Source organism: Myotis lucifugus, unplaced genomic scaffold (assembly GCF_000147115.1).
Source record: "Myotis lucifugus unplaced genomic scaffold, Myoluc2.0 scaffold_740, whole genome shotgun sequence".
NCBI lineage: Eukaryota > Metazoa > Chordata > Mammalia > Chiroptera > Vespertilionidae > Myotis > Myotis lucifugus.
In genome coordinates, this window is record NW_005871788.1 from 261,437 (window position 1) to 332,637 (window position 71,201).

Here is a 71,201-nt window from a genome sequence, read left to right on the forward strand (position 1 = left end):
TGGGAACATGGGTGAACTTCAGAGGGTGGCTGACATGTTTCACATGCTCTGAGGTGTGTCGTGCATGTTTACATGTTGGAATGAACATGCCTGTAGCTCCTCCTTTCCCAGAGGAGGGGCTGTAGTGTCATCTTATTCTCAGTGGGATTCTCCCCAGGCGGTTGAAGACATCGATGTTCGTGTTTGCTTCTAAAGGACATGGCTGACCACTCCACAGTGACAGCCTCCAGAGCACATCAGGGTCAGGGACTATCACCCCAAAAAGAGTGGGCACAGTGCCTCCTCCCAGATCCCAGGGCAGCACAGACATTTCTGTCATGGCCACCGTGAAGGCTGGCCTCGTCCTCCTGCCCAACGAACATGCGGAAAGGGCAGATGGGAAGAGGGGGTGCCTCAGACAGAATGGGTTTGTGAGCAGTCAAGTTTGGGGGTTCCTGGTTGGACTGAATGTTTCCTTCTAATGCACGAGAGCTCTGCCTCCCCACATTTTGGTTCTTTCTTCAGGCTGTGGGTACAGAGACATGCACGGGTTCTGTGACTCCATGATAAGCGTGTGCCTGAGGAGGAAGAAATATTGCATTCTCCGCATGCCAGGGTTCTGCCCCGGGAGGAGCTTCTGCTGCATCCGAGTGAAGTGAGCTGAAGGGCCTGCCTGCGATGTGTGAGCCCTGCATTAAATAAATGGAGACTTCACCGTAACCTTCTGCTCTGAGTAATTCGAAAGGCTGAGACCTCCTGATAGCGTTTTCTTCACTCCTTGGTTCATTTACTTTGTTGCTACCCAATGACCTCCTGCTCCCATAGATTGCTGGGGACGTGGGTTTGAGGTCTTCTCTGCTGAGACACACAGCACGGAAGTCTTATCCAAGTTGGGTGGGTCAGGAATGTTCCCACAAGGTGACTAGGAGCTGGATCTTAAAACATGGGTGAGAATTAGGCAGGGAAGGTTGAAGGAGAAGTGACATAAGTTCCAAGATGAAGAGAACAAAATGTGCAAGGGCACAGTACTGAAGATGTGACTGCCCCCAGTTAGGGGTGGGTCTCGAACCAGAAAATGGTAAGAAATGAAGCTAGAGAAAGTGTGGCCAATGGATGGAGGACACTAAAGAAAATTTTTACCTTTTAAGCCGCAGGGAAACATGAGAGAATTTTAAATGAGGGTGTGGAAAGGAGATGGAGAAATGAGAAATCCATAGGCCACATAGGATATTAGGCAACAATTGAAGTGGAAATGTTGGAGGTGAAGGGTAGGAAGTAAGACATTGCCAACGACAGGCAGGAGAGGTCAGTTATGGACAAGACATTTGAGAGTAGAACCGTGAGGAGTTGGTCCTTGGAGGTGGAGAGGGAGGAAGAAGAGGTTGCTGTTATCTTTGACTCATTGGATGTTGGGGGTTTCCAGGAGTGGGTCCCTGTCTAGAGTCTACAGGAGATCGAGAATGGAGATTATGGTTTAGGAGACATCAGGAGGGATGGGGCAGTGGTTGGGGCCCAGAGGCCAGGCTTCCAGCAGAGACTGAGGGGAATCAGAGATGAGAGAGACTAGAGGGTGGAGATGCCAAGGGAGCCCGGGGGTTGGGATGCAACCTATGGGCACTTCCTCTGCAGCCATCTGGTAAACTGCCCTCCTAGTTCCATGCCGGCAACACCCTCATCTGCTCAAAATTGCCGAAGGTCTCTGGGTTCAAGCCATTCTGAATACGATTCCAACCCCAAAGTCTATTATAAGGATCATGTCTAAGTTAATAATTAGATTAGACTTTTTATTTTAACTCCTCAGTTAATTAGACTTAGAGTGCACATTATCTAGGCCAGTGGTCAGCAAACTCATTAAGTCAACAGAGCCAAATATCAACAGTACGACGATTGAAATTTCTTTTGAGAGCCAAACTTTTTAAACTTAAACTATATAGGTAGGTACATTGTTATTAACTTAATTAGGGTACTCCTAAGGCTTAGGAAGAGCCACACTCAAAGGGCCAAAGAACCGCATGTGACTCGCAAGCCACAGTTTGCCGACCACGAACTAGGCCATCACATATTGCCCTTTGGCCTCTGATAGTCTAACCTCCCAATGGCACCAGTGGTGGGATTTCCCCATGTCCCATGATTCTAGAGGACAAGCACCATAGACTTTTTCTCATGAACGAGTTGCTGATGCCTTTGTTTGTGAAGGGAACATCCTTGGGGCCCTCTCAGGGCCAGCCAGAGTGTGCTCTGTGGTCACACGTAACAGATCAATTCCCATGTTCCTCCCTCGGTCCTGGGTTCCTTTCTCTAAGGTGTATTTCAGATGTCCTGACACCCCAACTTTCTTTAATGTGTCACTAAGTTAGGGTTTCAGTCAACTAAGCATCTCTTCCAGCCACTGCTAGCAGCCTGAGCCAGATTATTTAAGCCAGAATCACTGATCACCCTGTATATGCCCATTAGTGTCTCCTTGCTGGCAATTATGAAAATGCTGCCATGAACATTTCTCACAGGTTTTGAGTCAGAGCACACATTTCACGTCTCCAGGGTAATACCCAGGAGGGTGACTGAGCCGTGTGGTCAGCATGTTTCACACTTGCCATCTATTTTCCAAAGCAGCCTTTCCATTTCACACTCCCTAGAGCAGTGATGGTGAACCTATGACACGCGTGTCAGAGGTGACACAGGAACTCATTTTTTTGGTTGATTTTTCTTTGTTAAATGGCATTTAAATATATAAAATAAATATCAAAAATATAAGTCTTTGTTTTACAATGGTTGCAAATATCAAAAAATTTCTATATGTGACACGGCACCAGAGTTAAGTTAGGGTTTTTCAAAATGCTGACACGCCGAGCTTAAAAGGTTCACCATCACTGCCCTAGAGCGTGAAATGCGTGAGCGGTTGATTCGTTACAAAAACGAAGTCACCAAGAATAACTGTGGCTAAGAAACTATGTCCCCACCATTTCAAAACGGGGGACACTCCATTCCCATGGGTGGAAGATTGTGTTTCCCAGTCTGAGCAGCAGGCTCTCCATTACAATTCAGATCTCAGCCGGCCTGGAGGCGACCTCTCGGGTTCTAACATCGTGGTTTTAAAGGAATCTCGCTATTTGGACACCACCTTTGGAGAGAAGAAAATAATCACTACATCTGGCCTGGCTGGTGTTGCTCAGTGGTTGAGCTTTGACCTATGACCCAGGGGGTTGCAATTCAATTCCTGGTCAGGGCACATGCCCGGGTGCAGGCTCCATCCCCAGTGTGGGGCATGCAGGAGGCAATCGATGATTCTCTTTCATCATTGATGTTTCTATCTCTCTCCCTCTCCCTTCCTTGTTGAAATCAATAAAAATATTTTTTTAAAAACCACTAGGTGTCCAAGTCTCAGTTCTCCTTGGAAGGATGGGCTGGGTTTTGCAATCTCTGGTCCTATGGGTGATGCCTGCGTGCCAACTGAAAGCTTTCTGCTCCTCAGGGCCCCAAACTAGCTTGCTTACCTGGCATCAACTGGGCCATGGCTTGATACCCAAGAGCCACTGAGGGATGTGAAAATGAGAACGCAATCTAAGGGACTTCTCCACACATCACACACACACACACACACACACACACACACACACACGCACACACACCCTCGGAGCTCTTACCCTCAGCCCACAGGTATGCAGACACACATGAACAGACTGCAGGTGGCTTGGAGAACAACAGTTTCAATAGTTGCAAGTACAGAGACTGAGACCTAGAAAAAGAATGGCCTTGTCCGAAGTCAACCAGCTGGTTAGTGGTGTAAGCAGCCATAGAACTTAAATGCTCCCACCACCCCACTCAACGGCCTGCCATTTGAGCATGCCCATCCAGGAAAGACCTAGTCCAGGACCCACGTGAGTGGTAGGCCTTTATTGAGCAGAGTCAGCAGGGCAAGCAGCAGGGCTGGGCGGGGCGCCATGGTGTGGGAGCTAGACTCTGCAGCAGTGCTTGTTCCGACTCCTGCACTCTGCAGGCAGAATGGAGCACCCATGGGTCTTCTGGTGCTTGCAGGCGCCCCCCATGTCTTCACATTCCTTGTTTTTCTTTCTTTTTTCATAGCCTGTAAAGCAGGGGAGGTGAAGAAAAAAGCATAAAGTGAAATAAAGGCATGGTGCCCCAAAACTGCTGGAATTCACCTTGCACAGTGAGACTGCAAGTCATGTCCACAGGGCAAAAGCCCGCCACCTCCTTCGCGTGACCTGCGAGCTTCGCGTGGTTTTCACATGTTTTAAATGAAAATGACATGAAATTCAAATGTGAGTGTCCATCACAGATTCAATTTTATAGGAAGACGAGTGGCTCCTTGTTTTCATATTGTCCGTGGCGCCTTGAGTCTACAACAGCAGAGGTGGGCTGTCTTGACGGAGACCTTATGGCCCTGAAGCCTGAAATATTTACTTCCTGGCCATTTTCAGGATAAGCTGCACCAGGAAAGCTTCCTAAAGCATCTCCTTCTCTGTCTAAAGGGCAACCCTGGCACGTGCCCTGATCACGAATCAAACCGTGACCTCCTGGTTCATAGGTCAATGCTCAACCAATGAGCCATGCTGGCCGGGCCTGGCCATTTTCTTGACACAAAGTAGGATCTACCTTTTGTGTAATTGGGTGGGGCCATGGGACTTGCTTGTTTAATAAATTTTTAGCAGAAGTGACACGTTCTCCCAGAGCGTGGGAACCCTGGGAGTGCTTTCCTCGGACACAGAGACCAGCAGCTTCGCGGGGGTGGAGGCTGCCTTTTCAACTTTATTAATTTTTGGATCTTTTTATGCATCTGATGAAAAGGCAGCCATAGCTCACCTTACATCATCTGCAAGAGACACACGAGGAGGAGAAGGGGAGGAACAGGAGCCTCATAGTGAGTGGATTACTGGGGTTATGGGATGAACTGGTGGTGACTGGTGGTGGCTGGCTCTAAGCAGCTCCAGTGAACAGAGCTCCTCTGTGACCAAGATGAGAGCTTTGCTCCTTTGAGATGCCAAGATTTGGGTGTCCTTGTCACCACAGTGTGACCTGGCACGAGCTGACAAATGCATCAGGTCACCAGGGGAGACATGGGACACCCTGTTAAGTTTGAATTCCAGATAAACAACAACAAATCTTTTCGTGCAAGGATGTTCCAAGTATTGCTTGGGCCATAGTTATACTAAAACGTATTCATCATTTCCATGTAATTTAATACATACATTTACTTTCTGGGCTTGTTGACTATTTAATGAAAACCAGAGCCACTTGGGCTTGAGTTAAGGGCTTCACTTCATACAATCTGTGTGACTGGGAGCACTTACTTCATTTCTTATTCTCTTCTGTGACACAGGCCTAAAGTACCTGCCCCATCAATGTAAATGCTGCTATGAGGTGGGATAGGAGGGGGAAAGGTTTTGTTGTGGTGTTTGGTCAAGAGGAAGTGGTCAATAGTGTTTGCTATTAGGACGTGTTGTTGTTTGTAAGCTGTAAAGCCCCCTGTACATGTTATCTATCTCTGTGGCTAGTTATGGGTTTATTACCAACTAGTAATGATGGGCAGCCTTGGGAAAATCTTTTTAATAAGTGGCAGGTCAAGGACTTTGTACTACACTTCTTTCAGCTACAATCCTCATCGGTTGTTACACATGTCAGTGCATCCTTGGATCAGGAACCACTAAGCCCTCTCTGCTCCCGGCTCATGATCAGCCACTGTGTCACCTTACCAGACAGATCCACAGCTCACCTGACACCGTCTGCGAGAGACAAAAGAGGAGGAGGAGGAGGAGGAATAGGAGCCTCATTGTGAGTAAATTCCTGGGATTATGAGATGAACTGGTAGTGTCTGGCGGTGGCTGGTTCTTCAGTGCACATCCACGGAGGCAGGTGACCTGGGAAAGAGTTTGAAACATTCAGCAGGAGGGGAAATGCTTGCATTCCCAATGAAGATGCTCAGCGAGGGGTTGGATGTCATTTGAGAATGTTTTCTCTATAGACAGATCCAAGTTTGTGGCTGATGAAAAGGAAAAAGACCTCTATCATAAGTCAGCATTTTCTAGCCCATTCTCATTCTGCTTATGACTTTGAGGTTTGGTGCTTTTTCTGTTTGAGAAAAAAAATAATGAAAAAAAAAACCCAGTTGCTTTGCAAATCATCCAGTTATTCATTTATCTTTATTGCATGTCAGCTTCCCTTTTAGGAATATGAAGAAAATCTCCCTTTTTCGAAGGTAAATAAGGAGGAGAAATTTTGTAAATGAAAATGATTTCTCCTTTTTACGCTCAGTAACTTTTTTTGCTTCCTATTTAAGAGAAGGGTGATCCATTCTGGACAAGCTGGCACCCATGCCGCCTCTTGCATAGCTCACAACCAGGCGAGACTTTGGGGACCAGAGTAATTTCTTCTTTTTATGTTAAATTTTTTAAAATGAAATGTATTGGGCTAATGGTTAAATAAGATCACATGAGTTTCAGGTGGACATTTCTATAACATCATTTACATGTCTCACCACCCAGAGGCGAGTCTCCTTCTGTCACCATATAGTTGACCCCTTTACCCTCTGCAACCTCTCCCAACCCGCTTCCTTCTGGTAACCACCATACTGTTGTCTGTGTCCATGAGTTTGTTTGTTTTGTTTGTTCATTGGCACTTTCTGTTTTAAAGCCCACATGTGAGTGAAATCATACAGTTCTTGTCCTTTCTCTTCTCCTTATTCACTTAGCATGATACTCTCAAGATCCATCCATATTGTCCCAAATGGCAGTATTTCTTCCCAGAATTTAAATATTTTTTAAACATTTTTATTGATTTCAGAGAGAAAGGGAGAGGAAGTGAGAGATAGAAACATCAATGATGAGAGAGATCATTGATGCGCTGCCTCCTGCATGCCCCCCATACTGGCATCAAGCTCGCAACTGGGGCATGTGCCCTGACTGGGAATGGACCCATGACCTCCTGGTTCATAGGTTGACACTCAACCACTGAGCCATGCCAGTCGGGCCCAGAGTATTTCTTAATACAGGTTTTACATCAATGCATTATTGTGGTAAAGCCAGAAGAATACAGAGTAAAACATTGAAATTCTTTTCCATCTCTTTCCTCTCTCCATCTCAGTTTTACTTTATATTGCTCATGACTCTATGTTTCACTATGCCATGAATTACTAAAGTAACAAGTCCTATTATTATCTCACATTCTCAGCACTTTGAACAGTGGGCTGGCATAGAGAAGGTAGCCAAATATATGTTTAAATGACTGAGAGCTAGTTTAGAGGAACCAACTAACGGGTGAATGAAAAAATGGATGCATGGAGGAAATAAATGAGGGAAGGAAGGAAGAGAACAAAGGAAGACCCTAGCCAGTGTTTCTTAGTGGATAGAGCGTCAACCTGTAGACTGAAGGGTCCCAGGTTCTATTCCAGTCAAGGGCACATGTCCAGGTTGTGGGCTCGATCCCCAGTAGAGGGCCTACAAGAGGCAGCCAATCAATGATTCTCTCTCATCATTGGTGTTTCTATCTTTATGTCCCTCTTCCTTTCCCTCTGAAATCAATAAAAATATATTTTAAAAAAGAGAGAGAAAGAAGGAAAGAAGGAAAAGAGGGGACACAGGGAACTCGAGTTCCTTACTTATCAAACAATGGCCACTAATACTGGGGAGTAGAAAGTTATATTATGACCAAGATGAAATAATCTGAGCCATAAAGTCAACACTGATCTTTTCGGGAATAAAAACAAAAGGAATTTCACTTAATAGTTAAAGAGCTTTGGGATCATATAGACCTTGGATCAAAGTCCTTGATCTGCCACGTATTAGCTGAGTGATCTTGAAATAACCTTTCAAAGCTCCAGCTCTCCCTGTACATTTAATGATGATACAATACCATTCTCCTGAGTCCTGTCTCAGAATCAGGGACGTTGAGGGAGTCAGTGGCTGGCCAGTCCCTCTGCGGGCAGAGTTGTGGTCTAGCTAACATTTCTGCCAGGGGATCAACCCAATGGAAGAAGGGCTTCCTAGATGACTTCTGGGTCCCAGAGATCACACAGCTGTTAGCTTCTTCCATCAAGAGCTGGAATATCTCAGAAAAACACTGCAATTTAAAACTGGAATTTGACAAAATTGTGCCTTATTTGAGCCCATGAAATTAGAAGCTGGTAGTACAACTTTGGTCATTTCTGGGATGGAAGGAAAAGATGGTCTAAAGAAGAACCTAGAATTGTAGTAATTACACCCAATTCCCTATTAAACTTCACTTATTATATGGGACCATGGATGCATAAGTTTATATAATTTCTCCCATTCTCTCTTACTGGAGCAAAGGTTAAATGAGGCTTCTGAAACTTTGCATCAGCATCTGAATTTTTCACTAAATAGAGACCTATTGTAGTTTAGTGATATTCACCTAAAAATGGACTAAGTGTAGTAATCTATTTAATTCTACATAGTAGCTGTGAGGCTTTTACTTTCTTAACCCCAACAACAATACTTTAATAATAATAATAATAATAATAATAATAATAATAATAATAATAGAGATAATGTTTTAAAAATGGCAGCATAGGTAAACACCTGAAATTGCTGCTTCACACAACCACTTCAAAAATACAACGAAAAGACAAAACAGACATCATCCAGAACCACAGGAAGGCTGGCTGAGTGGAAATTCTACAACTAGAAGGAAAGAGAAAAGCACATTGAGACTCAGAGGAGGTTCAGAAGTAAAGTGCAGAGGTACGGAGATGCACAGAAAGGGCTGGCAACTGAGGACGTGGTTGTCTTTTTCAATCTGGAGGAAGACACAAGCTCCCGACTGCTCTGAACTCCAGTTCTGGGTGAGTCTCCGGTGACCCAGACTCATATGGGGAGAAACTGGACTGTCTGGCATTGGGCGGAACCCGAGGGCGGCTTCTCTCAGAGGTGCTTGCAGCGATTACCGTGGGACACTGAGACCCGGGCCTCTTAGGGCAGGGCTGAGGATCAGCCATAGCTGTTTGCTCCGCCCTGTTGATTCCCTGAGACCCCGCCCCACCCAAGCTGTGCCCAGAGGCTATGCATATGAATGGCCTGGCCCTTTGCAATCTAAAATTACCTAAAAAACTGCAGCTGGGCCAGACAGACCCAGAACTTCCAAAAGAAGGCCCAAGGCCCCACAGCAGCTTGCATTGCTTCACAGCTGGGCCTCATCTGGGCACCTCCAAACTCCAAACAAAGAAGAGGAATCTGCAGATCTCTCCATAGCTCCTGCTTGGTAGCCTCAGGAAGAGGCTAAATTAGCACCTCCTTAGAGATCCAAGAGCCAGTGTACCCAGTGGTCAGAGTGGGACCATCCAGATTACAACTCCTCAGATCCATAAGGGACACACTCAGGAAGCAGACTAGTGAGCACCAAAGCCACACTGAAGCAAGTCTTGCCCCATATGGGTGTTTCCAACACAGAAGTTCTCCCACCGTAGACACAGCTGATTCTCACAGCCAATTGGCCTAGAGGACAATTCCTCCCAGTGATATTTACAACAATCAAGGCTTAACTACAAGACTGTGCACAAAGCCCACATAGGGGTGCACCAAGAGTGTCCACCTCAGGTAATTGGGGAGGCTGAGCCACTGGGCCCTATAGGACACCTAGCACAGAAAGCCATTCTATCAACACAGGGAAGCAGCCAAAATGCGGAGACAAAGAAACAGGTCACAAATGACAGAAATGGAGGAAAACAAACTACTGGATATAGAGTTCAAAACCACACTTTTAAGGTTTTTCAAGAATTTTCTAGAAACCGCCAATAAATTTAGTGAGACCCTCAATAAATCTAGTGAGACTCTCGAGAATATGAAAAAGGACCAACTAGAAATTAAGCATACACTGACTGAAATAAAGAATATTATACAGAGATCCAACAGCAGACTAGAGGATCGCAAGAATCAAGTCAAAGATTTGAAATACGAAGAAGCAAAAAACACCCAACTGGAAAAGTAATAAGCAAAAAGCAAAAAGAATCCAAAAATATGAAGATAGTGTAAGGAGCCTTTGGGACAACTTCAAGCACACCAACATTCAAATTATGGGGGTGCCAGAAGAAGAAGAGAGAGCAAGATATTGAAAACCTATTTGAAGAAATAATGACAGAAACCTTCCCCTACCTGGTGAAAGAAATAGACTTACAAGTCCAGGAAGCACAGAGAACCCCAAACAAAAGGAATCCAAAGAGGACTACACCAAGGCACATCATAATTAAAATGTCAAGAGCAAAAGACAAAGGGAGTATCTTAAAAACAGCAAGAGAAAAACAGTTAGTTACCTACAAGGGAATGCCCATACAACTGTCAGCTGATTTCTCATTAGAAACTATGCAGGCCAGAAGGGAGTGGCAAGAAATATTCAAAGTGATGAATAGCAAGAACCTACAACCAAGATTACTTTACCCAGCAAAGCTATCATTCAGAATTGAAGGTCAGATAAAGAGCTTCACAGACAAGGAAAAGCTAAAGGAGTTCATCAGCACCAAACCAGTATTATATGAAATGCTGAAAGGTATCCTTTAAGAAGAGGAAGAAGAAGAAAAAGGTAAAGATAAAAATTACGAACAACAAATACATATCTATCAACAAGTGAATCTAAAAATCAAATGAATAAATAATCTGATGAACAGAATAAACTGTTGAATATAATAGAATCAGGGGCATAGAAAGGGAGTGGACTGACAATTCTCAGGGGGAAAAGGGTGTGGGGGTGTGGGAAGAGACTGGAAAAAAATCGTATACCTATGGATGAGGACAGGGAGGCGGGGTAAGGGCAGAGGGTGGGGTGGGAACTGGGTGGAGCGGAGCTATCGGGGGGGCAAAAAGAGGAACAATTGTAATAATCTGAACAATAAAGATTTAATTAAAAATGATAATAATAATAGAAAGAAAAGTATCAACTGAAAGCTTTTGTCCACATTCTTGTCCCCTATGCTTGTATATTTAAAACAATCACTTTTATTGACTCCCTAGATATTGGGCATATAGTCCCACCCCTTTTTCTACCATGTATGGTTCTCCTGAAAACCTACCTTGCAATGGGTTCCTTCACTCTTCCCAGGTGGTCTGCTGCCTGTCCATCTGGCAGGGACCCCTATGGCAGCTGCCCAAGGCCACACAATTGGGGGCCAGGTCAGATCAACAATGGGCAGATGAAGGGCTGATGAGGTCATGCAGGTGCATTATGATCTCCTATGGACAGGGGTCCTGTTGGTGGAGAGTTGGGAACGAGTCAGACTTGAGTGGCATCAAACCCCTGGGAGCTGGATGAGGGGAGGTGGGAATGGTGCAGACACTCCTTCAAAAAGGTTTTGCTAAAAAATTAGGCAAAGATAAGAAGCAATATCTGGTGAATGATAGAGAGTCAAGGAAGAGGTGTGTTTAGTTTTTACAGAGAGCAGGTGAGTCTTGTCCATCTTTCAGCAAGAGGAGGGATCCAGGACTCAATGAAAGGTTGGCCTTGGGCCCAAGCATGAGCCCATTTACTATTCACATAGAAAAGACGCCCTCTTCTGGTGACCGGTGGGGACAGCATCTCTCCCACGTGAGACCCGTAATAAGGCACTTGGGCATGTTATGGCAATAAAACTATCAGATTTTGTAGGATAGAAATTAGAACAAATAATTAAAATTCCAGTGAAGAAGGTAAACGTTAAATAAACAGTCAAAACAAATTATAATTGAAATAAGATACTAGTTAAGTGATAATACTAGTTAAGAGCTAAAAATAAAGAATACACCGGATGTAAGATATGAAGTATTAGATTATCATAACAAAACCAATTAGATGAATTTCACTTGTACTGCATGTGGGAAAGCAACAAAAACAAGACAAACAAAAACTCATGTACACAGACAGTGCAAGCATGTCAAACTCCAAGGCTAACACTGTCCAAATAAATAAGGTTTACGTTTATGTGGGTTGCAAAAAAACAAAAGCTTCAATGTTCATAGAAACATAGGTTTATTTTTATAGAGACATGCTGAATACAAAGGGCTGAAATAAATGAGTCATCATTAACATAAAATAATAGAACATTTTAATAAAAATTAATATTTTTTCTTGAACATTAACTTACCAGACACTGAATAACTGCACAAAATAATCAGCGTAACGCAAATAAACCTATTTTTCTTGTTCTCTGAAAGCGAAATATTTCCTGTTGCGCACACCAAATAAGTCAGTCCAAGACTAATGACATGGCAATCAGCTGCAAAAATATTCGTTGCTAGTATTTGTGGAGAGAAATGGTGCACCTGCATGTAATGTGTGTAAGGGAAATGAATGCAACACAATTATAATAATCAGTCATTAGCGAACATTGTAGTTCGTTATTAATAACTAGACTCCCAAGTTCGTGCATGGGTGGGGTCCCTCAGCCTGGCTGGTGATCAGGTGATCGGGGCCATCTCACCTAGTCTTGATAGGGGCCGATCAGGTTGGCCAAGGGGAGGGACCATGGGAGATTGGCTGGCCCCAGGAGGTTGGCTGTGGGAGTGTACTGACCACCAGGGGGCAGCTCCTACATTGAGTGCCTGCCCCCCTGGTGGTCAGTGCACATCATAGTGACTGGTCAACTGGTTGTTCGGTTGTAATGGTCGCTTAGGCTTTTATATATATACTAGAGGCCCGGTGCACAAAAATTTGTGCACTTGGGGGGGGGGTCCCTCAGCCCGGCCTGTGCCCTCTCGCAGTCTGGGACCCCTCGGGTGATGACCACTTGCTGGCTTAGGCCTGCTCCCCAGGGGATTGGGCCTAAGATGGCAATCAGACATCCCTCTGGCAGCCCGGCAGCCCTCGGGGGATATCCACTTGCCAGTGGGGAGCAGACCTAAGCTGCAGTCGGACATCCTAGCACTGCTGAGGAGGCAGGAGAGGCTCCCACCACCACCGCTGTACTGGCAGCCATCAGCCTGGCTTGTGGCTGAGCAGCGCTCCCCCATGTGAGAGCGCCCTGACCACCAGAGGGCAGCTCCTGCATTGAGCGTCTGCTCCCTGGTGGTCAGTGTGTGTCATAGTGACCAGTCATTCCTAGTCAGGGTCAGTTTGCATATTACCCTTTTACTATATAGGATAGAGGCCTGGTGCACGGGTGGGAGCCTGCTGATTTGCCTTGAAGGGTGTCCCGGATCAGGGTGGGGGTCCCGCTTGTGTCCCTGGCCAGCCTGGGTGAGGGGCTGATGGCTGTTTGCAGCTGGTCACACCCCCTTCAGGGTGGGGGTCCCCACTGGGGTGCCTGGCCAGCCTGGGTGAGGGGCTGATGGCTGTTTGCAGCTGGTCACACTCCCTTCAGGGTGGGGGTCCACACTGGGGTGCCTGGCCAGCCTGGGTGAGGGGCTGATGGCTGTTTGCAGCTGGTCACACCCCTTTCAGGGTGGGGGTCTCCACTGGGGTGCCTGGCCAGCCTGGGTGAGGGGCTGAGGGCCATTTTCAGGCTGGCCGGGACTGAAGCTCCCAGCCTCTCCTCTTTTTCTTTTCTTTTTTTTCTGGGATTTATTTACCTTCTATAATTGAAACTCTGTTGCCGTCACTGGTGCTCCCAGCTCTAAGGCCGCAGCTGGCTGAAAGCAGGTATCTGGGGTTTGTTTAGCTTCTATAATTGAAACTTTGTTGCTTTCGGAGCTCAGAGCTGGGCCACGGCAGGCGTGGAACCTTGGCTTCCTCCATCACTGGAGCAAGCAAACCTCCTGCTCGCTTCAGCTGTGTGGCTCCTGGCCGCCATCTTTGTTGGCAGTTAATTTGCATATCCTGCTGATTAGCCAATGGGAAGTGTAGCGGAGGTATGGTTAATTACCCTTTTTGTCTTTTATTAGATAGGATAGATTATGTATAACAGGATATTGTAAAAATTAAGTTATGAAATTTTTTATTAACACATTTCTTACATGCCATTATATTGGCTGGGCTGCAAAAATATTCATTGTGGTCCCCGAGTTTGACATGCTTGGTCTGTAACAACCCGTGAGATCAGCTTTTTATGTCCAATTCAAGTAAAGCTCTAGCCCCTATAATGCAGGCAAATACACATCTCTCAGGATTTCTGATTGGTGCTTATTCTCACAATATTGTGTCCAAATCCCACTTCCATCTTCTCCATGACCTTCTCAGGGATTCCCACCCATTTCCTGCTGGCAACCACCCTCCTTTCCATAGTTTTGCACCAAGCACGACAGAGGCTCCCCTAGTGCCCAAGGTTGATCACCACAGAGCCATTGAGTGAAATGAGAAGTTGTGAAAACCTGATTATTAAGGATGGATGGTTGCTGTGAGGAAGTGCCCGAAAATAAAATTAGAAAGCAGAGTGCATTTCCTTGGACTTTCAACGAGGACTGTTTTCTTGCCTCCCATCCTGTCCTCCTGGAGAGCAACACTTTGTCCAACTCCACGTTGCCACTCAACTGATAACAATGCATGAGGCAGTGCTTCCCCTCAAAGACTGTTCGTAAATGACTTAGACAAAGTCCCCCTCCTGGAGTTTTTGTAGCCACGTGGAGAATTAGAACGTGACCCACACGATTAAGTGAGAGGCATGGACCAAAAGGAAGTGAGCACTGGGGCAGCGTGGAGGAGGGAGGGGCCACTTCCTGTGGGGATCAGGAGTGGTGTTCTGAGGAGGAGGTGCTCCGGTGGAGACTGGGGGAGGGAGGCTCGTGTGGGAGTGCCGTGGGGCAGGTGAGGGCATGCAGGCTGGGAGAAGCAACGGCAAAGTGCACCTTTTAGGAAAGCACAGGGAGGACTGGGGAGCTCAGGTGACTCTAAGAGCACCAAAAACCTGAAAAGCACAATGGGTCCCCCAAGGGGGTCCCTGAAGGTCCACAGAAGAGCCTGAACGGGCCCTCCAGAATTTCAGAGATGGGCCTATGTGACCAAGCACCGCGCAGTAACCCCCAGGACAAGAGGGCGAGATTCTGAGTCTAATGTGATTTAATTGTATTTAAATGTCACATCTTTGTGAAGGACATACTTCAATGCATCATCAGTGACAGCAGCTTCTTCATCTCCAATTGCTATACTCTGCAGCATTTGACTCCTGGGAAGAGACAGTTGCCTATTGGTCTTCTACCTCCAGAGCAACGAAATGGCATGCAGATTCCACCTTTCTTGTTGCAACTAGGACCACCAAGCCGAGCAAAACCTAAAATGAAAATATAAAAGGTAAGAGAGTCAGACATCAAAGCCCCATTTCAGAGAGGCCCTTGGTGTCAGCGTTCCCTGGAGTGAAACCTTGGGCGGGGGTTACGCCATCGAGGTGAGAAGAGGTGAGGCTGTGATGCTAGGGTCCAGTTTTCCAACAGAGACTAGAACTGCTGAGGTTGGAGAGGATTCTTGCGTTTCCAGAACTAGTGTGGGACAGGCTCTGAGCGGTGGCTGTGGGACAGGACAGGCGGACAAGAGTCTGTACCATTTCCGTTACTCCAGAAGAGAGAGTCACCAGGAAGTGAAGGTGACACCGGGCCAGTGCTTTCAGGATGGGACACAGCCAGCAGGGGTCAGTGTTTACGTCTTTGTTTTCTCCATCATTTCCTCAGTGAAGTATTTGAGCTGAGATGCCTCTTCCGGTGCAAGGATTGGTTAAGGAGAACTTAATATCTAAGTAACTCACAATGTAAAATAAAGATAGTTTTAAAAACCTCTTCGTGCCCTAGCCAGTTTGGCTCAGTGGATAGAGTGTTGGCCTATGGACTGAAGGGTCCCAGGTTTGAATCTGTCAAGGGCACATGCCCAGTGCAGGGCGTGCAGGAGGCAGCTGATCCATGATTCTCTCTCATCATTGATGTCTCTCTCTCTCCTCCCTTCCTCTCTGAAATCAATAAAACAGATGTAAAGAAACCTCTTTCCTAATGGTGTCTCTAATCTCTGAGAACTCTCTGCTGGTCCGGCTCTCACAGGCCCTGGCCCTCCCAGGAGGCTCCCTTCAGTCCTTCCCTCCTTCCCTCTCATCTTCCTGCTCCTCCCACCTCCTAGGCCATGTCCCCTCCACCTCCCTCCCTGGTAAGGCTTGTCTTGGAATACAGCCAAGAAGAAGACAGGTAAAACAAGAGCTTTCCAACATAATTTAAGGTCTACTCCTTGCCTCCTGCTTCTCCCTCCCTCCTCTCCTTTTGGTCTGTTTCCCTAACACGAAAGAGCAAGGACAACGCTGGCATCCAGGTTTCAGAGCCGCTGTGCGTAGGCTGCCTGGCCCTGAGCCAAGAGCAGCCAGGGCAGGAGTGTGTTGAAGGACCTTCGAGCTGGGAAGACAGGGTGCAGAGGTGCCCCAAACAGTGGCTCCCCAGTTGAGGCTGGGCCTTGCTATTCTCTGGGTTACCAAGGACTCCCCACTTTAGTATAAAGATCTGTATAGTGATACTCTGCATTTCTGGGCTGGAACCAAATCAATTTTTTTTAAAGAAAGAGTGGAAGGGAGGGAGGAGTGGGGAGGAGAGAGAGGGAGAAAGAGAGAGAGAGAGAGAGACATCAATGTGAGAGAGACACATCGATTGGTTGCCTCCTGCACGCCCTGTCCTGGGCCAGCGATCGAGCCTGCAACCAGGGTACGTGGCCCTGCCCGGGAATTGAACCCACAACTCTTCAGTTAAAGGACCAACGCTCTAACCACTGGGTAACTGGCTAGGGCAGTGGTCAGCAAACTGTGGCTCACAAGCCACATGCGGCTCTTTGGCCCCTTGAGTGTGGCTCTTCCTCAAAATACCATAAGCGGGTGTGCACGTACAGTGCAATTGAAACTTTGTGGCCCATGCACAGAAGTCGGTATTTTGTGGAAGAGCCACACTCAAGGGGCCAAAGAGTCGCATGTGGCTCGCGAGCCACAGTTTGCCGACCACGGGCCTAGGGCATAATTTCTTGCTTTTCTTACACGAGAAAAGCCAGCTGACCGAGGTGTCCCTGTTAGCAGCACCTGGTCCTGGAGCCCAGAGACGAGCTGGCAGTTACCCCCTTGTGGGCGCCTTTGGGAGTGCAGAGTGGCTGTGCCCTGCAGGGTCCAGCTCCGGACCTGTGTCCTCGGCGATGGGTGGGGTGCTTGCATCTCATAAGCCGTTCAGTCTCTGTGATCCAACGTGTGTGTAGAAGGAGAAGAGAGAGGAGAGGGAGATGGAGAGGGAGCGAGGGAGGGGGACACAGAGAGAGAAGTCCTGTGATGTCCGTCTGCCCGCCCCCTCTTACCTGGGACAGGCAACAGGAACACGAAGAGGAACGCAAGCAGGAGAAGTTGGAGCCTCATGGTGAGCCAGGAGCTGAGCCACTGACTGAGGGAGCTGCGCTTCGCTCCTTATAAAGGGCCCAGGTTGGCTGCAGCTTTGGGAACCCAGAGCAATTAAATTGTTCCTCTTGCCTGTCCTGTGCGTCACGAGAAGGTCCTCAGAGCCCAGGGCACACCCATCATTTCATGCGAGTCCGGACGGGAAAACCCCAGGGGACCCGTCTTTCTATCTTTCTGGACGAGGCCAGGCTTTTCCGTGTGGGAAGCAACTTCCTGGAGCTCAACTGTCCGCCCAGGGCCTTGGAATCTGCCTGCCTGGCATTTGCTGAGCGTCTGGGGACAGTCTCAGGCCACACCAGGAACCAGGCTGGTGTCACTGGGAGGGACAGGAGACTCGGGGGCCCGAGCCTCCCTGGGTGCCCGTGGAGGGTGACATTCAGGGGGAAGCTCCTACAGCTTAGCATTGCCCCTGTGGCGGGTGAGGGGGCAGGTAGGTCCTGTGTCTCTTCCTCAGAGAAAGGAAGGGGGATGCAATGGGGACAGACCCAGCTCCTCAGTCTCCGTGTCACAAAGCAAGGACGGCCTTGGGGTCACTCGGACACCCAGGCCACATCAGCTCTCCTTGTATCAGTGCCCGAGAGCCCATGGTTTGTGCTCTTCTCAGACCCGTCCAAGCTGAGCTCCCATGGCCCTGAGACTGGGGATCCTGAGGGATGCCCTGTGGGAACGGCAGCTGCCCCAGGCCCTCCCTGTCATTGGTGGGACCCTGTTCTGAAGGCACCCAGGACCCCAGGCTCTGTGAGATCTCCCGCTGACTCCCACAACCTCACCCTTGCTCTGAGACCCAGCGAAGGCAACGGTGGCCCAGAGACTGGACTGAGCCCAGCGCCCCACGCTCAGGGTAGCTTTTTCAGAGGCAAAGGAAGGTGCATTCGTGACGAGTCCTTCCTCTTTAGTCCAATGATATTCGAGAGCAATAGACATGTTTACCTACATTATAATCACCTGCAGAGAATACACTCAAGTGTTGCTTATCGATTTGGCTGGAAACACTCCCTAATCCAGGGTCTTTTTTTATGAATTCATTATTTATTTATGTATTTATTTATTTATTTATTTATGTATTTATTTATTTATTTTTATCCTCACCTGAGGATATTTTTTCATTGATTATTAGAGAGTGGAAGAGACGGGAAGAGAGAGAGAAACATCAGTGTGAGAGAAACACATCGATTGGTTGCCCCTGCACATGCCTCAACCAGGGCCCAGGCTGGGGAGGAACCTGCAACCGAGGTACTTGCCCTTGACCAGAATTGAACCCGGGACCCTTCTGTCCACAGGCAGACGCTCTATCCACTGAGCAACAACGGCCAAGGCCAGGGTCATTTCTGATGAGTGCGCCAAGGGGACTTGGGAGGAAGGAGTAGAATCTGGCCACGCCCCTCTGTCATTTAAAGGCCTGGTCGACAGATCCTGGTGACACCTGGCAAGGAAGTGCTTCCAGAAAGCAGGGTGCCTCTGGGTGTGGGGATGGTGGTGGCCATCGCAGGGCGAGTTTCGATGAGTGTGACCAAGGCGGAGGCCAGTGCTGAGGGAAGTTGTGAAGGAGTTCCCATCCAAGGCCTCGTCCCCACGAGTCACCGTGTGTCACTTTCCTGGTGGCCACTTTGTTTCTGTGTGTGGAAAGCAGATTTGCATGGAGCAGTCACTGCAATCCTGACCCTAAACTCTTCCTTCCTGGCTGGTAAGGGGACGGACTGAACAATTGAGTGTGAGAGAGATTTAGTATTAATATGTGTCTGTTGAATTAACCGCTTTATCATTGGGAAAAATACCTCTGTTTATCTCTGGTAACACTCTTCATCCTAAAACCTATTTGAGGACGTGATTTAATTGTATTTAAATGTCACGTCTTTGTGAAGGACACACTTCGACGCATCGTCAGTGACAGCAGCTTCTTCATCTCCAATTGCTATTTTTGTGGAATTGTCTTTCCCACTCTTGTTCTTATTTTTCTACCAATTGCTATTTTTCCAAACAATCCTTGTAGAGAGTATGTGCCGTCCAAAGGCAGGAGGGCCTAGCTGCGGCCAGCTCTGGTTGGAGATGGTACAGTTCTATTGTACAGGTGCTAAAACAACAACAACAAAAGAAGAAAATGGAAAAAAACCCAATAGAGCCCATTTTCTTTTCTTTAGATTAATATTTCCATAGTATATCTGTTTCCATACTTTCATTTTTAATCTGTCTCTTTATGTTTGATATCTCAAATGGTTTTTTTTAATAAACAATGTGCATCTGAGTCTCATTTTTCTCTGAATTGACAGCCTCTCTCTTTAAGATAATGTCTAGAATCTTAGTAGCCACGTTCGTTTCATCACATAGAGCCAAATTCCCATCAGGCATCACTTTTTCTTCTGCCTGAAGAGTGGTGTTTTGTTTGGTTTTTTTTTTTTCAAATACTGCAGGTTTTGCTGATGAGGAATTTTCTTAGTTTTTTTTTTTGTTGTTGTTTAAAAAGTTTTACCTTACTGCCAGCTGGCATGGCTCAGTGGTTGAGCATCGACCTATGAACCAGGAGGCCACGGCTCCATTCCCAATCAGGGCACATGCCCAGGTTGCTGGCTTGATCCCCAGTGTGGGGCATGCAAGAGACAGCCAATCAGTGATTCTCTCTCATCCTTGATGTGTCTATCTCTCTCTCTCTCTACCTTCCTCTCTGAAATCAATAAAAACATTTTTAAAAAGTTTTACCTTACTTTAAGAATAGACTTTATTTTTTAGAGTAGTTTTAAGTTCACACCAAATTGAGGAGAAGATACAGAGATTTCCCATGTGTACCTTCTGCCCCATAATCAACATCCTCACCAAATGTTATACTTGCTGCAACCAATAAACCTACACTGACACTTCATCATCACCCAGAGTTCATTTTACCTTTATGTTTGAAATGTATTTTTCTAGTATCGAATTATAGGTTGACAATATTTTTCTTTCTTTTTAAAATTTTTTTTTAAATTCTCACCTGAGGATATGTTTATTGATTTGAGAGAGAGAAAAACATTGATGTGAGAGAGAAACTGGTTTGCCTCTCACAAGCACCCAAACCAGGGATGAAACCTGCAACCGAGGTATGAGTGCTGATGGGGATTTGAACCCCTGACCTTCCGGTGTACAGGGACAACACTCTAATCAACTGAGCCACCCTGGCCAGAGAAACGGTCTTCTTCTTTTGGTACTTGTAGGTATTGCCACCTTTTATTCTGGCTCTTGTAGAATCTGGTGAAAAGTTTGCTGTAATTCCTTCTCTTGTTCGTCTAAATTTAATGTGTCTTTCTCTCAGGCTACGTTTTGAGATTTTTCTATGACCCACTGGTCACTGTGATGATGATGTGCTTCGTGTGGTTTTCTTTGTGTTTATTCTGCGCAATTTCCATGGGCACCAATGTTTTGGTTCATATTCTCATCAGATTTGGAACATGGCAGGCCAGTCTTTACTCACCCATATCCTCCCTCCCCATCCTCGTTCTGCCTCCAAACACATATCACATACGGCTTTATGTTTTCCCACAGGTCAGTATGAACTGTTCTCTCTCTCTCCCTCTCTCTCTCTCTCACTTATTTATTCACTAGAGGCCCCATGCACAAAAATTTGTGCACTCGGGGGAAAGGGTCCCCCAGCCTGGCCTGTGCCCTCTCACAGACTGGGACCCCTCGGGGGATGTCCACCTGCTGGCTTAGGCCTGCTCCCTGGGGGATTGGGCCTAAGCTGGCAGTCAGACATCCCTCTGGCAGCCCAGGAGCCCTCAGGGGATGTCCACTTGCCAGTGGGGAGCAGACCTAAGCTGCAGTCGGACATCCTTAGCACTGCTGAGGAGGCAGGAGAGGCTCCCACCACCACCGCTGTACTGGCAGCCATCAGCCTGGCTTGTGGCTGAGCAGAGCTCCCCCTGTGGGAGCGCACTGACCACCAGGGGGCAGCTCCGGCATTGAGCATCTGCCCCCTGGTGGTCAGTGTGTGTCATAGTGACCAGTCATTCCTAGTCATTCTGCTGTTAGGGTCAATTTGCATATTACCCTTTTATTATATAGGATAGAGGCCTGGTGCACTGGTGGGGGCCAGCTGGTTTGCCCTGAAGGGTGTCCTGGATCAGGGTGGGTGTCTCCCCTGAGGTGCCTGGCCAGCCTGGGTGAGGGGCTGATGGCTGTTTTCAGGATGGCCATGCCCCCCCGGCTACCCAAGCTCCAAGCTTCTCCTTTTTTTTCTGGGATTTATTTATCTTCTCTAATTGAAACTTTGTAGCCTTGAGCAGAGCCAAGGGCTGGCCAGGGCAGGGGGGAAGCTTGGCTTCCTCCGTCACTGGGGGCAACCCAAGCCTCTTGCTCACTCCAGCTTCGTGGCCAAGGCCATCTTAGTTGGGTTAATTTGCATACTCACTCCTGATTGGCTGGTGGGTGTGCCTGGTTGGTGTGGCTTGAGCATAGCAGAGGGACGGTTAATTGCATGTTTCTCTTTTTATTATATAGGACTAGAGGCCCGTTGCAGGAAGATTCCTGCAAGAATAAGGCTTCCTGCAGCTGGAGCAAAGCAAAGAAGGGAATGAAAGCCACCAAGGCTGGCTTCGCTCCCACCTCCACCGTCCCATTTGCTTCCTTCCCATCTCCACCACCCTGCTTGCTTCTCCGCAGTTTCACTCCCTTCTGCATTGCTTGGATTCCTTCTAGTTGTTTTCAGTCTTCACTCCGCACCTGCGTATGGAAATTACCCACCATCTTTGTTGGGTTAATTTGCATACTCATTTGATTAGCTGGTGGGTGTAGTGGAGTGACACCAATTTGCATGTTTCTCTTTTATTAGTGTAGATTTGTTTGTATTAACACAGGCTCAGTCTTACTTATCTTTTCTTCCATAATGTCATATGCCATTAATCCAATTCAGTATATTTTTACTCAGATATTTAGTTTTGGTTCTATATAGCTTTCATTTCTCTCCTCATCATGATGAGGTGTTTGTTTTGCTTACCTAAACTTTGCAGACATTTATAAGATTTGTAACCATTCTTATAAGCCCCTATTGCTAATCCTATCATCTTTGTCAAGGGGGCAGGTGGGTCTGTTTGTACTGACTGACTTTTCTCTTGAGTATAGACCATATTGTTCTGTTTTGTTGCAAACCTGGTATTTCTGATTGGATTCAGTCTATTATAAGCTTATCTTGTTGAGTGATGGACTTTGTTGTTTTCCTTCAAAGAATGTTAGATTTATTCTGGCTCACATATAAGTTGTTTGCAGATCAGTTCGATTCTTTCAGAAATGGTTTTACAAAAGTTGTCAGAGCAGTTCCAGGAAGGTTTAATTTAGAGCTCAACAGCCCTGTTATGAATGCAAGTTCTTTTTGAGGACTTTCTCGTGGTGTCTCCACTTTGCTGGTGGGAATTCACTCTTGCCAGCCTTGTGTGTGGTCTTGGATTTGTTTGTCTAACCCCTGCTGGGTGTTTTCCTCTGGTTTCTGAAGTTTTACCTAAGGGTGCTCAGATCACTGCTCAGGCCAAGATTCACAGGCCCCTGCTGCTCCACCCCCGCCCAGATGGCCCTTTCTGGTTTCCTGCCCTGGAAACGAGGATGTCTCTTGCTGTTGGAGGATTGCTGGTCTGTGGGCCTGGCACCCAGCAGACTAGAGACATTTGTCGGTCACTCCTCAATCACAGCCTGGCACTGCTTGTTGTCTACTGTCTGAAACACCTGTGTTGCACCTGTGCCTGGTTCTCCAGTTGCAAACTATGGCAGGAAGTTCCCGTTGCAGGTAATCCTTCTGTGGTGCAAGGCCCTTTACTAGGCAGGCGGAGCTGATGAAGACAAGGTCCTGGCCCTGGTCAGCGTGGCTCAATGGGTTGGTGTTGTCTCATGCACCATGGCCAGTTTGATTCCCTTCAGGGCATAAACCTAGATTGTGGGTTCGAGTGCATTCTGGAGGCAACTGGTTGATGTTTCTCTCTCACATCAATGTTTTTCTCTCTCTACTTCTCCCTTCCTCTCTCCCTAAAATCATAAAAACATATAAAAATTTTTAAAGACAAGGTTCTTTACTTTAACAATTGTGTCGAACTTAAAGATTGAAAACATGCAAATGTATATGATGCAAAAAAATCTGTCAAGATTCATAGGTAAAGCCCTGCAGTGAGAACCCTGTGGTGAAATCACAGGAAAGATCCCATTTGTGTGGGAAATGAGCTGCATTGTCAAGAAGGAGGTAGAATTTGAGATGGCTCCCGAGGGAAGGGCTGAAACTTAGAGGAAAAGCTAGGAGAGAGCTTATACATCAGGTGTGAGGTCAGCTGGAGCAGAGGCATGGCTGAGAGGAAAACAGGAGCATCTGAGGGAGAGCCAGGTCCCCGTTTCCCTGAGGTGTCAGGTGTTCACAAGGACTCAGGTGGCCCCCAAGGATGCACTGACATCCTAGAGATGGATTACATGGGGAGGAGCTGTGTCGGGTGGAGAAACAGAGTCCCATTTCCTGGGGCATAAAATCGTCAAAAGAGGACTAACCCTTAGAAACTCAGCTCAGGTACCCTGTGGTTCCCCTGAGGTTAGATGTGACTTGCATGAAAGGAGAATCAGTAACACTTTCTAAGGAGCCACAGCCACAAAGACTAGGATTTTATAAACACAATCAAACTTCTGATTTTTTTTGTTGAAAAAATATTTACTGTAATTTTGCTTTTATAAACTCCATGCAGGCATCTTCCCACGTGACATCATTCTCCACATTTCAGGACCTTCACTTCCTCCTCCGGCAGCACTTCCGGCCAGTGAGCGAGCAGCTGCCTATGTGCTCCTCCTTAGGGAGGCAGCTCACCAAGGCGCAGCGGCCACTCCTCACTTTGCAAAAGTACCTCTGCACTGTGCTTATGATCCCTCCATTGCCTGCAAGGAAAGAACAGAATACATGGGAAGGTTCTAGGAAGGCTGGTTATAAATGCAAGGTTGTGGGGATTCCTCAAGTAGACTGATTTGTTTTTATATCTTTCTTTCTTGTTCTATGAAATTGGGAGTGAAGTAGAAGGCGGCACCAGCCATCCAGTCAACCAAGTATCTAAGAGCTGCAGCTCAGCTGTGGACCACATGGTGCTGGCAAGTGTGACCACAGGGAGCACCCACGGGGGACACATGGAAGGTGGGAAATGACCCAAAGACCCTCCCTCCCACCACCAAGCTAATACAATGCAAGTCTGTGCTTCTGTTCTCAGATTAAATCAACTTTTTCTGTTGGTTCTAAAATGTCGGTGTCACTTCCTTCATGTCTCATTAACAAGGATAACAGTCTTGAAAGGGTGCTGTTGGGAGCTACTCAGTCTGTTCAGAGGGGCAGGGTTGGGGCTTGTGTAAGTGGAGAAGAGACTGAGAAGCACAAATTGGTGACACAAAGCAGTCACGAGGGAGCAAGCAAAGCCTAGGAAAAAACGTCAATAATAATAATTGAGAGGAGTATGTATGGTGCCAGCTGGGGAACTGGAAACGTCAAGGAGATTACTGTGTTCAGAATATGATTGTCTTGAGCACCTAAAACCAATATAAAATAACATTGAAGAAAAAAAAAACAACAACAACCCCAAAACACAGAAATAAAAAGAGTGGATCGAAAAAGGTTGGGGAACCTGCTTTCAGGTTCTTGATCTTTATCAGGAACAAAAATTGGTGCAACACATCTCCTCAATCTACAGCGTCCTGAGGAATGAGGAGGGACCGGCTCTGATGGGCATGCCCTCCACCCTTGCCTCCCTCGCACCCCAGCCCAGCTTACCTGGAGCAGGCACCAGGCACAGGAGCAGCAACCCAAAGACCAGGTAATAGATCCTCATGCTGACGGCCTCACAGCGCGGGAGACTGGCCGGGAAGCTGTGCCTGTGGACTTTATAAGTTCCTGGTCCACAGCATGGGGAGCGTGAGCCACGGCTGCAATTCCTGTAATATCACAGTGATGACAACATGACTAGTTCCCAGTGCTTCATGCCAAAGCCTCTTACCACACAGGCCACACCCACTAAGCCGGGAGGCTCATTACAAACCTAGAGGGGGAAACGGAGTCGGATAGGAGTCTCCTGCTGTCCTGAGGCCCTTGGGCTCTTGGAACTGGTCCAGGGTTGGCTCCCATCGAGTTGTAGGCACAGGTGGGAAGGATCCACCTCCTCTGTGAAGCTGTCCTAGGGTGGTCCACACCATGGTTTTCCATGCATCTGCCTTCCTCCTAAAGTCCTGAGGTGTCTGAGGCCCATCTGGGAACCACATCAGCCCAGCCTTGGTAAGGCATATTCAGACCTCGGGCTGGGTCACCCCCGAGGCTGCACAGGTACCCCTGAAACTGAGATAAGACAGGGTCAGCTTTCAGGTGATGAAGAAAGGGAGGAAAAAGGGCTGCCTTCCTGGGTTACTGACCCTATGTCTCTTGGCCATCACAGGGCCCTGTAACTTGGGCGAAACGCGATTTAGACATTGTCATTGTCTGAAAACTCCCGGGTTCATGACTCAATATGGTGTCTCATCTTCCTCCATCAGAGAAAGAGAATGCAGGTGATGTATTGGATGGACTGGCATCTGATCCTCCTTGGTGACACTCCCATGCAAATGCGAGGCGTAAGACGATGCCCTCAGACCTGTTACTCATGGCTGGATGGGACTCCAGGAAGTCCAGGAAGCAGGTGACGTCCACCGGACACAGAGTCAATGTTGAGTGGTCCGACTGCTTTTTACAGTTTTATCAGTGATTAGACTTGAATGTTAAGGAGCCCAGTCAATGGGTTTTTGGTCAGTAGGTGCAGTGGGAGCTGAAGAGATCCTGGCTGTGCCTGGCTGTGACTGGTGAGTGCAGTTATAGGGCTTGGCCCACCTTCTGGGTTGTGTTGGTTCAGGAGTGTGGGCTCAGGGGCCTGGTGCAACTGTCAGATTCTGTAAGCAAACTCCGAACACCTGCTATAGGTAGAAGAGGTTCCACATGCTTGGAAGGGGGCACTTTCAAGAATTTGACATTATCATAGCAATGATAATGATCACGATCATATGATGATGATGATAATCATCATGAGAGCTGACATTAGTTGAGCGTATACTATGTGCCAGGCACTGTCCTAAGCAATTGGTATACATTAACTTCATTTGATTCATGCATAATTCAATAAGGTTGCTATAAGAGTCTAGGTTTCACAGATGAGAAAACTAAGACTTAGAGAGGCTTGGTCACCCCCTGGCCTTAATTACATACCACATTGGTGCTCCTGGCCCTCTTTTTGCAATGCATAACACTTGGGATGTGGGTTATCCATGCCTCTATGCAGATGACTTCTATTATTATCACTAGTCTGGGACACTTGTCCAATTATCCTGACTGATAATTACATCCATGTGAAGACCATTACCGTCTTGATAATATCTAGCACCTTACCTCACCTTAGTGTAGTCAAAGTCTTCTCCCTTTCTGTAAACATCACCATCACTCTCTAATTGTTTGATAACAGAGGCTGGAAACTGACTTTTCTCTTGTCCTAATTGCTCAGATACAACCACTCACAGCATTTGGCCAACTTCCTACACATTGGTTTGCACAATCAATAGAGCCCAGCCCAACATCAGCTCCTCAGGATCCTGATCACCCGGGTTGAACGTGATCGCTCCCTATGCTGCATTTATGCAGAATATATTCGTTCCACACTCAGAGCTATTGCCAAACTCTGTGGTGAATGCCAAACACTCTCACTGTTGGTGAGCATTTCTTACCACCTTTCACAGATGCCATCTTTCCATTTGTGTCCGTGTTATGAAAAAGTAGATACTCAACCATATATGGCATTCATCACTTGAATAGCTGAAGATATTTTCAAACTAGGAAACAATATCACAAAGGAGAACTAACCCCAGACTTAAGGCAGAGAAAGGACAGCAGTAGGTAACGCACGGTCAGCAAAGGATTTATAGCAAGAGAACAAGTTTACATTTTAGCAAATGCTGATAGCAAAGGTGATATGGGGGATGAATTAGAAGATGGATTAGAGGGCTGTGAGGCTCAAGGCCAGGGGACTGAGAGCTGAAGGAAAGGCTGTGTTTCCAGTGACAACAGGATGAAGTGGCAGACTTGGGGGCTGGAGCCTGGGAGAAAGAATCAAAGGTCAACATGATTGAAAAAAGAATGAAGTCTCGCCATTTTCAATCACATGGATGAACCTAGAGGATGCTATGCTCAGTGGAATAAGTCAGACAGAGAAAGACAAATGCCATATGCTTCCACTTACATGTGGAATCTAAAGAAAAATATAAATGAACAAACAAAACAGAAACAGACTCATAGACACAGAGAACAACTGAGGGTTGCCAGAGGGGAGGGGGGTTGGGAGATGGGTGCAAAAGTGAAGGGATTGGGAGTGTCCATTGGCAGTTACAGCACAGTCATGGGATGTGAAGCACAGCACAGAGAACAGAGTCAATGATGTTGTAACAACTATGTATGCTCTCAGGTGGGTACCAGACTTACTGAGGGGCTCACCTTGTAAGTTACATAAGTTACAGTGTTGTACACCTGAAACTAATATAAAATAATATAATATAAAACATAAATAATATATGAATGTTAAGTATAATTGAAAAAATTTAAAGTTGATATGATTGAACATGAGAAGAGTGGAGGAGGGTGCAAAGCAGTGGTTTGAAAGACTGCAGTGCCTGTGGGAGAGCCAATAGCTAGCACTGGACTGAGACCCTCATTCCAACGGCCAGCGAGGGACTGACTCCTGCACCAACCACGTGAGTGGGTCCCAGGCCTGGCCAATAGCATGACTGCAACTTCACGAGCGCCTTTATCCAGAAGCAACCTGAGTCAGGCATGGCATCCACAGCCACAGAGACGGTCAGCTCTTCAGTAGGTGCTGGGGTCATCTGTTATGCTGCGATGGGTGCCTACTGTAATAAGGTTAGTACAACCAACATTCTTCAAGGGATTTGCAACTTGTGCATTTGTCACCAGTGGGTGACAAATGGACCGTGTGAATTTAGGTTAGCGACGGACCCTCTGTGCCGGCAAAGGGACAAGAATCATGGTGTCTGAGGTTAGGACAGCCTCATCCCCATAGTTCATTAAATGAGTCAAACTGGTTCTTGCATCTAAACCACAGACATGGATTGGAAACTCATGGGTGGAATATAGCCCCCAACTTGTGATATTAATTGCCAACATTTAAAAGATTTTGCATAAAAATCCATATCTGTGGCTGCTTCAGAAAAAATTGAAGGTTAAGCCAAGAGGGCCCCTGTTCCTACATGGGAACACCGGATCGCTCACGCCTTTCCACAGATCCCAAGGCCCGTCCACCTTTCCCTGACCTGTCTCACTTGCATGATGGATGCCTGGCTAACTGGACTTTAGGGAGCTGCTTAAAATATACTTCATCTTGCTTTCAGATCTTCCCGAAAACAGAGCCAAGGTACTCTCCTACCTTCTGGTCACATCTTAAGTGCAGGACTTGGGCTCTTTGAGAAAGACTCTCTGTGTCCTAACTTCCCCATGGACCTCAGAGGACCCAGCGCAGAGCTGGGCACGAGGCACATCTGCTTCCCTCGGGGCCTATATTCTCCTCTGTCCCTGCCACTCACCCAGAGGCCCCTGGTCGCTCCCCTGCACACTCACAGACCCCCTGCCCCTCACTGCAGCTCATACAGAGCCCACCTGATCCCTCTGTTCCTGATTTGAGAGCCCGGAAACACTTCCCCTTTTCCACCGCCTGCAGGACCTCACTGCCCTCACGCATGGTGGAACTTACCCTCAGACACAGCCCTGGTCAATCCTTAATTCTCTGTCCTTTGCTCTTTCCTGTTCATTTTTTTCTTCCATTTCCTTCTTTTTGACCCCCTCCCTTACAATCATGGTACACACACTTTTTTCTGCTGACCTCTTTTGTTTGCATCTTTATTCTCATTCTTTTGCGTGCTAGGCACTAGCCCTCATGAACAACGCAGCCTGTGTAATGTAGATATGTACATGCATATTTAAGTGACAATGACTGAACATTTATTTTGTGCCGTGGGACTCTTTGTGCTTTGTTATACACATGTTGCAGAGTCAGGCTTCAGGAAACTTCTCTCAGCTCGATTGAGGTATAACTGACCAAATGGTGAGATACTAAAATTGCACGGCCTGATGGATGTCCCCATATAGTTAGTGATACACCCTTCATCTCACACCTTTATCTGTCTATTCCTTTGGTGCAAACCTTCTTCCTTTTTTGGTTTTCTAACCTTGAACACAAATTTCAAACTTGCCTCAAGTGGCCCCGCTTCACTGAGGTAGCTCTACAAACTACCCAGATCTGTCCCAAGTCTGTCAGACCCCCGCAGGGGGAGCCTCAGGCAGTATACATGATCCTAAGAGCTGCCAGGGTGGCACTGAGAACCACTGGATTGGAGGAAGGCAATTTCCCAGGAGGAAGGCCGCTCACCTGGCAAGACATAAACCTGGCCTGGTGGCTGGCCACCAGCTGTGCTCCTCTGGGCTCCCCCTGTGGCTGCGCCAGGACAGCAGTCGAGTGAAACTGTGGCTTTTCCAGTTCCTTTGGCCGTGCTTGTTGGGGACTGCACCACACCCAGCTCCATGCCTGAGCATTCAGTTTCCTGAGTCACCGTGATGCTTGGCTGTCAGCTGCTCAGAGGGACCAATGCCAGGGCCCTGCCAAGTGCCACCCACTGGGCGTGCTCTCAACTTCCTTCATTTCTTCCTTCCTTTCTTCCTTCTTTTCTCCATCTCTACTTCCCTCCCTCCCTTCTTCTCTCTCCTCCCTCTTTCCCTCCACAGCCATGCAGTAGACACAGAGATAAATGTTCAAGAAAAAGCGTTGCACACGAGACAGGCTCTGGGCTGTGAAGGAAGCAGGTGAGGGTTCTGAGTGGAGGGGGGTCCGAGCCCCTTGAGGTGTAAGGAGGGAATGCCTGTCATTCATTCCTGGTTACTCCCTGAGTCAGCTCAGAAGAGGAAGTTCCCGGAGGGACAGTCGGGATAATTATACTTGCCTCTGGATGAGTCACTGGGGGGAGGATGCAGACCTGCCCAGCATTCACCACTGGACCCTGCTGGACACAGTCTGGTCCCTGCCCCTGCCCCTGCTGGCTGCCTGGGTCCCGGACCACTCCCAGAACGGCCAACCCCTCCGGGGTCAGAGAGGGTGCATGACCCCGGGCCACTTCCACCAGGATCAGAGGCAAAGTCCCCTGTCTGCCCGCACCTCCTCCCACTGCAAGCTGGAGGGGATATAACGTACATAGTGATACCCCCACAGGTCTGGCACCCACCTGACACCCCACACAGAGCAGTGTCTCAGAGGGAGGACAGGCAGGTGGGCCCCATGGGGAGTGGGCCCAAGGTCCCAGGTCGGGCTGCAGGGAACACATCTTTTGCTTTCTACTTGTTTGCCTGCTGGCAATCCTGTCCCAGTCCCTGTAGAATCCCCAGAGGAGGTGGCCATGGGGCACAGTGAGTGGCAGACCTGGGCGGCACCCGTGGGTCCTCCTCTGAGCCAGTGATTTCCACTGCCTTGGGCTTCCTCCCCACAGTTGAGAGTGCTCAGCACCGGGCCCTGGGGCATCTGAACTCCACAAGGGGCAGGGGTGAGCTTGGCCCTCACTGTCCGCTGTGCTTCGGTGGCCTGGCCCCTCTCTCAGATAAGAAGAGGTGCACAGAGATGCCTTAATGGCAGCCTGACCCATGCAGTACACACACCTGTAATGGAACTTGGAGCTGGGAAGAGACCAATGAGGCATTCCAGTCTAACTCGTGCCAAGAAAGACAAGCTAGGCATGCTGGGAAGTCAGGCTCCCTCAGGCTCAACCTGACTTTATTTCCAGCTGCTGCTCTTCTCGTTTTCAATGTTTTTGTTTTATATATTTAATTGATTTCAGAGAGGAATGGAGAGGGGGAGAGAGAGAAAAACATCAATGATGAGAGATAATCATCAATCAGCTGCCTCTTGCACACCCCACACTGGGGATGGAGCCTGCAACCTGAGCCTGTGCCCTGACTGGGAATCGAACCCTGACCTCCTGGTTCATAGGTCAACCAGTGAGCCATATGGGCTGCCTAATTTTTTGTTTTTTAATTACATTTGACATACAATATTATATTAATTTCAGGTGTACAGAATAGTGGTTAGACATTTATATAACTTACAGTGACACCCCCCTAAGTGTAGTACCCACCTAGTTACTGCAATAGTATTGACTATATTCCCTGTCTGTACTTTGCATCCCTGTGACTATTCTGTAACTGCCAATCTGTACTTCTCAACCCCTTCCCCTTTTTCTTTCTTTAGCAAGAAGCCATTATCAAAACCGGCCAGAGGCACCGGAGATGGCAGCGCGCCCTCTGTTGGCTATTGTAGGGATCGACAGACTGCCTGTGGCCAAGATAGTTTCTCGCTTTGAAAAATGGTCATCATTTGGGGCTTCCTGCTCTCTTAGAGCCACACCAGGGCGTCTTAGGACCACATTCAACTCAATGCTTTAAAAAAGGGGAAGGATGCTGTGGAGATGAAGGGACTTATTCCATATTTCAGAGAGGCAGTGCAAACACTGGCATCCAGGTCTTTGGGACACATTTTCACAGGATGAAGTCAAGGGTCGGATTGACTCTAGTGCAGCTGCTGAGGACACCGGCACCCCTCCCGCACCTGGCCTTAATTCCCTGCCCGGCACCTTTGCCTCCCGAAACCCCAGCCAGTGCTGGGGCACCTCTTCCTTGCCACCTCTGACAAGGGTATACCAGCACTCCTGCCAGAGAGCCTGATGCTGTCACCAGGAAGGCTCCACCAGGCCCCATTTTCACGAGAAGATGTTTCTGTTTCCATCAGGAAAGGTAAACAGTGCCGAGGAGGCCGCGTGCAAATCCCCTGCCAGCGGGTCCTGGGCTCTGCCTAGGGCCCAGCAGGCTGTCTGTCACCTGACCCTCCACGGACAGAAGATCCAATGGTTTCCTCTCCTCACCTCCCTGATGGAGCCCCCCACCCCTAGGACCACTGCTTCAGTGTTGAGTCTGCTCTACAGCCTGGAGAGTTGTGAGGGTCCCAGTGTCTGGACCAGCTGCCTCGTTTTGTTTTGGAGGAAAATTAGGCCAAGAGAAGGGACTGGCTGCCAATGGCACCTTCTCAGCAGAAGACAGGGACCGCAACCCACTTTCTAGCATCTGGGCCTGGCCTGTCCCCCCAGGTTTTGTTGGGTTTTACTCGCGGGTGGAGGTGGAGTGTTGGTGCTCTGGGCAGAGCCTGTGTGTGCCCACCTGATAGGGCAGGAATAGAATATCGGGGACCAGCTAATTGTAAGAAATAGTAATCCACCCTAACCGGTTTGGCTCAGTGGATAGAGCATTGGCCTGCAGACTGAAAGCTCCCAGGTTCAGTTCCGGTCAAGGGCATGTACCTTGGTTGCGGGCACATCCCCAGTGGGAGGTGTGCAGGAGGTGACTGATAGATGTTTCTCTCTTATCAATCTTTCTAACTCTCTATTCCTCTCCCATCCTCTCTGTAAAAAATCAATAAAATATATTTTTTAAAAAGAAATTGTAATCCTGCTCTGTTAACTGTGATTGTGTTGTTCTGACTAAAGAAGGTACATTCTAACCAGCCTGGGATGGGACCTGGGAGGTCACCTGGAAATGCAGCCCACCAGGAAGCTGCCTGTTATCATGGAAAGATTAACAACCTGTTGCAGAAACCAGAGTTGCCAGCCCACTGAAGACCCCAGCCCTTTGCATATCACTAGCCTTTGAAGACCCCCAGCCTTTGCACACCCACAGGCCATTGCAAATCTCCAGCCCGCATTACCTGTAAACTGCCCATTTGCCCTTCTGCCTACTTTCCCACGTAACCTTTGTCCTTCTCCCCGATGTAAGCCACTGGCTTATGGTGGGGGGCAGAGCAGATTTTGTGGGTGACCTGCTGCTCTCCCATGCTGCAGGCAGGATTGGAATGAATGCTCATATGTGACTCAGCTCTGTCACTGCTGAATTGGCTCAAGCAGTGACAGGCAGCCCAGACCCTTTGGATGTCCTGAAGCCTGAGATGTGTGTTTCCTGGGGACCTGACATCCACCTGGTCCACATGCAGGAATATGGCAGATCTGGAGTGGCCCCTGCCCTCTGAGAGGGGGGCAGAGGGCTCCCCGGGGGTGCCCGTGGATAGGAAGGGTTCCGCTGCAATGCCCCATGGGTTTGCTTGAGAGATTGAGGAAACGAAGCTAGGAGTGAGTGCTGATGAGTCTGGGAGAGGCCCAGGCATTACCCCAACATTCACTGGACTTGGGCTTGGAGACAGGCAGCAGAAGTCTGCTTTCCAGGGACTCCAGAGGCAAGCTCAGCTGATTCATGAGCCACTGGTTTGGGCAGTGGACAGAAACATTGGAACAGGGTGTCTTGTTGAGCTGTTAGTCTAGAAAAGCTGGGCACCTGATCTTGTACATCAGCACGTCCGATTTTATTATCTTTTATGTGTCTGACCTGTCGCTATTCACTGCCCTGGGACCCACTGGCTCAGAGATAAGCTATGAAGGGCAGCTTGAGCAGCATCCAGAGGAAAGCAAAGGGGAGGGTGGAATGCTCAAGGCAGTATGTGTGGGGGAAGCGCCACATGATTTCACTCATGTGTGGGGCACAAAGCAAACTCGTGGACACAAACAGCAGCGTGGTGGTGGCTGCCAGAGGGAAGGGCGTGGGGGTGCATGGGGCCTAATATATGGTGATGGGAGAAGATTGGACTTTGGGTGGTGAGCACACGGTGCAATCTACAGATCCTGTAACACTGAAACCCACACCTGAAACCTATATGATCCTATTAACCGATGCCACCTCATCAATGTAATAAAAAGATTAAAAAAACAAATAAAGCTCCAGGGATCCTATTAGCAGGCACCCCACCTTGCTTCAATTGCCCAGAAGTATGTTCCTAAGAAGCAACTAGAACAACAAGCCCTTGGCCAGCAGGTATGCTGAGAATCCCACTTAGGAATGGCTAGCCCGGGCAGTACGCTTAGCCTCCTGACTTCCCTGCTACAATAGATTGTTGGGTTAACCAAGGGAGGTTACTAAGAGTAAACCTGTGAAAACAGTACAGTCCTAGGAACCCGAGACCTCCTGGGGTTATTGCTGGAGGGGCCAGGGGAAGGGCACAGTGCTCCCTGTGATCTGGGAGCACATAGGATGAGCTGATGTTGGGTTTGATATGGTCACTCAAGTGGACAAGAAGCAGGTGGGTTGGCTGTAATTCTGTCCCTGTGAAGATAAGATAGTTTAGACCTTGGTTTCAAGTTCACCCCCATCTGTGGGTAGGTAGGAGACACCCTCTGAAACAGAGAAAGGGAGTAGAATATTACAAAGTTCTGAGACTTCTTTTTAATTCTCACCCGAGGATATTTTTTCGTTGATTTTTAGAGAGAGTAGAAGGGAGAGGGAGAGACAGAGAAAAACACCCATGTGAGAGAGACACATCGATTGGTTGCCTCCTGCATGCTCCCTTCCAGGACTGCGGAGGAGTCTGCAACCAAGGTGCATGCCCTTGACCGGAATCACACCCAAGACCCTTCAGGCCACAGGCCGACACTCTATCTACTGAGCCACACTGACCAGGGCCCAAATTCTGAGACTCTGAAAAAACACTGACAAAGACAAAGTGAGAAAACTTTTAGGAAAATTCTTTCATCAGACCTCCACCCTGGATGCTGGACTCATTCAGCAAAGGTTTATTGAGCACCTATGTAAGCCATGCGTCCTTCTAAGCCCTTGGGGGACTCGAAGGTCCTGGTTGCCTTCCAGAAGCTTCCATGTCAGGTTTGTCACTTTTCTCCAGTTTATTGTTCCTCTCTTCCTCTGCAGTGGATATGCAGCACCTGTTCCAAGGGTCAGAGCAGATCTCCCCCTTCCTCTCACCACCGTGGCAGAAAAAGAGTCTGCAGGTTCCGTGTTGCATCATGCAGATAATATTTCGAATTCCAGGTGGGATATCGCCTGTGGACACGATAGAAGAGAGTTGATATTTCCTTCACACAGAGAATGAAGGCGGAGCCCAGCCCACAGCCCAACTCCAGGTGGTGACTGTATTTTCACAGCGTTGACTTTCTCGGAACAAGCTCCAGGCTTCCTGAGCTCCAGTTTCCCAGCTTTAAAACAGGAACAATAAGCTATGCCTCAAAGTGCCGCCTGGACTTGTCCATTTTATTCCAGATTATTAGGGTGTGACTGGTTCCAACCTCCCTGGGCACGATGTGAGCTAACGCATTAGGGAGGGCAAAGGCAGTTTGGGTGACCGGAGTGGAAGAATGAAGGGTGGGTCTTGGTCACCAGGAAACTTGGAAATAGTTCTGACCCTCAGTTTGTGGCCCAATTTTCATTTTTATATCCTACAATGAAAGGCAGAAAATAAAGCCTCTCTCCTCACCCTTACTTGTGCGTGTGTAGGTCAGGCACAAGCACCTTATGTCCCCATTAGGAAAACATTTCATATTTGTCACAAGGAAAAAAATTGTAGCTATGTGAAGCAGTGGATGTTAATGAGACATGTCTGGTAAATAGATCACAATATACACAAATAGCAAATCACTGCATTATACACCTTAAACCAATATAATGTTATAGGTCAATTTTACCTCAAAAATAATAAAAACCATTTGCCATTTGGAATGAGAGAATTTAAAAAAAGGTCTTATGTCGGGCCTTCAAATGCCAACTGTCATGCCTAAAAGGACACACACCGAAACTAAAGAGACACCACCCACCCTCCCACCCCGACTCCCCCGCAGTGTAGGTCTGGCACGATTAGAAACCTCGCATGTGCCTTGGCCACAAGGAGGCCCGGCTGGGGTCCTGCCTCAGTCAGCTCCATTCAGGTTTGGGGAGGACAGTGAGGTGAGCAGACAGCCCATGTCTAACGAAGGTGGAGGGTCCAGAGCCTGGTGACCTGGAGAATGGATTCTGGTCTTGCTGTTACAATAACGAACTATTTCTCCATGGACCTTTCATTTCACCGTCCCTGCCTCCGTTTTCCCATCTGTCAAATGGGCCCCGTGTGACTGACTACCAGGCCCGTAATTGTCCATCGCACAGCAGAACGTGAGTGAGAAGGTTTTCTCTCCCTGGAGAGTGAGGAGCTGTCCCTGGGGGTCCCGTCCTTCCTGGCTTTGCCAGGAACACCTGCCCTTGCCTTCTAAAGGCCTCACCCTGCAGTGCCCGCTTCCCGGCTGTCCCAGAGCAGAGTGCCCTGTGCCTTTGGCAGGATCCTGATTTCACATCAGTCTTTAAAACACTCTTCACAGGGGAGATGAAAACAGCCCAGAGCTGAGCCCTGGGGAGGAGGGGAGAAGGGGGCGGGGGGGGTACCTGCACCCTAACCCAGTGCAGACACACAGCCCTGTGGGGACATGTCCGTGAGTTCCTGCAGCCTCCCCAGCCTTCTTGGCCTCCCCCAGCCTCCTCCCTGGTCCAACAGGGTTACCTGAGTTCATCAGGACCAGGCAGTGGAGAACAGCGAGAAGAAAAAGGACCTTCATGAGGCTAACTCCTCGCATGCCCAGCCCTCCTGTGAATGGATGACGGTGCGGAGGAGCAGAGAGCAGCGGGGCTCAGACGGCCCTTATAGGGTTTGGGCCACACGTCAGCCCTGAGCACGTTTACCTGGTCCACTGAGTACGGCTGTGGGCAGAGGGTTCAGGACGCTCTTCTGCCTAAAAATAGACAGGCTTTCCGTGCTCAGAGGAGGGGGATGACCAGCCCTGAGTGATCAGGTGATGTGGGAAAGGAGCCTGCAGCCTGGAGCGATGTCGTTGCCCCCGGTTCTGGGTTCCGTGACAGGTCAGAAACATGCAGGTGGCTTGCCTGCCTCCAGAAAGTGGACACCAGGTGCTCTCAGACACACTCCCGACAGACAGGCCCACATGCCCAGAGGCACAGGCTCAAGGCCATCTATGGAGCCTCGTTCAGCACAACCACCGACCGAACAGATGTGAGTCACAGCAGAGTAATTGGGCCCTGGCACCCCCACAGAAGTGGGGACAGAATCCCACTGTGGTGCACGGCCCAAACATTCGCTAGCTTAAGAAAGGGGGGGAAAGCCCAATAAAACATACACTATTATTTTTAAAATGTGGTAAACCAAATCTGTATGCGAAAAATCAAGAAATTGTCTGTTCTGGGGAAGAGGGTAGATTCTTCTCTCATTGGACAAAGTCTTCTTCTTTTTTTGTTTTTTGTTAACTCTCACTCGAGGGTATTTCTCCATTGATTTTTAGAGAGAGTGAAGACAGGGGAGAGATACACAGAGAGAAACTTTGATGTGAGAGAGACATATCAATTGATTGTCTTCTACTTCAGAGAAGAATAAACCTCCAATTAATAAATCTGTTTATTATTTGAAGTTCTTTTCTTTTTTAAATATATTTTTATTGATTTCAGAGAGGAAGGGAGAGGGAGATAGAATCATCAACAATGAGAGAGAATCACTGATTGGCTGCCTCCTGCACGGCCCCTACTGGAGATCAAGCCGCAACCCGAGCATGTGCCCTGACTGGGAATAGAAACAGGGACACCTCAGTCAACACTCTATCCACTGAGCCAAACCAGCTGGGGCCGAAGTTCTTTTCTTAAGGAGCATTTGTTCTCACACATCTCTGGAACCTCCCACTGTAAAAAGGTCATAAGCAGTTCGCCTTGCCCCTTGGGATTATAATTATAATTCTTCATGCTCCTTGCTGATGGAGAAGGCATAGCTAGCTATGAGAAACAAGAACTATTGTTTGGTAAAAATACTGCAACCTATCTATCCAAGTATAAGAGTCATTTTAGAAAGGTACCTTAGTGGATGAGATAATGAAAAGTAGGCTTTATGCTTTGCATTCATTCTCACTATTTATACTGATTTAGAAAAGATTGAAGATTTTTTTTTCCCTAGCAGTGAAGCCACAGCTCAAATGTTGTGAAATGATAGTTGGGAAATTGTTTTCTGTATAGTTTGGAAATGCTGAGCTATGTTGGAGAGTCAGCTCACTTGGGGGAGAAATAAATGAATACTGTCAGGATTTATCATCCATAAATTCCATACATGAATTTGTTTCCCAGTCACAGACCTGGAAGGCAATGTCTAAGGAAGAATTTCGTGAATAGTTCTGGAGACTCGGGCGTGCCAATCCCAGGAAGACAAGCTAGAAAGTCAAGCTCCCTGACTAAGCCCATTAATCTGGTCTTAGGTTCACACGTTCATGAAATTGTGGGTTGAAAGGAACCAAGGCTCAGTTTGTTCCAATACAGAAGAAAATTATTCTGGTGGGCATGATCTTCACATAAAAGAAGATGAAACAAGGAGAGATAAAAGATACACTTAGGCCTGCAAACATTTGACAGTCGTAAAAACATTCATGTATATTAAAAGAAAATCTTGATTCAATTCAACAATTATTAGACAAACAACCCAATTAAAAAATCAAATGGGCAAAGGACTTGAGTAGACATTTCCTCAAAGAAGAAATACAGACAGCCAACAAACATGCTCGACATCGATAGTCCTTAGGGAAATGAGATTGAAACCACAAAGAGATCCCACTTCCCGTGTACTGGACGGCCATGAGAAAACAACTATGAAATGGAAAACAGCAAGTATTAACAAGGATGTGGAGAAATGGGCACCCCCATCGATTGCTGCTGGGGATGGGAACAGTGCAGCCACTATAGAAAAGCTTGGTGGCTCCTTCGTAAGTCAAACATAGTTATCACATAAGCTAGGTAATAACTATATCGACATATACAATAACAGCAGATATTCAAATAACAACTTGTACGTGAATGTCCACAGCACTGCTATTCACAATAGCCAAAAAGTGGAAGAACTCGAATGTCCATCAGCTGATGAATAGATAAACAAACGGTGATGCGATCATACACTGGGGTGTCATTCAACAATAATAGGGGATGAAGGACTGATACATGCTCTCACGGGAATGAACCTTGAAAACACTCTGTTGAGCAAATTAAGATGGACAGGAAAGGCCACATGTTTTGTGACCCGATTTCTATGAAATGTGCAGAACCAGCAAATCCACTGGATGGGAAGCAGATCTGTGATTGCCAAGGGCTTGGAGGGAGGGGATTGGTGAGTGTGAGCTCACTGGATGATAAAATGTTCTGGAACAAGGCAGTGATGGTGGTTGCCCAACATTGTGAATGTAGGTAAATGCCCCTGAATTGCACACTTTGAAGTAGCAAATGTTTGTATTATGTGTATGTTATTACAACGAAAAGAGAAAACCTTGAGGATTTTTGAAATCACATAATATCAGAACAGAAGGGAGCCGTGAACAATTGTGCTGTTACAATTTCCCTCCTTTTAAAGAAAGTGACTCGCCAGAATGGTTCATTCCAGTTTTAGGAACCAGCCTTTGAACAGCTACAGGGGTTTCCAAATGCAATGAGCGGTAATGCCATGTGGACATGCCCGGACAGGCACAAACTACCCACCACCATGCCCAATACAACACCTGCAGATTGTATCTGTGAAACCCAAGATAAAACCCTTTCACCTTCAATGTTATGTCAATAGGGGGCAGACAAGACATGGTTCTTACTGTACTTGGTGCAAATGCCTCCCTGAGATAATTATTTAAAAACCCATAAAGAGAAAAGGACTGGGTGTCGGCCACATTTTCAAAGTAAAAAAAAAAAATTTCACTGATCTTTTAAAATGAAGAATGTATCAAAACCAGTACAATAGCCTCTAAAGTCTTATAAATGTGACAGCCTCTCTGGCCAGATTCTTCATCTGTCTGGGTGGTGGATTCTTCTATCTGCAAAGTAAAGTGTTATGATTGTAGGTCTCTTAGAGTCTGAAAGTTATGCAGTTCTTTGATTTTATCTATGCAGTGCATCTTACCTAATAATAGACAAACATGCAAATTGACCATACCTTTGCTACACCCCAAGCCACGCCCACCAGCCAATAAGAGCGACTATATGCAAATTAACCCAACCAAGATGGCGGCTGGCAGCCACGGAGCTGGAGCAAGCAGGAGGGTTGGTTGCCCCAATGATGGAGGAAGCCAAGTTTCCCACCTGCTGCGGCCTCCACTCAAGGCAACAAAGTTTCAATTATAGAAGGTAAATAAACCCCAGATACCTGCTTCCAGCCACCATGGCCACGGAGCTGGAGCAAGCAGGAGGCTGAGGAAGCCAAGCTTCCTGGCCCACTGCTGCCTCTTCTCAAGGCAACAAAGTTTCAATTATAGAAGGTAAATAAACCCCAGATACATGCTTCCAGTCGCCATGGCCACGGAGCTGAAGCAAATTAAAAAAAAAACACAAAAAAAGGAAAGGCTGGGAGCTTTGGTTGCCGGGGGGCTTGGTCAGTCTGAAAACAGCCATCAGCCCCTCACCCAGGCTGGCCAAGCACCCCAGTGGGGACCCCCACCCTGAAGGGGGTTTGGGCAGCCATGGCCACGGAGCTGAAGCAAATTAAAAAAAAACACAAAAAAAGGAAAGGCTGGGAGCTTTGGTTGCCGGGGGGCTTGGCCAGCCTGCAAACAGCCATCAGCCCCTCACCCAGGCTGGCCAGGCACCCCAGCGGAACCTCCACCCTGATCCAGGACACCCTTCAGGGCAAACCATTCGGCCCCCACCCATGCACCAGGCCTCTATTCTATATAATAAAAGGGTAATATTCAAATTGACCCTAACTGCAGAATGACTGGGAATGGCTGGTCACTATGACACACACTGACCACCAGGGCGCAGATGCTCAATGCAGGAGCTGCCCCCTGGTGGTCAGTGCGCTCCCACAGGGGGAGCTCTGCTCAGCCACAAGCCAGGCTGATGGCTGCCAGCACAGTGGTGGTGGTGGGAGCCTCTCCTGCCTCCTCAGCAGCGCTAAGGATGTCTGACTGCAGCTTAGGTCTGCTCCCTGCTGGCAAGTGGACATCCCCTGAGGGCTGCCAGGCTGCCAGAGAGATGTCTGACTGCCAGCTTGGGCCTGCTCCCCCAGGGAGTGGGCCTAAGCCAGCAGGTGGACATCCTCCGAGGAGTCCCAGACTGCAAGAGGGCATAGGCCGAGCTGAGGGACCCCTCCAAGTGCACAAATTTTTGTGCACTGGGCCTCTAGTTATTAATAATAAGCAATAATAAAATTGACATATAATTAACTGTCAGAAAGATTCCTATTGAAAAAAGACCATCGTAATGAAACTTTACTGTGGAATAAAAAATGGTGTGTATTTCCATGATATTTCAGAACTTTTTATTTGGCCTTTGGGAGATATGAGGCAATGACTTAACAGTTAAATGATGATGATCAAATAGAAAAATCTTTATTTGTTATTTTATAGAATCAATGAATCCTAATACCTTGCTTTTGTGCATTTTTTTATAATTGAAAATTAAATTCCACAAGTTTTGTCTCTCTTCAGCAATTCCATAATCTGGCAGGTGGGTTTTCATTGTTCCAGTTCTAATAGTTCAGAAATGGAAGCACAGGGAAGGAGGTTACAGGTAGCCTACAACGCTACCTTGTAGCAGGGCTTTGATTCTGGTGCCATGTTCTTTGTCTGCACATATTTGGTCTCCACAAAACCCCTTTTCCTTCATATGTGTCAATCATGTATTGTCATGACTTTCTTGCTTTAGGATGTCACTTGACTCACAGACATTTAATAGTAATAGCCAAGCACCTGGGAACTCCTTGGCAAGAGAAACTCTATCCAGCTAGTTGGTACCCATATCCCATACTTTATTACAGATGCGACACACACTCACTATAAAAGATTACAAGGAAAGAGGCCTCCTCACTGCCCCACCCTTACCAAGATATGACTTTAGGGCCTAAGAAGAGAACTCGCATTCATTAAAAACCAAGCATCAAATTGTCCATTGATTTTCCTCTTGGTTTCCTTATCTGGGTAAGAGAAACAGAGAGTTGCCTCAGGAAATTGCTTGGGGGCTATAAGTGTGGTACCTGGAAATCTAAGCACCATGTTTGCCATAAGGTGCATATGGTACATTGCTAGGACCCAAGATCAACAGTAATTAATATAAATGTGAGAGAAGTCTGGTCAGAAGGCTGAATGGGGTTTTTTGATATTCACAGGGATGAATATCTGCATTTTATTACCTACTGCTGATGACTCAATGGCCTAAAGCAAACTCCCCCAACCTGATAATCTTACTGTTTACCAAACATCACCTTTGATATGTCTGTTTGCATTCCTAAAAGGCAATTGTGTCTTCTAGTAAATAAAAGCATGTGGGAATGGAGACTCGTGGAACTTGGTCCCTTGTACCAAGATCACAACTGGCTTCCCCCATAATTTCCAAATTTATATTTCTTGTCTGTGTATTAATTTGCACATCAGCCCTTTCTCCAAGTCTTTGAACCCAAGGCCATACAGGCCGTGGCTTCACAGTACATGAGTCAGCTCCTGGGGACGGTGTGGTGACCGGGAGCCCAGTCCAGGCTCCTGAAAGAAGATGCTGTTTTCTTCTAATATACATGGACACACATGCACTGGAGCCTCCAGGCTCCAAAACCACATGGCATTCTGTGGCCCAGAAGGCAAAGGTCTTGGCCCACTTTCTGTTAGGGTCTGCTGGGAAGACCTCAAGACTGGACTTCTGCTGCCCAACATGTTCTAGGGTTTTCACTTCCAATTTCATTCTCTCTGTTTTACTAAATGAGTGCCCAGACACAGGTAGAACTGGGCTGGGACTCCCACACACCTGCCATCTAGGTGGCCCTCACAGAAGGTTCTGCTATTCTCAAATAATTGGTGACAAAAGTCACTCACTCTTTCCACTTGTTTATTTATCCCACAGAATGTCAGCTCTGTGCAGACAGGGTTTTGTGTGTTTGTTTCTTTGCTGAATCTTTAGCTGCCAGAACAGTGCTTGTCGTACAATAAGTGCTTTTAATATCTCACTCCTGAAGAAATAAGCAGAAATTTCAAGGTTCACTATCCCAGCGGAACCATCTCACTTCCCCGAAAACCACGGGGGGGCGGGGGGGGCTCTAGATTGTCTATAAAAAGCTGTTTCTGCCCTAACTGGTTTGGCTCAGTGGATAGAGCGTCGGCCTGGGGACTGAAGGGTCCCAGGTTCGATTCCAGTCAAGGGCATGTACCTTGGTTACGGGCACATCCCCAGTAGGAAGCGTGCAGGAGGCAGCTGATCAATGTTTCTAACTCTCTATCCCTCTCCCTTCCTCTCTGTAAAAAATCAATAAAATATATATATTTAAAAAAAAAAAATCTGTTTCTCTGTGATCAGAGGCTTAGACCCAGGGCTTGGTTCCCAGACCCTTGCATTACAGCAGCACAGCCCTCAGGTTTAGACTAAACGACACTGGGTCTCACTGCCTGCCTCTGTCAGGCTGCAGCTTCTCTTATTCTCTGACTCAGGATTCATACCACAGTATTCCTTTGAAATCATCTTCCCATTGACTTCCTCTTCCAGAGGCCATGTGGGTTCTTTCTTGTGTTTCTTTGGTTTGTTTTATTCCTGTAGCTTCAAATAAAGAACCCCAAAATGCCTCAGCAGCATCACCAGCCTCCTTTCCTTGAGCCTTGGAAACTGCTTTGGGGCTTTCTTCCTACTATCCCAACTCAACTCTTTAGTTATGTCCTATAACCATCCGTATTATGACCTCTGAATAGCTCACAGTCATTCACCAGACCCTTGACCAAGCTGGGAGGCTGGGACAATTGTTCATTGTTTCCCCATAGTCCTACCCAAAATTCTTGTCTCATTTGTGTCACAACCTCTTTCCCTTCCAGACCCACATAACTCATCACAGGAGAGCTCACCAAGCATCCCCATCACATTTCCTTTGTCTACCCAGGCTCCTGCGTGAGTCTTGGAGGCAGGCCTCTGCATAATTTGTCATCTTGCCACTTGCTCCCCAGGGTGAACTCATTCACACAAATACAACTCATCGATCATCAGGAGTTACGGGAATCACCAATGCAATTGCTGTTGGGGTTGGGACTGGAACCCAAGCATCAGCTTTGGCAGTATGTGGTTCTCCCTCTGCCCACACACTCACACACATGGTCCCCTGGGCACACAGAGCCATTGCCCTTCTGTGGGAACAGCACCTTTCCCAGAGCTTGCTGAGGAACTTGTCACCCTGTTTCGCCCAGTGCCCATCTTCCTGAGGGGCTTCCAGGAACCTTCTTCGAATCAACATGTGCCCTCTCAGAAACACCAAGGTCATCAGGACAGAAAAGGCCACACTTGAATCTTCTGGCTGGACGTGGGTCAGGGTCCTGGATGTCATCCCATCTCCACCTGGTCTGGGTTGGGCCATGGAATCTGGCCCTCAATTTGTTCTGCAGTGAAATAAGGATTATAATCGGCTCATGACAGGTGCCTGTATAGACAGACTAGAGCTCATATCCCCATTTGGCTCCTATGATGAGAGCTCTTCAAGGAAATTCTCGGAGCTCTCAGAGGAAGGAGAAGCAGAGTGGGGGCCAGTCAGAGGAGACCACAGGAGGCAGATGGAGGAGCAAGAACGGAGCTCTGGCCAGTGCCTGCTCCCGAAAGCATAAGACTGGCATGTGCTTCACTGCAGCACCCACTGTGCATTCACCAGAAATCAGATCTGGCCTCACAACAGGGCTGGGCTTGGTGTCCCCATAGCCAGGTTCGATCCCGTCCCTGATGTCCTAACATTACTCTTCTCACTCCAAGATCTACCAAGAAACATACATACAGTGTGTTAAGAAACTCAGTCTCTTCATTTGGACAGACTCATTTTTTTATTTTTGTTCTTATTGCCAAGGCAACCTGGGGTCCAGCAAGGTCTCTTACTATGACCCGAGAGGCAAGGGTGAGCCACCTCAGAGCAAGTCATGCCTGCAGGATCATGTGCACAGGGAGGAAAGGTCAGGTGTGGCCATTGTTATAGGAGCCAAGTTATAGGAGCCAAGTGAGGATATGAGTGGCTAAGCTGGCCCACCTGCGCCACTCCCACCCCCCAGCAGGTCTTGGGCACCGAGGAGGAAGTAGACTTCCAGATGACAGGAAGGCTTGGAGGTGGATGGGTCAGGGGGATCAAAGTGCCTGAAGGCTCCTGGTGCCAGGGGAGGCAGCACACTGAGTGAGGATGGTGGGCCTGGAGAGCAGGCGGCCAGGCAGTCGGGCGTGTTGACACTGGCTCTGCGATGACCCGAAAGCCACCTGCCAGCTGAAGGCTCTCTTCCCACCAGAGGTACAGCTGGTGTCCATCAAGCCTGCCGCTCACCCTGCACTCCTGAAAAGAACCACACAGTGTAATCAACAGTCAACTGGCCCAAAACAGCCCGGAAAGCCCTTGAGTCCATCCAAGCAGAACTGCATAAATTATCAGAGAATGATAGGAAAAAAAACAGATTTTACTTCTTTCTTATAAATCCTAAAGTAGGATGCAAAATCTCTCTGGGTAACAGGTGTTACTGTTTTATAATCTTAATGCCCAGAAAGTTCTTTCTTCTGTTAAATTTATGACTTTCTTGATGTGACTTAAATCTAGTATAGAATGTCTTCACCTCCCCCTCTGCCCTGATTCCCTTTGCTACAGCCACACTGGCCCTCCCTCTTGTCATTCCTCAAATAGCCTACATGCTTCTTCCTGGGCACTGGCTGTGTGGTTTCTTGCTGGGACGCCCACTGCCCATCAAACATAGACCAGACCACAGAGGGCCCACCCCTCACCTCCTTCAGGTCTTCACTCCCAGTCTACCTCTCAGTGAGACCTTCTCTCCCTCCTGCCTCCAGAATGCCACCCTCTGCCTCACAATTTGTATTCCCTGCCCAACATTTTTTCTGTATCGTTGATCACTTTCTAATATATCGTATTTTTACTGACATATATTGCTTTTCTGTCTCCCAAATTTGAATGTGAGCTACATGATTGTGGGGGATTTTGTTCATTACTGGACCTCCTGAATCTAGAACAGTACCTGGAGCACTGTGCATGTTTACTGCATGGTTTTCGAAAGAATGAGTGAGTGAAAGAATGAATGAGTGAGTGAATGTGTGAGTGAATGAGAGAGGGAGTGATAACAGGGGCACCACTAGAGAGACTTAGGAGAATGATGACATACTTAGATATACTTTTGCCGAGAGGACTCTAGTTTTCTCCATCTCCTTATCAATCATCTCAGCTTTATGCTTTCTTTCAAAGATCCCCTCACATGCACACTAGTCCCCACTTTCAACTTATAGTTAATCACTATTTTAACCCTTACACCAAAACAAACAAACAGAAAACTCCCTTTAGTACATTTTTGTTCTTATCACTTAGAAGGAGATGCTGACATCCTCAGGCTTACTTTGCTGATGTGAGCAGAGTTTTGGAAGATGATCACCACCACCAATTTGGGATTTGACCTTCACACCCATCCAAGGTGAAGGGAGTTATCCTCTTTCTGTCCTAACTTCTTTCGCCAGATGCAGTATAATAATTTGTCTAGACCAGGGGTGGACAAACTTTTTGACTCGAGGGCCACAATGGGTTCTTAAACTGGACCGGAGGGCTGGAACAAAAGCATGGATGGAGTGTTTGTGTGAACTAATATAAATTCAAAGTAAACATCATTACATAAAAGGGTATGGTCTTTTTTTTTTTAGTTTTATTCATTTCAAACGGGCCAGATCCGGCCCGTGGGCCATAGTTTGCCCACGGCTGGTCTAGACCAAAGAATCAACTGGTCAATCAATTAAAACTATTTTCTCATCACTTACTTTGCTTGATGTAAACATCCAAGGCTACATTGCTGATGGACCTTGACCTAGGACCAGGGTCCCCTGATGCCCAATCTCTCAACTAGATGCAGCTAAGAAAACGTGGAGACAGATGGATACTTCACTTTTCTCTAGATCTTCCCTGTTGTCTCAGACACCACTGTCTTCTCTGGACCCTCTTCCATTCCACTGAGCTTTCTCTTTTCTCCCCTTTCAGTGCCCTCTGCATCTCCCTCAGCAACTCCTCATTTCTGTGCCAGATAAATTCTAATACTTTTTCAAGATTTTGTTTCCAACTATAAGTAAATGACATTAAAAAATATCTCTATTTTTATTTATTTCAGAGGGAGAGAGAGAGAGAGAGAGAGAGAGAGAGAGAGAGAGAGAGAGAGAAACATCCATGATGAGAGAATCATTGATCAGCTGCCTCTTGCACGCCCTCTACTTGGCATGTGCCCTGACCGTGAATGGACCATGACCTCCTGGTTCCTAGGTCAATGCTCAACCACTGAGACACACCTGCTGGACTAAGTAAAATACTTTACCCTTTTACTTCTTGTCTCTTCCTCTCTCCTGGAATCCATGGGTGAATGTCTCAGGTTTTCAAATTCAATGCGTCCAGAGCCAATCTAGTTTTCCCCCTGCTCCTCCTCCTCCTCCCCTCCTCCTCTGTGTGCTGCCTTGGTTAACACAACTCTTCCCCACCCAATGTCCTTCCTTCTCTGTCACAAAACCTGTAAGGTCAGTCTCTTCAGTTATCTCTCCCTTCACTGTTCCCTCTTCACAGACACTATGTCCTCTTAGTCACCAAGTGCGAGTCCCCAGGCTCCACCCATTGCCCTCATCTCTTACTCCTGATCCTGCCTCTAGTCTCACACATTTCCAGTCCATGCCCATTCTTTTGTCAGGATAAATGTTCTTAACTGAAGACCATGTTGATGTCACTGCCTCAGAGCACCTGGCAACCTTCTGTTGTTTAATAGTCTAAGGTCTTTAGCATAATACTTTTCTTTTGAGAATTTCACACAGCATTCCTACACCAGCCTCATCTGATCCTTGTAATTAGTCCCTCTTTTTGCATTTCCTTAGCAAACCATGCTTCCTGTCTCCACACCTTTCTACAAGCTCTATCTGTTGCCTGTAAACACCAGCTTCTCTCTTTCACTCAACAAACTCCTGATCATCTTCCAAAACCCCACTCACATTTCTCCAAGAACCTTTCTTAACACTCTTCTATTGATCCTCTCCACTCATCGCCTGGGATAGATCCACATGGTGGAAGATGTAGCATTTCATTGTTTCTATTTAGTAAGTGCTTTTCTCCCCACATATCCATGTTCTCAACTCATTATATTTGTCAGTGACTAGAACAAAGGTAGACCCTCAAAACATAGTTTTAATACAAAAGAATGAATTCCTTGAATGCTTGCCTATAAAGTTTATTACATCCACATCACCAGCAAAAATTATGTGATTTTGTTAATCTCTAGCCAAGTCACTTTCTCTAAGATCATGTCTATAAGATTATGCATAGCCCATTTTTATTTTTATTTTTCTACAGTAACATATTTAGACTTCCTAGCCCAGGTGACAATGCTCAGCTCCTCTCTGCTCAGGTCCTTCCCCAGACGACCTGCACGTGGGTCTGTGCCACGGCCCAGGAAGACAGCAGGTGGACGACCCTCTGGCTTCTGGGTCAGCAGTCTCAATTCTGAGGTAAACAGCAGGCATCCTTTCTTTCAGAGCAGTAGCCCACTTGTACTTCCATATAATTACAATATTCTTGACAGTGGCCTTCGCTTTTCCTGCAGTTGACAACTTTGAAACCTGTTCCATAGTCTGTATAAAGAAATAGCCAACATTAGTCTCTTAAGACCATCTCAAAAATAACTTTAGCCCAAAGGGCTATGGGAAGGATGGTGAGGGATAGGAAAGAGATGTCTTTTGCATATGATCTCCCACATTTCCATGCAACCATTCTGAGAGTAGAAAAGGCAGATTCTTGAATCGGACTTATATGTCACCTTCCAGATCCCTGTAAAATGAACAGCCAAATCAGAGGCAACTGGGAAGGCTAATAGTGATGGGTGTGTTACAGAGCAAATGTGACTCCTTGACTTAGAAGGTTGTGCAAGGGGACAGATAAGAACTCTCTAAGGCAACCTGGGAAGTGGTATGGCCCCATCAAATGTGTACAAATGCAGTGGTCCCCTGGGAGGGGGATTGAGCCCTTCTTGTGGGAGAGGTGGGCCAGCTAGGCTAGGCAAGGTGAACAGGGAAGACAGTGGGTAGAATTTTAAAGAATTGGAAAAAATTTCCCCTCATTATGGGGGAGTGCCTGAGTGACCACTTGGTCCCTTGAACAGGTGCCAAGTTAATTGAGTGATATTTCACTCCATAGTTCAAGGACTGAAATTATTAAACATTAGTTTTTCTTATCAATGGCATATTTTGAGGATAACTGATAGACAAGAGCAAGGGGCAAATGTTAAAAATATAGACGAACACAATGAAAGCAGAGGCCCAGGATCAGAGATCAAGGTACATGTCCTTGGGGAAGACTGCACCCCAAGGGTGCCCCCATCTCATCAGAGTCTCCACCACCAATTTGGGATTTGACCTTCACACCCATCCAAGGTGAAGGGGAGTTACCCTTTTCCTATCCTAACTTCTTTCGCTAGATGCAGTATAATTATTTGGCTAGAGTCTAGCTGCTAGACCAAAGAATCAACTGGTCAATCAATTGAAACTATTTTCTCATCACTTTGTTTTCTTATCAGCACTCTTTTTTTTATATATAATTTAAAACCCTGAGTGTACACAATATGATGCCTATACCTCCGTGATACCATCCACAATCCAGGTAATACAGGAATATCACCTCCCAAAGTTTCCTTGTGTCCTTTTGCTTTTTTTTTCTTGTGGTCTGACCACTCAACATAAGACCTACAATCCTAACCAATTTTATAAACGGGAAACACAACGTTGTTAACTTGGAGGCCCAAGCTGTAAGCCAACCTCTGAAATCTATTCATCTTGCATAACGGAAGTTATATACCCAAACATTTAGAACAGCCAGCATGAAGAGCTGTGCATGGATAACATTATTACTCATGGAAGGTCCTAGGCACAGGGTTGCTCCAGTGACTCAGAAGACACACGGATGGAGCGGGTGAACTGGGCGCAGGAGGCTTACTTACCCGCCAGCAGGGGGGTGAGTGGCACAAGGTAGCGCTTTCCTGGGTGGTGAAGGCTATGAGAGTCATTGGTTCCAGGTCTGAAGGCCTCATCCCTGGGTGCCCTGGGGCCCTCAGTGCCTCCCTGGCTCACATGCCTGGTACCACACAGCCCTGTGTGGATACAGCAGAGGGTGTTTGGTGTCTATGCAGCCAACCCCTAGAGTTTAAGGTTCTCCCAGATACAGAAGGGAGACTGTCCTCTGTGAGGGGAGGGCATGGGAGAGGGAAGACAGAGGAGTCGGGGTTGGAGCCTCCCTCCTGGGAAGCCTGGGTCATCGGTACAGTCAGTGTTGCTGGGATGCCAGCCAGGAGACTCTCACCTAAAATCCCCACCAGTAAATGGGCTCCCAGGGTTTGGGGTCTCCCCACTCAGCCTGGACACCCATCCCTGAGTGACCAGGGGCGAGACCCTGGCCCTCTGGCCCAGGTCACAGCTCCCATTTACCTGGAAACAGCAGGGCTACCAGGAGTAGGGCCTGTGGCCAGAAGAGTCGCTCCATGCAGCTGTGGGACAGTGAGCCACAGGGCCTGGTGGGCTGGCAGGCAGTGGGGCCCTTTATTGCTGAGCTGGCAGCATGGCCTGAACCCGGGAAGGGCAGTGTTCCAGGTAATGTTCTGGTCACAGAGGACTCAAGGGGACATATTGTCCTCCCTTGCTGGCTGGATGAACACTAAGCCATCTTCTCAGGAAATAAATACCGTGCCTGAATGCCTTGTGTGGGTTGTGAATAAGAAAGAACAGAGCCCTAGCTGGTTTGGCTCAGTGGATAGAGCATTGCCCTGTGGGCTGAAGAGTCCCAGGTTTGATTCCAGCCAAGGGCACATGCCTGAGTTTCGGGCTCGATCCCCAGTAGGGGACATGCTGGAGGCAGCTGATCAATGATTCTCATCATTTATGTTTCTTTCTCTCTCTTCCTCTCCCTTCCTCTCTGAAATCAATAAAGAAATACATTTTTTTTAAAAAAGAAAGAAAGAGCAGGGTGCCCTGGCCAGTTTTGCTCAGTGGATAGAACGTCGGCCTATGTACTGAAGGATCCCAGGTTCATTCTGGTCAGGGGGCACATGCCTGGGGTTGGGGCTCAAATCCCCAGCGGGGGGGGGGGGGGGCGTGCAGGAAGCAGCCAATTGATGATTCTCTCTCATCATTAATGTTTCTCTCTCTTCTTCTCCCTTCCTCTCGGAAATCAATATATATATATATATATATATATATATATATATATATATTTTTTTAAGATGAAAAAGCAAGAGTAGGTAGGGTAAAAGAAGAGTCGCAGATAGAGGGAGAAATATTCAGGTACCAATATTGATGAATTATGAATCAAAATATAACAGTGTTGCCCTAGCCAGTTTGGCTCAGTGGATAGAGCATCGGCCTGAGAACTGAAAGGTCCCAGGTTGGATTCCGGTCAAGGGCACGTGCCAGAGTTGTGGGCTTTATCCCCTGGGGGGGGGGGGCATACAGGAGGCAGCCGATCTATGATTATCTCTCATCATGGATGTTTCTATCTCTCTCTCCCTCTTCCTCTGTGAAATCAATAAAAATATTTTTTAAAAATATATATAGCCAGTGTTTTCATAAGCACCACTCAGCTAAAGGTTTGTTCTAATTCATTAAAATTACTTGATCTAATTAGATGAAGAAATTGAGCCCCAAATAGTCACCTCTCAGGTCCTGTCTGGAACTGAAAGGCAAACAAGCTTCCCAGACATTTCTGAAAAGAATAACCCGCCCACAAGGAGCTGATTCTGTGCTTTGATGGGCAAAGTCTGGGAGGTTGTTAGGAGGCAGCTGGAGTCACACCTTCCCTAAAGGAACGATATTCTGAGCTGCGGTCCTCGTCCACCAACACTCTGTGTCCTAGAGAAATGATCAAGCCCTTTGCCTGCCGAAAGCCACCTCCATCCTGATGGGGATGGCAACAGGACCCTTGCAGAATATCTCATCCTTGCTTCTAGCTCTTCCTAAAAGGATGTTGTCCATACACCTAATGCATAGCATGGTTCTCCTCTAACCTATCAGGGTGTGAGATCTCAGGTCATTTGAACCAAGGAGAGGGGGAGCAAGACAGCAGAGGCTGCACGACCAAGGAGGATGCTCGAGGTGGTGTTCCTGCATCTCACACTCGCGTTTTCCAGGAGGTAATGAGCTCCACCTGGAGGCCAGGAGGAGGAGGTGCTGACCATCTCATCACTGCCGGTTCCTCTTCCCAGGTAGGACCTTGGTGTAGATCTGCTCCCCCATGTTCTTCTCTCTCTCTCCTCTCTTTCTCTCTCTCATTCAAATAATTCAAAAGTGGAAAATGTCCAAACTGCATTCTTCTTTCTGTTGATTTTCATGAGGCTAAATTCAAAGGCGTATTGGTCTTCCATTTCAAACTGCAGCCTTCAGATCCGTCCCACCCTTCAGAGAAAGAAGAGACAGCAATGCTGTCGAGTTTCCGAATGTGTATGCAGTACGTCAACTATGTCTTACTAATTCTGGAAACAATAAATTAGAACAATCTGTCTTTGTTCTTTTGCTATGAAGCCATGAAAGAGTATGACTTTGTAAAATAGTGTGACTTTTTCCTGGCTGAGAGGAGCAGTCATTATGAATATGTCTATGTAAATTATACTTGAGGGGGAGGGGCTATTTCAGACACACAGCCAATGGCGTTATGTGGGCCTTTAGGGTGCTAATTCTCAGAAACCGACTGACAAGAGCACTTATGAAACACGAGAGCATTTGGACACTCGCTGGTTGTTGAGTTATATTTAGAAGTGAGTGCTAGTTTTTTCCAGGTGTGGAAATAGAACTGTGATTACATTTTTCTCTGAGTTATACATTCCAAAGTATTTTCCGAGGAAGTGATAAGGCATCTTGAGTGCTTGTGGAAATAATCTAGGAGGGGGTTTGTCCAGGGATGAAGCTGGGTGGGTGAGATGGCTCCAGGGAGATGGGCTGATCCACCTTATTTGGCCCAAAGAGCACAGGTGGGCTTAACAGGTGGCAGTGTGTACGTCTACCAGGAGCACACAGTACCAGGCATGGTTCTTGTTCACTATAGTGGCCCCTGACATTTATGGACTAGATCAGGGGTGGGCAAACTTTTTGACTCGAGGGCCACAATGGGTTCTTAAACTGGACCGGAGGGCCGGAACAAAAGCATGGATGGAGTGAACTAATATAAATTCCAAGTAAACATCATTACATAAAAGGGTAAGGTCTTTTTTTTTTTTTTTAGTTTTATTCACTTCAAAAGGGCCGGATCTGGCCCGCGGGCCGTAGTTTGCCCACAGCTGGACTAGATCATGAGTCCCCTGGGTGTTTGCAAAATAGTGGCATTCTCATTCTATCCTTACTTCATTCATCAGCTGGGCTACTTTTGCAGAGAGGAGCTTTTCGTCATAAATCTTTTGGTTACCATGAGACAGTTTTGACAGGAAAGCCAGGAAAAGGGTTCTACTACTCCCTTTCCTTAGGGACAGTGAGTGGATGCAACCCCCTAACACTCCCCAGGGCATGTGCTCTCTGCTGCCACCTGCTGACTCTGACGCTCATAGACATCCACTTGGGTCAACCTACATTGTTTTCCTCCCCAGAAGTTGATATTTTGCATTATAGTGCATACCAAACCAATTGCCCTTAATATTGATTTATTTTCCAAAGTAAAGAACAAAAGACACATGACTGCTGAGCAAAACTTCTGATCAGAAAAACAACACCAATATTATCAAGATCAATTGCTATAATTCAGGCCCAAAACAAAAAACACGATGTTCACTTAGGCTGTGGCTGATTAGATATATGTTAGTTAGGATTTACAGTGCTGAAACTCAGTTAACCTGCATTCCTTTCACAGCAGAGAAGAGCTGTCGGGGGCCTGGAAGCCGAGGCTCTGCTGCCCCTGCTCTGCTGCCTCCACTCTGCCTCTCAGCAAACCCTCCTTTAATATCCAGCTCAGGGGCTGCGCCTGGACTTTCTGTCTGTCAGCTCTCAAAAAGGGGAGGCTCTGAGGTCCGGCCGTCAGCGTGTCTAGGGATCAGGCCCCAGTGGGCTTGGGTATTTCACAGGATTCAATGAGGTGCCATCCGTCCTTTCAAACAGCATGGGCTAGTGTTGGGGCAGACTCCAATTTTGAATTCCTGTCTTTTACAATTCCACCGGCAGCGAGCAGTCCCATAGCCACATATCTTGTCTGCATCAAGGTCACCTCTCACTGAAATAACAAAGTCAGTCAGTGTGATCAATTGCACCTGAGGATAAGAGGCAAAACATTGGAACAGGTTTTGTGGGGAAAGGCTGAAATGACATAGAGAATGTTTGAGGTCCCCACAATACACCCGGGTGCCTGGCCTGCCATGAAGTGCCGCCTATAAGGCTGGGAAGCTTGTTAGCCAGGAACCGGACTCCATAAAGTCAACTCAATTCCTTAAACTGGAATCTAGGCACCAAATTCTAGGTGCAAGGATGACATTCCATTCAAAGCTGTGGTAACATAACCATTGTTTCCAATTGTGTCTTGTTACAAGGATAACATATTTTTATTGTTCTTACACAAATAGTTATGTTGACATAAAAATAAGAATAAATAATAATTTCCTAATTCTGGAAGGATCAGGCAGGGAGAAAAAAATAAGCATTTTATTTTAGATATTTGCCCATCAGCAAATTTGAATCCAGATTATGGATGCAAAACAAATGCTTAGGCAGTAATTCAATGTCTCCAATTAAAGGCATGGAGTCAAGATATTAATCTCAACAGGTGAGTTGCTAGGGCTCCTCGCATGGGGCACCACCTTGCCAGGGCTGACCAGCAACTCCTGAACGTCAGATGAATGGATTACTCCAACACAATTTCACTGTGAAAGAGAGGCTAAGGGACTGCCTGGCTAAAGGAACCAGGCAACCTCTATTGCCTGCCTTGTTAGCTTTTTATTTTAATAGCAGTTTGAGACAAAGTTTATCTTTAAGATAGAATCAGTAGTAACCTTGGGAGGACACATGTGTTTGTAGTGTCCTTTAAGCAAGGGCACCCAGCGATTAAGCATAAGAATTCCAGTAAACACCCGGGGGCATGCACATGCACAAACTTGTTTGGAAAGGTCAAGGAATAATTAGAGGCATCACTTTTGATACTCCCCTAAGTCTCCCCTAAGGTGGAATTCAGATAAACAGGGCAGGCGGCCTTCCACACACTTCCCTTTTCTCAGAATGTCCTCCTTACAAACTTTCCAACCAAGTCTCTGTGCTCCCCAACATGAGAGTTTTTGGTAAGTAGGTTATCCATCTATATTTATTATTAATATAGCTATCTATACTGATGTATATTTATTTGTTTAACTATCCATCTATCTATATCTGTATTTATGTTTATGTCTACATCTTTGTCTACCTCTATAACTATGTCTACATCTATATCTCTATCTCTATCTCTCTATCATCTTTATCTATCTCAGCAGGTTGCTTGGGGCTGACTGCCTGAGAGGAAGCTAGAGGTCTATTTATTTATAGACTCCAGGAGTCCCTCTTTAAAAGAAATATCAGATGGCTTCAGGACAGTTCCCTTGTCAAAACAAAACAACAACAACAACAGCAACAAAACCCCAGAAAAAGAACCCAGGGACAAGGGACAGTCAATGTTAGCTACTCATGTTCCCCATCCAGGCGAAGCACGTGACACGTTGCTGAAAGCCAGCCACTCATTTTTATTGCAGCGTCTCAAGGGAGAAGCTGGGGAGGAGAAGGTGTAGCTAGATCCTCCATGGTTCTCCCAGAAGACTTTTCCTTGATGATGTTCTCTTTCTTGTCACTGTTGGAACATGGCTGGAGTGTGAGGCAGCATTTCTGAGCCCTCTGGCAGAGAGCAACAAGCTTTTCATTTTTCTGACAAGATTTCACCTATTTCCCTTTAAGCTTGAGGCATTTATCATAAAAACAAAAAAACAAAAAAAATGCATTTCTGGCTACACAAGGGAAGGGCCACTGGGATTAGTTCTCGTCTCGGCCACATCTGGTTACCAGGCACAGCCAGGGAGGGAACTAGTTGGTGAAGATTCTGTCTGATTTGGTGCTTCTCCTACCATGAGAGGGCAGGGGAAATGGTTTCTATCTGGTCTCAGAACAGGAAGGACAGATTTGGCTCCCAGTGTTTGGGGGGCTTTGGGAAACAGACACTATTGTTCTCTTATCAAAATCTGTTGGATTGGGTTTTTTTTAAAGTTTTATAAGAATATATTTTTATTGATTTCAGAGATGAAGGGAGAGGGAGAGAGGAATAGAAACATTAGTGATGAGAGTGAATCATAGATCAGCTGCTTTCTGTATGCCCCACACTGGAGATAGAACCCACAACCTGGGTATGTGCCCTGACCAGGATTAGAACTGTGACCTCTTGGTTCATAGGTTGATGCTCAACCACTGAGCCATGACTGCCATTATTAGCTTGTTCCTATAAACACCTGCAGTCAGTAATTTCCCCCAACACTCAAAGGGCTATAAGGTGAGAGGAGAGCCCTCCTGAGATGGGGGGATGTCCAAGGCTGGGGTGAAAACAAAATAAATGTAAAGAAGAAAGAAGTGTGCTAACATGAAGAAACTGCTTTGGAAAGAGTCAGTCTGATTTCTTCTCCACGTCCACCTCTGCATTCAAGAGCAGAAAGGGGAGCTGGGTGAGTTGCTCCCCATGCCTTCTCTTCACTAGTCTGCACAGGGGCCCGGTTCTGGCTTGAGGACTGGATCAGTAGCAACCATAAGAGCATCCAGCTTCAAGTTAAGGACAGACAGCACATCAGAATCCACACTGTAGAGTTGTCAAATTTGGATATTTGCAATGAAAGAGTCAGATGGACACAGATTGCAATGAATGTCAACATACAGCATGGACATGCACTAACAAGAGGAATGGGTACCCCACTGGCTCTGGTCCTGCCTCTCATAGCATAGAAGCTCATACGGATAAACACCCTGCATTTGAAGGACCAGGGAACTGTGGCTCCCACAGAAGGGGTCTGTACTCTCTGTCCTCCTAATTTGTAAGGTGTCTCAGGCTAGGGTGCTGGACCTCACTCTGACAACAGCCCTTGCATTGGGTTCAACTCTCAGTGATGGTCCAGGAAGAGAGGCCTCTGGGAAGAGGAAGAGCATTGGTGACCACAGGCTCCTGGTGAATTCTCAGAGACGCCCATCTAGAGGCTCATGCAACTCTGTGCAGATGTGAGCACCCAAGACACATCTATGGCAAAGGTTCATGTGCTCAGATCAAATTATATCATAAAATCTTCACAAGATTGATACCTGGTCTGTGTCTGATGTGTGCGTCAAAGCCAGTGAAATGAATGGCTCACTGTAGGCCCCGATCTTCATGTCCTTGACCCAGAATCTACTTTCCCAGGCTTATTGCAAATCTCCTGGTGCAGGGGCATGCATGGCGAGCATGGACACTTTGAACCTTGCACAGAGCTCACTGGCATCTGGGGTGCACCCGGGCTCACTGTGAATTCTGCAAACCCCTCCTTTGGTCTCTGGAACCCAGGGTGAGTCTAATCTTAGACTTTAATGTTTGGGAGGATCAGACTAGAGCCAATGGAGGTTCCAGGAACAGGAAAAAGTGGTGAGAGTTATGGTTGGGAAAGGAAAAGTCCTCTCACTGTGGACTGGTCTCAGAGCCTGGCTCACCCTTGTGCATCTGCAGGACTCAGCACCTGCTTAGCCCCCCCTGAACCTCACTATCTGTACCTGCAAAAGAGATGTCAAATGGTTCTTCCTAACCAAAAGAGATCCTTGGAATGTACCTGAGTTAGGGCCGGGCAGAGTTTCAGGAAGGCACTGGCATTGCAGAGCTAAATGCATGTCAGCATGTGGAGTTGTCACACTCTCCAGCTGCATAGCTTGTGTTACAGGCATGGCAGCTGGTTTGACTCTCACCCACTGGCACGAATTGTGTCTCTAAGCTCCATTTCTTTTGATTTCCAGCTCTTCCTTTATTACCCATCTTCCTCTCTATCACAGCTATGTTTTAAAAGAACCATAGATAGTTACCCTTGCTTTTCTTTCTTTTTGCAAATTTTTCTTTTGGCCAGTGAGCATGATAGTAGGGGTCCAGGGGCACCTTTGCTGGCTTATCTGTGTTTCTGCAAACCTGTGACACCCCGTCCCAGACAGTAATGGAAAAGGGGAAGAGTTTGTAGAAGAGGCACGAGGGGCCTGCCACCTCCTGGAGCCAGTGGTCCCCGCAGGGCCATGGGGCCCAGGGCGCCCTTGTTTCCCGGAGTTGACCTTGGCCACGTCCTCCCCGAGGCAGGTCCTGTCTTCCGTCCGTCCACCCCCTCTGATGCCCATCTTGCAAAGGGGCTCATGTTACCTGGGGCCAGAAGGAGGAAAACAGCGAGAAGAAAGAGGATCGTCTTCATGACTTCCGGGGTCTGGAGAGATCAGCTCGGCGTCCATGAAAAATGAAGCAAATACCCCCATTTATGCGTTGTTCCCAGACCAAACCCGATCTTGATCGCTGAGGCATGAAGAAGTGTCTCTGCGCTCGGCTGCACCGAGCCCACGTACCTTGGTGGGTGTCAGCCTGCAGCTCCTCGGGGTGTTGGTTTTACTCTGGAAAGTTCCCAAGAAGAAGTTGGGATGTCGGGAGGGCAGAGCAGGTGTGCACTGAGGACCAAAGCTCCATATCCACCGAGCCCCACCAACCAGGCTGCACATCATGATTTTTATGACAGTACATCTCATGGTGGATCGTTTCGGGGGGCGTGGTTGTGCGCATTGATTTTAGTCTCTGTTCACGAGGCGTGTCCGCCTCTGGAGCCCATCAGCCCCTGGCGCGCGCTTCCCAGACCTGCCAGCACTCTCAGGCCGCAGTTCTGTCCCGTGGAGCAGGGTCTCCACTCCTGGGACTAATCTCTGGAATGGCTCCATGTCCGCCTCCGAGGCGCATGTCCAGCTGTGCTGATGTGAACCGGGGTGGATTATGCCCTCGGGATGGCCGCGAATGCACAAAAACGTCCGGGTGCCTTCCCAGGATCAGCAGCCCCGCACACCCGGGGAGGATCGTGTGGCTCACGAGAGCCCCCCAAACATTTCTTACCCCTCCCTGATGGGCTGTCACTGCCCTTGCCACCCTGGAGAGGCTGGGAAATGTGTGACCAGATGCCCGAGCGTCCTCCAGGTTTTCCACCAGAGCCCACAGCCCCGGATCTGCCATTGCCGAAGAGGCTTGTCCTGGGCCCACCCGAGCCTGTCTAACTATGTGTGGTCCCCTCTTCGACCCAGGAAACAGAGATGCCGCCTTGCAAGACGTGGAGAAGTTGCCCTGCGGGGCTCCTCGGGCGCCTGCGGAATCTCCCAAGTCCTCTCCAAGCCTGGGAAACGCTTCGGCAGGCCCGTCGCGCCCTCTTCTGGTCGAGGAGCGCCAAAACAAGCCCCACCCCCACCCCTCTTGCAGCCTTGTCTGGGGAAGGCCGAGCCAGGTGTCTGTACCTCCCCAGTTCGGGGTAGACCCCAGGGGGGAAGGTCCAGCAGGGGGCGCTGTCTGCGAGCAGGCAGGGACTGAAGAGTGTTCATGGATGTCCATGGACCATGCAGATCAAGGAGTGTCCGTGCGTGACCGCGGATGTACACACACACACACACACACACACACACACACACACAGGAGCACAAGGTCCGCTATCAAGATTTCTGTTGAGTGACCCACGTCTAGGAGCTTTACTGTAGCTTTTTTCCTTGTGGCTTGGGCCTGTGTATAATATTTTTTAAAAAAATATATTTTATTGGTTTTTTACAGAGAGGAAGGGAGAGGGATAGAGAGTTAGAAACATCGATGAGAGAGAAACATCGATCAGCTGCCTCCTGCACACCTCCTACTGGGGATGTGCCCGCAACCAAGGTACATGCCCTTGACCAGAATCGAACCTGGGACCCTTGAGTCCACAGGCCAACGCTATATCCACTGAGCCACACCGGTTAGGCCTGTGTATAATATTTGATGCTCACCTGAGATTCTGATCACACCTACAATAAAACTTACCTCATTCGATTAAATCATTTTGAAAAATAGATGTCATACAGAAGAGCGTAACATCCTGATTCCGAGTTCAGTTCTGCTCCATCCCGGCTGAGGGAAGCGCCTAGGCCTGGCTCTGACCTGTGAAACGGGAAGGATGTGCTGGGCTGGCTCCTGGTGGGCACTGGCTGGGCGGCAAGTGTTATTCTACCAGGTCTACCTTCTACAGTAACAGGATTCGGCCAGCAGAGGCCGACATTCTCTGTTGCCTCCCAAGGCAGGCAGCTGGGCTGGGCGGAAACCACACCTGGTTACCATTCAGCAGGGAAAGTGGAGGCTGAAGGATGGTTTTGGGGCCGTGTGAGCATTCAGCTGCCCTGGGAGTCCTGTTCCACCTGCCATTCTGCAGACAGGTCCCCTCAGGTGGCCACATTGTTCAAGCCGAGCCCTCCAGGAGCTGGAAGCCAGCTCGGTGCTCATCACGTTTCCCAGTGGGTGGGTTGGGGGTGGGGGCATGGGTGGAGTGCTCACCTGGTGTCTGCTCCCCTCTGTCTAAGGGGTCAACCCACCGGCCCCTCCCAGACTTGTTTGAGGACCCTGGGGCTGCAGGCAGGACCTGGGGGGACTAGTGACAAGCTGGGGCCCAGGCTCAGCAGGTCCCTTTGAGGTGCAAAGGAGTGATGAAGGTGCTGTGGGCTGAATGAGAACTCCATGGGATGAGAGATGCTGCCACAGAAGTGGTGTGCATCAGGGACTTGGACCAGGTGGTACCAGGGCAGAGCCACATCTCACAGAACAAATGCAGGAAGTCAGCCTGTTTGCAGACCCAGAATCAATTTCTTTTTTAGGTAAAACAAAATCTGCTAGGGGAGGCAGGTGGTGGAAACCCGACACAGGAAGAATAATGGTACTTTGTAATCTAAGCCACAGACCACCTTGAGGGGAGGCATGGGTTCTTCACACAAGGCGCTCACCCCAATGCAGTGGGACTCTGCTAAGGTTACCAACTGCGAGAGACCGCAGGGCAAAGACAGCAGCCATCCAGAGGCACTGGTGCAATGACAGGACCCTGTCCACTGGGGTTGGAGGAGGCGGGGGTGGAGGGAAAGGTGACCACTTACCCAGAGGTCACAGGTAAAGGCGACACAGGCTGTGGGCAGCCCAGGGTTCCATTTTTAGCTCTGCCCTTTTACTGCTGTGTGCCCTTGAGAAAGTTGCTTGCCCTCTCTGTGTTGCAGTAGCCTCATCTATACAATGGGCCACAGTTGTTCCTCACAGGAGTGTGTGGTGATTGTGTGTGCCCCATTTGCCCTGAGGGCTTTCTGGTCCCTAGTAAGCACCCCCACCTCACCATCCTTCCCTCCTCTAGCCTTCCAGGGACTGCATAGCCCAGGGGTGGGCAAAGTTTTTGACTCAGGGCCACAATGGGTTCTTAAACTGGACCGGAGGGCCGGAACAAAAGCATGGATGGAGTGTTTGTGTGAACTAATATAAATTCAAAGTAAACATCATTACATAAAAGGGTACGGTCTTTTTTTTTTTTAGTTTTATTCATTTCAAACGGGCCGGGTCCGGCCTGCGGGCCGTAGTTTGCCCACGGCTGGCATAGCCCCTCTGGACCTCTTGCATGGACTCTGGATGGGCCACTGCTGTCCTGTCTCCTCTTCAATCCCAGTTGTCAGAGTCCCAGCAGGAAAGAGATTGCACATGCAAATGATTTCCTGGAAGGGCTTTGGCAAAGGGACATTTGACAGGTGTGAGAGCAGGGCAGACAGCCAACCGGGATGTGGCACCTCAGAAACAGAGACAATCCAAGGTCTGAAGGGGGTGGGGCCACGTGAACATGAGAGAGTGGGCAGGTGAACAAGATGGGGCACGTGATCAACTGGAAGTGGGCACGTGAACAAGGAGGCAAGGCCACGTGAAGATTGAAGGGATGCAGTCAGGAGCCCACAAAAGCTGAAGAGGTAGGAAGGACCCTCCCTGGATTCCTTCAAGGGAGCACATCACCAGAAATCCCTGATTTCAGACTGTGGCCCCAGAACGGGGAGAGCACATGTTCCTGCTTGTTGAGGCCAGTATGTAGTCATTGGAACAGCAGTCCCAGGAAATAGATCCCTCCTTGCCCCTCCTTTTGGGGCTTTGACCAGGTTCTGGGAACAGCTGAGCCCTATGCCCCAGCAGGGGAGACACTTTAGACCTCTCACTGTAGGGCTCACAGGGAGATTCATCCCTGTGTCTGTGCCTGAGCCCTGTCTCCCACTCCTCCAGGTTCTCTGACCAGTAGCTATGATGCGCACTGACCACCAGGGGGCAGATGCTCAATGCAGGAGCTGCCGAGCTGCAGTGACTTGGCAGCAGCGGTTCAGTGATGCACCCCGGAACCAGAGAGGAGGGAGCCCAGTTCTAGGGTGCATCACCTGTGGACCGCTCTCTCGCAATCCGGGACCCCTAGGGGGATGTCGGAGAGCCAGTTTCAGCCTGATCCCTGCAGGCCAGGCTGAGGAACCCCACCTGCTGGAGGGACCCTGCTCACTCTGCAGATGCCCTTTGAGCTGCGGTGCCACACCAGGTGTGGCCAGCTGGGGAGGGACCGAGGGAGGTTGGCTCCAGGGCGTGTCTGGCCCATCTCGCCTAGTCCTGCCCCGTGGCCACCTTCTAATTAATTTCTTTTCAATGCTTTGGGGCATGAGTAACATAATAAAGTAATGATAATATTAATAACCAAAATACTAATATCTATGTTCCATTTATATACATTTATTTTTCATTAAAATGGATGTTGTAAAAATTTCAATCTGCACTAAGAAAAAAATTGCAAAATTTCAAAGCCAAAGTAAAACAGGGAACTCCCAATGGTAGCACGTGTCCTGTCAGTACACTAAGCAGCCAGGAGTAATGGTTCCCTGTGAGGCTTTTCGGCAGTAATACTCCAGGTCTCTGTGGTCCACACATTGGAAGGTTATGAATGGTTTCTAATGCTCAATATGCACTTTCGATAATCCATTTTCAATGTTTTAAAGCATATATATTAATGGAAGTTATATATTAAATCTGAAAAAATGGACTTTCTATTATTCTCTATGTCATTGTACAATAATCATTAAAAAGCAAAGTTTTTATCAATTACTTTATTAACAAATCTATAACCATGCTACTTTATGTTTGGCATTTATAGAATCATTGTTTCAAATAAATTACATCCTATATAATAAAAGGTTAATATGAAATTGATGGAATGATGGAATGAATGGTTGCTATGATGGTACTGAGCACCGGAGGGCAGACGCTCAATGCAGGAGCTTCCCCCTGGTGGTCACTGTGCTCCCACAGGGGGAGGGCCTTTCAGCCAGAAGCTGGGTTCATGGCTGGTGAGTGCAGCAGCGATGGTGGGAGCCTCTCCCACTTCTGCAGCACCGCTAAAGATGTCCTACAGCCAGCTTAGGCCTACTCCCCAGGCCTAAGCTGTCATTTTTACAACCCCTGAGGACTCCTGGACTGCAAGAGGGTGCAGTCTGGGCTGAGGGACCCCCCACCCCCACCCCTGAGTGCGTGAATTTTGTGCACTGGCCCTCTAGTCTTTTTTAAAATTCATGAGAAGGAGTGGTTTACTGTAAAGTACAGATTTCTAAACAGGCCATATATTTAATTAAATATTTATAAGACTCTAAGAAATACCTGAATTCATAAAAATGCTGGCAAATCAAAAAACATTGATTATAGTCTAAATAAAATAAAAATGATAATTCTTATTACTGTTTTAAATATTGTTAATTTTTAAATCTTATTATTTTTCAAATAAAAGAAAAACCAAAAGGAGACATTCCACATTAGTATAAAGGTTCATTAGCCAGGTTACAGGGACTGATAAATTAACAACATTAATGTCACAATATTCTTGCAGAGACAAAGAGGTCAATGACCACGACTTAACACCAGGACATTTTTGTCCATTTAAGGAAACATTAATTAAAGACTCTCCAATATTGTTGCAATGAACCTTATCAGGTTCCTAATCACTAATGGACATCTGCCCTTGTCTATGACACTCCATCAGCAGTGGAAGTCAAAAGGTTTTCAAGGATAGATAACATTCACAAACATAAAAAACAGCCAGCCAACCTGAGGCACTGACAAGGCCTATATACCTAGAAATCCTATGTAATAAAATCCTAATGTCCTAAGTGTCCGGTTGTCCAGCTGGCCATTCAACCAATCAAAGTTTAATATGCTAATGTTATGCTAAGGCCACTCAACCGCTCAATATGACGTGCACTGACCACCAGGGGCCAGACACTCTGACCAGTAGGTTAGCTTGCTGCTGGGGTCCAGCCAATCAGGAGTAAGTGAGACAGGCGGGACATGCCCTCGAGCCCTCCTGCAGTCCTTCCCTGGCCCCGATTGTGCAGGGGTCCCTCAGCCTGGCCTTCACCCTCTCACAATCCGGGATCCCTTGGGGGATGTCAGAGAACTGGTTTTGGCCTGATTTTACAGGCCAGGCCAAGGGACCTCACAGGTGCACAAATTTGTGTACTGGGCCTCTAGTATTATTAAGAATAATAATGTTTATATGCCCATCCAGAGTTTGAGTATCAACCACTGACTGAACCAGGAGGTCATGGTTTGATTGCAGGTCAGGGCATATGCCCGGGTTGCAGGGCAGTCTTGAACTCTGTTGGAGGATATGCAGGAGGCAACTGATCAGTGATTCTCTTCCATTATTAATGTTTCAATCTCTCTCTCCCTCTCCCAAATCAATAAAAATATAATTACAAAATATACTCTTTATCGTTTCTCATTTAAAGATTGAAAATACTGTTAAAAATAATTAACCTCAAAAATTTTATATGTAAAGTTCAATGTTCAATGTTATTTATTTTTTACATAGAGGATGGTAGAGGGAAAGAGAATCAGAAACTTTGATGAAAGAGAAACATCCATCAGCTGCCTCCTGCACCTCCCCTACTGGATATGTGCCTGCAGCCAAGGTCCATGCCCCTGATGGCTCAGCGGTCAGAGCGCCTGCTGTGTGTGAGGCTGAGAGTGAGGTGAGCTGCACGCTTGCAGGATGTGAGGAGAGCTCCCCCCCAGGTGTGATGCGGGAAGTGACACAGTGTCTTGGACAAGTGGCATTGCACACTTGGCTTTCTTTTTTTTTTATTGCTAAAAGTATCACAAAGGGTATTACATATGTGTCCTTCCCCCCCCACCCCCGCCCTTGACAATCCCCTGGCCTCCCTTACCCCCCAGTGTCTTATGTCCATTAGTTATGCTTATATGCATGCATACAAGTCCTTCGGTTGATCTCTTACCCCCCTCCCTCCTGCCCCCCAACCCTCCCCGGCCTTCCCGCTGCAGTTTGACAATCAGTTTGAGGCAGCTCTGCCTCTGTATCTATTATTGTTCAAAAGTCTGTAATGGTCTTTATTATCCATGAATGAGTGAGATCATGTGGTATTTTTCCTTCATTGACTGGCTTATTTCACTTAGCATAATGCTCTCCAGTTCCATCCATGCCATTGCAAATGGTAAGAGTTCCTTCTTTTTTACAGCAGCATAGTATTCCATCGTGTAGATGTACCACAGTTTTCTAATCCAATCATCTACTGATGGGCACTTAGGCTGTTTCCAGATCTTAGCTATGGTGAATTGTGCTGCTATGAACATATGGGTGCACATATCCTTTCTGATTGGTGTTTCTGGTTTCTTGGTTGGCTTTCCTTTGTTGCTGCGACTTTTATTTCTCAGGCAGGAGCCACAGTCACAGCCACCCCTGTGTCTCTCCTGTGTCTTGTGTGCTGAGCCCTTTTCTGTGTTACATTCCCCAGGTTAAGGGGATGTTGTCCTTAAAATGATGTGTTTTAGCTGTAAGCACATGTCCGGAAGGTTCCCGTGTGTGATTGGCAGTGAAGGACATGTTTGTGGGATTTGGGTTTGTCCCCCTGTGAGTGCAGGAGGCAAGCAATCATGGATGTCTCTCCCTGCGGTGGATGTTTCTGTGTGTGTTCTTTGCACTTCATCCCTCCCTTCCATGGTTCCTGAAAGATCCAAGAAGAAAATATCCTTGTGTGAGGATTAACCAATAAAAACGGGTTGGGGGGCGTGTCATATTTTGAATTTTATAATTTCTAAAAAGAAGACCTGGACAGGTGTTGTTGAAAAGAAAAAAGCCTGTGCACCCCTTGCAGCCCTTTGAAGGGGCATCTTGGAGACGGGTGCACTGAGGTTCCCTGTCAGGTGACTCTCTCATCGTGTCCAAGCTGCTGATTTTGTGGCCTTTTGACAGAAAGCAGAGAGTGTTGGCTGTAGCAGGTCTATGTGTGAAGCTGATGCAGCGAGCATCATGGGCTAGTGTTCGTCTTTCCTGTGAAAGATGTCAATTTGCAACCATTTCCATCCACCCTAAGCGGAAATAAACATGTATTCCTGCATCTATTTTGAGCACGTGGCATTCCTGTTGAAGTGCCCATGCGATAAAGTAGGATTGCTTTGTTATTTTCCGTATTGTAAATGTGAATGTGATCAGCATGAAGCAGTGCGTCCTTGTTTCTGAATGTTGTGAATCCTTTGAAGTTGCCATGCTAAGGTCACTGTGTTTGAAATCTGCTGAGGAAAGACAAGCGATCTTTGTTGAAAGTGAAAGGTTTGCATGGTTTTTTTTTTCTTCCACTCACTCCTTGTGCGAATATGACGGTTCAAAAATAAGATTTTTAAAAAAAACCACAGGCATTCCGAATGAAAAGATATTCCTTGGAATGGAAGTTTGGAGGGAGGAGAGCATCCTAGTCTTGTCAAGTTCCTCCCAGGAAGCTGTGTGGGAGCCCATGTGTGTCTGTCCCTTTTGGTGAGAGGATTGCATTTGGAAAGGCGTGTCCCTGTTTGGCCAGCAGGTGGAGCCAAGACCTAGGTGAGGAGGAATGTTTGCATGTGTGTTTGTGTTGGAGAGATTTGCTTGTCCTCCCTGCAGGATGTGAGGCTCGTGAGTGGGCACTGAGGGCAGAGGTGCCCCTTGGTAGCGGGTGTATGAAAGGGGTGATCCCGTGGCTATGTCTTTTTTGTACTGGAACCCCTATTTTTTGTCGGCCGGAACGGCAGAATGAATTCCCTGCTAGAAAGAGTGGAGATGTGTTGAAGACGAAGTGCAGAGTTGCACGTAGGGAGGGTGACAAGGGTCCCACTGGGTTCCTTTTTTCTATGTGCTGTCAAGGGTGTAGATCCTGGTGGCTGCTATGCCCTCTGCTGGGTCCATATTCTCCTTGTGGTTGGTTCGCCTAGTGCAGTGATGGCGAACCTATGGCACGCGTGTTAGAGGTGACAGGCAAAGTCCCTTTTTTGGTTGATTTTTCTTTGTTCAATGGCATTTAAATTGTCTAACCTGACAAGTGTGCTGCAGTTTCCCTAAATATCACCCCGCTTCACCATATCCTAAAACTTTTCTATTGGAAAGACATAACTGCTTTTTGCATTGTTATGTAAATTGATAGAACAGCATAGAAGTTGTAGTCAATGATCCCAACCATCCATCCATTGTGTAGGATGAGGACGATGTCTCCGTAGAACATTTGCGTCCACATGTGTCATAAAATAAGTGGTTTTGGGACCCTGACACATAGTAGGTGACAGATGTATCGGAACCTGTATGAATTTTTCCCAATTCGAGAGGCGGGGTGGACATCCATGAGCCTTTGCTGTGGGTCCACCTCTCAGGAGCATGTCGTTCAGGGTGAAGAGCAGCATGTGGAGCGCAGCACTTCCCTGTGGGTGTCCTGAGCTGCGCAGTCCCATGTGACAGTGTCTCTGGAGGCAGAGCCTAGGCGTTGCGGCTTGTAGTCCCAGCAATGAACGTGGTCAGGTAGGAACCAGGAATGTGTCCGTGCTGGCGTGGTCATTGGTTAGAGTGTATGGCATTTAAATACATAAAATAAATATCAAAAGTATAAGTGTTTGTTTTACTATGGTTGCAAATATCAAAAAATTTCTATCTGTGACAAGGCCCCAGAGCTCAGTTAGGGTTTTTCAAAATGCTGACGCGACACGGCAAGCTCCCAAGGTTCGCCATCCCTGCGCCTAGTAAGTCCTGGGCTCCAAGGTTGACCTTGCCATGGGCCTTGTGAGGTCGTCCCTCCTGCTTCCCTCTGGGCTTTCTTGTTTTTCACCTGAATCCAGGGCTTCCTTGTCTTTTTTTGTAAATCTTGACCTTTGTGGGCTATTTGCATTTTCTTTGTTACGCAAATGTGAGTGTTGATGTTCCCTTGTGTTATGGAGATGTGAGCGCCCCTGGCTTGGTTGTGTTGTGGCCATGTCCCTTGTCGCAGTGTGTGCCCCTGTGTTTTTTTTCATGGAGCCCAATGGACCCAAATGCCTAAGCCTGCCTGCATCCCCCCTGAAATGGTTGGTTGAGTGTGACCGCGTGGCAGCTCAGCTGGTGCTAAGGAAAAAGGTGTCTTTCCATTTGTCATGTGCCCTGAGGCCCGCGGTCCCCCGTCCATTGTGCAGTGCATTGTTTTTGCTCCCCCCCCAGCCCAGCGTGTAGTAAGTGAGGCCAGCAGTCCCCAATGTTGCGAGGAGCCGGTTTTGTGGAGGGTTGGTTTGTCGCTGGGCCATGGAATTGTGTGATGGGTGAGGTGGCAAAGGCTTGGTGTGTGAGTCATTGAGAAAAGGATGGGATTCCCAGGTGAAGCATGTGAAGGGTCCTCCTGGCATGGTGGGGGGTGAGGTCCGTCGGCCATGTGAGGAGGGAGGGTCGGTGGCCTGCCCGCCCCCCACTCTGTGCCCCTGTGCCCGTGCAGGCTTGAGTTTGTGAGCCCACGGCTGGCCAGGTGTTTGAGCATGTTGGGTGAGTCCCTGTGATGGGGTGGGTGTTGGATGTAAGGTTTGCGCCATGAATTTGCAGCTGTGCTTGGACAAGCTGGTATCTGCCATGTCCCATTTTCCTCCCCTGGTAGGATGTGGTTTGAATGACAGGATGGAGTGTTATCTGGAGTCCGTGATGCCATGGAAGTGTGTTGAACTCTGTCGTCGTAGGAGAAAGCAGATGGGATGTTTGTGGTTGTTGTGTTTGTTTGGTGGATGTGCTGAATGTGGCCTTTGCAGGTTTGCATGAGTCCCTGAGGGAAGTGCTTTGCAGCGGCGTCAGCCAGGGAAGAGGCGGAAGTCCCCCGTGAGGATGTCCTGCCAAGGGAATGGTTGAATTGCAAAGGAGTTTGTAGTGGTTGGTGCTGTCCTCGGGCCATGTGTTCCCTGAGCAAGGTGCATTTGCATGTGGATGGAGGCTTTTGTCATTTTCTGTGTGAGCTGAGGTAGTTGTGAAATGTCTTTGTTCATTTGAGGTGGCGTTTGTTGGTTCCCCTGAGGGCGCAGCCCCGGTCCGGTGGCTCGGAGCAGAAGTCGCTGTATTGTTGTGATTGTTTGAATGGTTAAGCCTGAGTGTCCTGCAGGCACGTCCGTTTATTCCCCCCCCCCCCCCCCAAGCCTAGAGGTTTGGTCCAGTTTGGTTTGTCCTTCCTCCCCCATGTGTCAGGCAGGCCTGGATTTGAAGTTATGCATTGAGCTGTCGTCGTGTGATTTTCAATGTGTCAAAGAAGTTCCTTTGTGTGGAGAGAGCAAGGGCAGCGTTGGGGTGCCAAGTCGTTGAGACGAGTTTTTCGGATTTGGAAGGAGGAAGTGGCTGTGGGTATTTGCAAGGGCTGGTCACGTCGTTGCTGGGAGGGAGGGAGGGAGGGAGGGAGGGAGGGAGAGAGGGAGGGAGGGAAGGAAGGAAGGAAGGAAGGAAGGAAGGAAGGGGCGGAGGAGGTTTGTTTAGGCCGAAGCCAAGGTTTGTGGTGCAGAAGGTCTGTGTTTGTGGCGTGATTGTGTATGTGGACCCGGTGAGTCGTGTTGTTGAGATCCGCCAGAGGGTCCGTTTGCCTCCATGCGGCCCCCTTTCCCTGAGTGTTCCTGGTGCATGTGGTTGAGCTGGTTCCCTGGCTTGGTTGTGGTTGTGTTTTTCCTGGTTCTTGTATGTATGTGTAGCAGAATGGTCGTCTGAGATGGGTTTCGTGGTCAGATTGTTTGTTCGAGTGTGTGGTTTGTGCTTGTTGGTTGAAGGAGTTTTTATGGTCATGCATCTGTGAACCGTCAAGCGATGGGCAAGAGGTGTTGCTGTTTGCTGTGAGGGCAGAGGTGATGTGGGGGTGGAGGTGAGAGGCGGGGCTGTGTTTGTAGGAGTTGTCGAGTGTGGTTGTGAGGCCAAGGTATGGCATTCCGTTTGGATGGGAAGGTCGGTGAGGCGAGCTGTGAGGCGGATGTAAGTGCAAGGTGGAGTGTGCAAGCGGTAGGGCGTGTTGGTGAGAGGTGAGGTTTGGCGTGGGGCTCCGTGCGGGGGTCCTGAGGTGAGCTTGTGCCATTTTTCGGTCTAGCTAGGCTGTGAGCGATGAGGCCGTGAGAGAGAGGTGTTGGTCAAGTCGTTTGTTTTGAAGGGATTTGTATGTCTTTTCCTTTGTAAGTGGTTGAGTGTTGTGTGGCACGGTCCCTATGGCAGGTGTGAGGTGGCCCAGAAAAGCAGTGAAGAGAAGCAAGAGAACCGGGTGAATCAGAAAGAAAAGAAGTTTCTTTGCGTTGTCGGGCGAGCCCCACTGGCCCAAAAGGTGGGTCCAGGGAATTTCCCGCCTCCAGTGAGGGAGGGGCATCTTTTTATGGAGGTGTTTGGTGAGGGCGGGGCGGGGGGGGGCGAGCTGAGGAAGTCTCCGCCGCAGGGATCAACACGGCCTTTAATGAGGAAGTGTCAGCCGCAGGGGGTGAGCTGGGTATTGAGGAAGAAGTTAGTGTGTGTGGGGGGGTATGTGGATTCAGGGAGAAGAAGCCGGTATCTGTGTCTGGCATGTTGATCTTTGAGACATTCCAGGGGAAGTCCATTGTCTCATGCTATGTCAGCATGTATCCGATCCTGGGCTCTCTCCGACCTAACAGTAGGCAGCGGCCAGTGTGTCCCTGTTTGCTGATGCTGTCAGCGAGAGAGAGAGGTGTTGTGTGAAGATGTGATTTTTCTGAGT

The 71,201-nt window shown here is 47.8% G+C and overlaps 2 protein-coding genes across 3 annotated transcripts; both read right to left on the reverse strand.

Moving 5' to 3' along the window:
- Positions 1-14,992: 14,992 nt before the first annotated feature.
- Positions 14,993-25,129, reverse strand: LOC102437161 (beta-defensin 103). 2 transcript variants are annotated; one of them, XM_006105964.3, is made up of 3 exons: positions 24,981-25,129; positions 23,887-24,103; positions 14,993-15,112 (listed from the first exon to the last, which is right to left on the reverse strand). In XM_006105964.3, the coding sequence occupies exons 1-2, from the start codon at positions 25,036-25,038 to the stop codon at positions 23,958-23,960; spliced, it is 204 nt and encodes a 67-aa protein (XP_006106026.1). In that variant the 5' UTR covers positions 25,039-25,129; the 3' UTR covers positions 14,993-15,112; positions 23,887-23,957. The 2 variants fall into 2 exon arrangements, with proteins under 2 accessions (XP_006106026.1, XP_014303490.1); XM_014448004.2 differs by lacking the exon at positions 14,993-15,112 and adding an exon at positions 19,227-19,310 and having other exon boundaries at positions 24,981-25,126.
- A 9,836-nt stretch (positions 25,130-34,965) lies between these two features.
- Positions 34,966-36,736, reverse strand: LOC102437472 (sperm-associated antigen 11-like). Its single transcript, XM_006105965.1, has 2 exons — positions 36,682-36,736; positions 34,966-35,198 (listed from the first exon to the last, which is right to left on the reverse strand). The coding sequence occupies exons 1-2, from the start codon at positions 36,734-36,736 to the stop codon at positions 34,966-34,968; spliced, it is 288 nt and encodes a 95-aa protein (XP_006106027.1).
- Between the last annotated feature and the right edge of the window lie 34,465 nt (positions 36,737-71,201).

Coding starts and splice junctions, on each gene's coding strand:
- LOC102437161 (XM_006105964.3), bottom strand. CDS start 25,038: ATGAGGATCTATTACCTGGTCTTTGGGTTGCTGCTCCTGTGCCTGGTG. Junction 24,104..24,980: donor GTGCCTGGTGCCTGCTCCAG/GTAAGCTGGGCT, acceptor CTTTCCTTGCAG/GCAATGGAGGGATCATAAGC.
- LOC102437472 (XM_006105965.1), bottom strand. CDS start 36,736: ATGAAGGTCCTTTTTCTTCTCGCTGTTCTCCACTGCCTGGTCCTGATG. Junction 35,199..36,681: donor CCTGGTCCTGATGAACTCAG/GTAACCCTGTTG, acceptor TCGTGTCCACAG/GCGATATCCCACCTGGAATT.